Here is a 66,522-nt window from a genome sequence, read left to right as displayed (position 1 = left end):
CCCCCCCCACAACTGAGACCTCATCATCATTCTGCTTCAGAAAGTCAGCTCCGGGCCAGAGGCAGGTCCCCTCCAACCCGACACTCTTCTCCCTCAGGTTGGTGCCATGACTCTGCGCCATATTCACATCCGTCCTGCCCAGGGTAGCCCATTTCATTGATGGGAAAACGGAGCCCACAGAAGAAGGGACTTGTCCAAAGTCACGTGGGCTGACTCCCCAATTTGTGTTCACTCCACCAAATCTCTGGTCCTGTCAAACCAAGTCCCTAGGCTGGGGCTCCATAGGCTTTTGGGACCTCCAGGAGAAAGGGACAAGGACTCTCAACCCCCTAGATCCCCAAACACCATGGATGAGGGAGCACGCCCAATAATAGCGACGACGGTTCACAATTACTCATGTATCCAATCTTCTCAGTACCCAGAAGGAGGCACTGTCACTGTTCTCGTTCTGCAGATGAGAACACCAAGACACAGAGAGGTAAGGCCACCAGCCCCAGTCACCAGGCAATGGAGCCAAGTCTCAAGCAGGCAGGACTTGCACTCCCAAAAGCTCTCTCTGCCTTGGTTCACATTCAGGGGCCCCCCTCACCTCACCACCCCTCCCAGACCCTGCTTGGGGCACTTCTAGCATTTCTCATCTGGTCCTCAGGCCAGCTCTGTGGATGGGTACTGACCTTATCCCCATTTCAAAACGAAGAAACTGAGGCACCCAGAGATTAAATAATTTGCGGAGGCTCTCTTTGTTTTGTTCTGCCCATGGCCTCCTCCTAAGGCCCAGGGACACCAGAAGGGCCCCCCAAACACCCTTCCCCACTCTCCTGGGAAAGCCCCACTCCAGGGCTAAAGGGAATGAGGCCCGTGAACTACTCCCAGGAATACTGTCTGCAGGGAGACGTCCTTGTCAGAGTGGCCACTGACTAAGTGCCAGGAGCCCCAGAGAGAAATGTGTCCTGTGTGTGCCTAGCTGAGAATGTACCTCCAGACCCCTCTCTCCCTCTCTCCCTCCGTCCCTCCCTGTCTCTGTCTCTCTCCCTCCCCCTTCTCACCCTCCCTCCTTCTCTCCCTCCCCCTCTCTCACTGTCTCCCTCTCTGTCTCCCTCCCATCCCCCCATCCCCCCCCCACCCCGCCATGCTCCCTCTCTCCTTACGCACATTCCTCACTCCAGTCCAGAGCTCCCTGCCTGCCTGACCCCCTTGAAGGCCGCTAGTGTGTAGATGCTCTCCTTCCCAAGCAGAATCCATCCATCCGTGAGTTCTGTTACTCTAGCTCCGCCTTTGCTCTCTTCTGTTCCTGTCCCTCTCTTCCCGGGGTGTGAACTGATTCTCCCACAATCTGAATGTGCTTCTTGAGGTCTTGCTCTCTGTGTCTCTGACTCTAGGTGTCTCTGGGTTCTAATGACCAAATATCCCTGGGTCCTTCTCTGAGGAGGGGAGGGGGTCCACATCTCCCGGGCATCTGTGCCATACTGCCCAGCACCCCACCCGGCTCTGACTTCCCAGGAGCTGTGCCACCTTCCCCACGCCATGCACACACTAGAGCTGCCCCTCCAATCAAACGTGCAGGAAACAGGCCCAGCAGAGCTATGCAAGTCCTCATGCGCCCACACGCAGATCTTTCCAGGGTCCCTGCGGCAGCCGAGTTACAACCCGGCTGGGACAAGAGGGCGCAGCCAGACCACGGGGAATGCGTGGGAAGAGGGTGTCACCTCCATTTTCTCAGCAAACCCTGGCCTATGGGCCCGAACCCTCAGGCAGGTAAAGCCCCTTCCTCTGTCCATCCCTTCCTTCCCAAGCTGTGCCACAGCTCGGCAGATTTTGTTTTCTCCCTAAAAATAACACTTATTTTCATCATTTTCAAGGCCCCCTGAATGGGAATAGACAGAGCACCACCAGCTATAAATGGAGACCAACAGGCACATTTCGACTGCACACACAGGCAGCTTTCTGGGAACGAATTGCTGCTTTTGATTAAGGAACAAATCTGAGCCCCCCCTTTCATCTCTCCACCTTGCCTGGCCCCCAATTCCCTGACCTCACTCTGTTCCAACGCCCTCTTCCCCATGGTCTGTGTGTGTGTGTGCGCGTGCGTGTGTGTGTGTGTTTTACTCTCCCTCAACTCTGAGAAACACAAAATACCTAGCCCTTGAAATTTAATTTATATTTTCCTTTTGGTTTGTTTCTTTTTGGAACTTCACACAGAATTCATTTGCATCTTCCCTGGGCACTGCCCCTCCCACCTCAGGATTTATTTCTACTGGGAGCCCCACCCTCTGAGTAAGCCTGGGGCCAGAGCCCCTTCGGCCCAGCTGCACCTTCTGGGCATCAGTTCTCTCTCCTTCCTGGGCATTTGTTGGAAAGGTAAATCTGGGAGACACCCCTCTCCCCCACGCACAACACATCCTCACAGATGCACACATGCCCGTGCGAAAAGGGACATCTCTGCCCCATCTTTCTGAGCACAGCTGTCCAAGCAGTGAGGGTAAAAATATACTGGGATGCCTCTGTGGGAAGAAGGAGAGCTGCAGACAGCCCAGGCATCCGGAACGGGAGCCCCAGGACGCTCAGTGTCCCGGGAGCAGTCTCAGGCACTGCTAATGCCAGAAAACTCCCAAAAATCTCACAGGGAAGAGAGCTGTAAATTCCTAGGCTGTAGTGTTGTCAAATATTTCATTGAAGAACGTCATGGAAAATGTGTGCTTTTGGGTAAAGTGCCCGAATAGAGGGGTGAGCTCAGGGCTGCAAGAGCCCAAGCACGCGACTTGTTTTTTTCCTTGACCAACATGTGAAAGTGTCTCTAATGTGCCGCTGACCGGGGAAGACTATCTGCCAGGGTTGGGGTGTGGCTGACTCTCCCCTCAGCTGCTCCCCTGACGTGGCCGGTGGGGGGGTCCCCAGAGGTGGGGTTTCCAAGCCCCATCTGTGCAGAAGGGCCCTGGCACTCTCTCCACACCTTGGGGTCACCCGTGAAGAGCGTCGGAGGCAGGGGCCAGAGTCTGGCTTGCTGCTGACAAGAGGGCAGAACAGGGCCACTGGGGTTTGGAGTTTGGTTGGGCGGCAGTGAGTACAGGTAGGGGCAGCCCCCCAAAATGAGGAGTGCACTGCAGATCAGCTTTCCCGATGGCCGCAGCGCACCCAGGCACTGGGGCTCTCCACAAGTCAGAGCCCCCTTCCAGGGCTCATTCCACAGGGTCCTGAGCTCACGGCCTCTCTGTGACGGACACAGAAGCACCGTGTCCCCACATCTCCAGTCCACTCTGAGAATCACCCACCCTTGCCAGCATGACAAGTGCCTAAAAGTCACTCCGTTGCCAGAAAAGTAAAGTAGGAGAGTCACTTCCCTTCTCTGGGGCCTGAGACGAAGAGAGAAACACCTTCCAGAGTTACGGTTTTGTGAGCTAGTGACCAGCCAGGGCACACAGGCCCACAGCGTTCGTGGTGTGCTCCCTGCAGGACCATCCCGTGTGTCTGATCACACTCGAATCCCCTGCCATCTGTCCGCTCAGTTATTCGCGCTCTGCATGAACACTGGTGGCTGGGTGTCCTTGTGTTATCCTGCACCCAGGATGCGTGGGGCCCCAGTGCCTCTCCCAGGGTGATCTGCGCCCGCAGGCATCAAAGGGTACGCTTTTTACAGTGTTCGCGGACATAACCCACGAGAGCACACGCACCTACAGCAGTCTATGTAATTCTACATCAATGGTCCAAAGAGCCTATAATGTTCCGGGTCGGGAACGCATTACGTCGTATCCGCCCTGAGACTGTTCTGTGTGTGTGATGTGCTATGCTACCCACGTTTTATAATCGTCTGTGTATGGAACACCTCAGAGTGGACTCGCATATTCTACCCACATAACGAGTTCTACTGACTGAATCTGACAACATTAGTTCCAAGGGAAGCTACTGCACCGCACTCCCCTCCTGGGAGCCTCAGCACGGAAACGAGTTAGATGTGCACACCTCACGCTGTTCTGTGCACACGGACCTCGTGTTGCACACCTGCCCGACGCCGTAGTGCCCACAACGTGCCGGCATGGACCTCATCTTACCCTACTCCGGGCCTCTCTATTTCTTGCAGCTTTCTCTCTCTCTCTCATTTTTTTATTTATTTTATTTTATTTTTTTAAAGATTTTATTTATTCATTTGAGACACAGAGATATAGAGAGAGAGAGAGAGAGCATGAGCAGTGGGAGAAGCAGAGGAAGAGGGAGAAGCAGGCTCCCCGCTGAGCCAGGAGCCCGACGTGGGGCTCGATCCCAAGACCCTGGGATCATGACCTGAGCCGAAGGCAGATGCTTAACCATCTGAGCCACCAGGCGCGCCCCCCTCTCATTTTTTTAAAGTAAACTGCCCAATGTGGGGCTCGAACTCACAACCGCGAGATCAAAAGGCAGCCAGGCGCCCCCACGTCCTGCAGTGTCTGCCTCCCCGGGCCGATTTTCTACACGTGGGCATGCATCATATGTGTGTACATCTGGCGCCCGCAGAGAAACGTTCCACGTACTTTGTGCACAAATCATCCTATAACCCAGGGAAGGGGGGCTGCCCTGTCTCCTGACCCTGACTTCTCCCCACAGTCCCCTGTCCCCAGGGCCACATTCTCACCCACAGATACCCCACCACCACCCCACCACCCCGGGCCTCCCTACTGACTCTGCCAGGCCAGGCGGCTTCCCTAACTGCCCAGCGCCCACCTCAGGTCTGGGGCCCCGCCTGCCCTACCTTGTGCCGCCTTGGGACATCGCCGGCAAGGGGTTGGAAGGAGCAGGGACAAGGGACGCTCAGGCCCCGCGCTAATGCAGAGCAGGGATAGTGGGGGACAGGGCGGCTGCCCTCTCGGTGGGTGGTCGGCTGCTGCCTTCACCCCCGCCCCCTCCCGCTGGGCCGGCCGGCCGGGCACAATCCGAGCTGGATCTGGTTCCCTGCTCGGGTTACGGCGCACTCTCCGCCGAGGCGGCTTCACTTAAGCAATTAGCCAGTAAAAATACCTTGGGCTCGGGGAGTAGGAGACATGGCAGGCGTGTCTGTTTTTACACCCCCCCCACCCCAATTTAGGATTCCTGGGGCTAAAGCTGGGGCGCAGATTTGATTTGGGATGGGAGGGTTGTCTTCATGGATCTCTTTAAGCGAAGAAGAAAAAGCTGCCCACATCTCTGTCTGTATTTTCTCCGCCTGCTCCATGAGCTGGGCCCCGGGGGTTTTGTTTGTTTCTGTCTCTAGGATCGCCTAAGTCTTTCTCTGCACATGCTTGCTCAATGCTCACAACAGCCCTGAGAATAAGTGCCGTTATTTGTCCCCCTTTTAGATGAAAAACCTAAGGTACACAGCATGATGATTACAGCTTGAATATTAATTAATGCTTGAATATTGCTAAGAAAGTAGATCTTAAATGCTGTCACACACAAAAGAAATGGTAACTACGCGTCGTCGGGATAGAGGTGGCATGGAGGAATGAGGAATGCGTGATGGCGATCATTTTGCAACACATAAATGTATTCAATCAACACACTGTACATTTCAAATTTACACAATGTTATGTGTCCATTACATCACAATAAAGCTGTTAAAAAATCAACCAACAACCATCTCTCCTCACCAAAATAAACTAAGGCACTAATAGCTTATGTAACATCCCTACATGGTGAATGCCGGATTCAAATCTGGACCATGACAATTCCCAGCGTGCAGGCAGAGGGTCTCTGCCTTTTCCACTGCAGACCCTCGCTCCCCTGTGGCTTAACTCCTGGTTCTGTGGTGAGATCTGGATTTGCATCCTGGCTCTGCAGGATGATCCAGGGCATGGGATAACCAGGGCTGGGGACCATCTGTAAAGGGAGGGATAATATTGACTTCCTCGAGGCTTCTGTGAAGATTAAACAAGTATCTTTGGGGCATTTAACCTGGGTCCTGGGTTCATAGATGGGAGGTATGGGTTCATGGACAGGCTCCAGGTGTTTGGTGAGACCCTGAAAACCACTCTATGAATGTCGCACGTATGCGCCTTCTGGGGGTGGAAGGGCGGAGAGGATCTAGTTTTCAGTGGTCTGTCAAAGGGATTCACACCCCATGGAAAGGTTAAGAACATCCAAGGGGTGTTGATAAGGCTGCGGTCAGCACCTGGCGCAGCCAGCGGTTGAGCTTGAGAAGTCCTATTACTGGCACTGTGTCTGTGACAGCTATTACTATTTTATCACCTGCTCTCCAAAGGGTCTCTCTGTGCCTGTGCACCCGGGAAGCCAGGGGCTTGCAGGGGGGGCCACAGAAGCTTCTCTAAACTCACTCTCTCCACCCTCCACCTGCATTGAAGCTTCTGGGGGAGGGTCTGTCTTTGGGGGTAGAGAGAAAAGATGGAGAGGTGTTCGCTGGGCGGCGCTGGCTGACCCAGGCCAGGTCCTTGGTGGGCCTCAGTTTCCCCACTTCAAAATGTAAGATCAAGTGAGACTTCTCTGGGCAACTTAAGAGCTGAGAGCCTCCTTTCTGGGCATACAGAAAAGCCCTCCTTGCTATGGATGTGGTTTTTCCTAGAATTGAGGGGGGGGTCCCCTCCAAATTACAGAGCTGGGAGCTCATTTCCCTTCCCCGTCTTCTCACACTCCCACCTTTACTTCCCTCCTGGGTGGAGATAGGGGTTGGAAAGAGCTTCCATTTGCTGCATTGCTGAGGATCCAGGCCACTCGGCCCCCTGTCCCTGGGCAAGGTAACTGCTGCCCCTTCCCTGCAAAGTCTGGTTTGCTGTCAGAGCCCGAGGGGTAAGTGGAGGCCAGGTGGGGCCCCAACTCCACACTTCCTGCCCAGGAAGGCAGAAGCTCCCCTACCCCAAAACACAGAGGAACCCCCAGGGGAGCCAGTGAAAGACCACCATCTGCTGGAGGGAGGAAATGATCTGGGGGTTTAGCCAAAGATGGCATCTACAGCCCCCTCCCAAATGGAGAGGACCCAAGAGGGAAGGGGCTACTGGAAAAAAGCCTCCCACAATTGCACGTCCTATAGAACTCCCTCACTTTGAAGGTACCCTGTCAGAGAAATCCTCCCGGTTTCTGGGAGCTGCAGGGTAGGGCTGCACCCCTAGCAGGCTGGGGAGTGGGGCAGCCTCCCCCGCTGGCCTCTCTACTAAACACCAGATGTGCTCCCAGCAGTTGGCAGTAGCGACCCCTTCTCGGGAACTTCCCTCCCGGCACCGCCAGGGCCTCCTAGCCTGCAGCTGCCGTTTGGCCAAAAAAAAAAAAAAAGTGATGGAGAGAATGTAAGAATGCGTGCGAGCATGGACATGTGTACGAGCGAATGGAGGGGCTGTGCGTGGGCGAACGCACAGTGCAGGCGTGTGTGCACTTCACCGAAAGCGTGTCCTCTGCGGTGGGCAGGCCTGTGCCTTGGAGCGAGGCTCCTAAGCTGTGTGAGGGGTATTCACCGAGAAGACGTACTGGAGGCTGCGCGCCGTGCTCAGGGTCTCAGCGGTGGGCGGATGCTGGCTGGGCTGTGTGAAATGGGGATGGGTCTGCGGGTGCGCGCCCACCTGCGCCAAGACACAGCCACGCACAACTTGGTCACGTTCCACGCAGCCTTCCCCTAGACGGGGGAGCCCAGTGGAAGCGCAGCGCGGAGAAGGAGACTCTCGGCTCCCACGAGCGCCACTCGGCCTGGGAAGGCAGCGACCGCTGGGCACGTTACGCCTTCGATCCCCCCAGCTCCTAGCACAGACGTGCCAGGCGCCCCGAAGGCGACGAGGCGTCTACCGCCGTGCCTGAAGGCGTCTGAGCGAGGAGGGGGGACAGCAGGGGACAAGGAAGCCAGAGGAACCCGAGAGGACGGTGGGCTTTGAAAGGCGCCGTGGGGCGGGCGCACTCCCAACCTCCCGGCACTCCTGGCATCTGTGTGTCGCCCAGGCTCCCGCCAGGGCAAGGCTTCTAGGCTCCTCGCGACGGCCCTTGAAAAATTCCCTCTCCTCCCTACACTCGACCCAGGGCCCCGGCCAGAGAGGCTGGGCTCGGTGTCCTGCAGTCAGCGCGCGAACAGCACTCACCTGGGTCCCTGCTTGCCGTGTCGCGCCCAGCTCCTGCGCGGTCCCGCGCTCGGCGCCGCTGTCCTCCCACCCAGCCCTAGCCCGCACCCCGGTACTGCGAGGGAAGGCGTGCGTGCGAGCCCCCTGCTGCGGACAGCCTGGCGCGAGAGGGCCGCCGGGGCCTGTGCTCCCCGCCCGCGCAGACTGCTTTCCGGAACCTGGCCTGGCGCGTAGTGTCAGGCCCCGCGGCAGCGGCAGACCGAGCCCACAGGGGCATTAGGCCAACTCCCCCCGCGCACGCGGAATTCTCTATTATTATTATTAAAGAATCCCCCAGAACGTGTTTACGTTGAGCCGTATAAACTTCCTGCCAGGGCCTTTACCATCTATGAGAAATCGGAACCTGTTCTTGGAAAGTGGGGACACCGGAGCTCCGGGGCCAAATGGGCGGATTTTCATTGTGTGCGTGTGTGTTGGGGGGGGGGGCCCTGGGCAGCATGTGGGTTCAGATCCAAACGTGGCTAGTGTACACGTGAATGAGAGTAGGTGAGGATGGAAGCTCCTGTGGGCCTATTGTGTGCAAGTGAGTGAGCGCATTACTTGGGGCATACGTGCCTGAGCGAGGTGTGTGCGTGAGTGGGAAGGCTCGCAGGAGTGTGAGTTTGCACTTCGGACTCTTCGTAATTTACCGGGTTTGCACGTGCACCAATGCATGCATGTGTGTGCGTGAATGAGCGAATGAGCGAGGCCGCTTGTTCCGGGAGGGTTGTATAATTTTGGGCCCCACAGGGCCGCTGGTTCTCACTTGCTCCCGCCCGGCCCGCGGAGCCCGAGACAAAGCGGCAGCGACCCGCCCTGAGCTTTCGTTTTCCGCCCGCGCTCGGCTCCCGCGGCTACCCGCCTGCTCGCGCACTTCTGGGCGAGTCCAAAAAGTCCCGGGCGCAGCGCAGTCCTTCCCGGGGCGGGGAGAGTGGGTAGGCGGTCCCTCACGGGAACGTACGCCCGCTGGCCGCGGGGGCCCGTGGCCGAGCCGGCTATGCCCGCGGTGGCCACAGCCCGGTGTCCGCTGCCGACGCTGCAGTTGCGATCTGCCACCGGGCTGTGCGCGTCGGGAAAGGCCCCGGGTGCCCGCGCCTCCGGGCGGGGAAGGCGGGGGGCCTGCGCAGAGCGGGGCTGAACCGCGGGCGGAGGGCGCATTAACACTTGCTCGCCAGGTTGGTGGAGGCGGGGCGGTTTTGCAGGCGGCCGCCGGGCGGCGAGGGTGGGGGCCCTTTAAAGCGCCCACCAACGCGGGGCCGGAGGGGGGGCAGGGAGGGGAGGGAACTCCTGGAGGGTCTTAGGCCGGCCCGCGAGACGCCGCGGAGAGAAGATGCAGTGAGGACGGCCTGGCTGGAGTCGTGGAGCCGAGCGACACGGGTGGCGGGGGCGAAGTGCTGCTCCCCGCGGGGGCGCACGGCCGCAGGCCCCGGAGGTGGTGCCTTCCCCAAAAAACCGGCGGGGGGGGGGCTTCCTCGCGGCCTCTGCCGGGGCTGCAAAGAGGTTGCCCTCAGCCTCCGCTCGGCTCCTTCCCTAGTGGGAGGGCGAGAGGGAAAGAGGGAGGAGAGAGAGGTGGGGGAGGAGGGAGCTGGGGAGAGGGGGGCTCCGCGCCAACCGCCGGCGGATCCAGCAGCTCCTCCGGGAGGACGGGCGGGCGGGCGGGGGAGGGCGCGCCGAGGCCCGCTCCGGAGAAGTGGCCGCGGATGACGGCAGAGGTGCAGCCAGCCCCGCGCGCGCAGCCCCCTCCCCCTCGCCCTCCTGCCCCCCCTCCTCTTCCTCCTCCTCCTCCTCCTCCCGGCTCGTCGGCGGCGCAGAGCAGCGGCGGCAGCGGCGGCGGCAGCAGCCACCCGATGTCTTCGGCGCCCGAGAAGCAGCAGCCACCGCACGGCGGCGGCGGCGGCGGCGGGGGCGGCGGCGCGGCCATGGACCCCGCGTCGTCCGGCCCGTCCAAGGCCAAGAAGACCAACGCCGGCATCCGGCGCCCCGAGAAGCCGCCCTACTCGTACATCGCGCTCATCGTCATGGCCATCCAGAGCTCGCCCACCAAGCGCCTGACGCTCAGCGAGATCTACCAGTTCCTGCAGAGCCGCTTCCCCTTCTTCCGCGGCTCCTACCAGGGCTGGAAGAACTCCGTGCGCCACAACCTCTCACTCAACGAGTGCTTCATCAAGCTGCCCAAGGGCCTCGGGCGGCCTGGCAAGGGCCACTACTGGACCATCGACCCGGCAAGCGAGTTCATGTTCGAGGAGGGCTCCTTTCGGCGGCGGCCGCGCGGCTTCCGAAGGAAATGCCAGGCGCTCAAGCCCATGTACAGCATGATGAACGGGCTCGGCTTCAACCACCTCCCGGACACCTACGGCTTCCAGAGCTCCGCCGGCGGCCTCTCGTGCCCGCCCAACAGCCTGGCGCTGGAGGGTGGCCTGGGCATGATGAATGGCCACTTGCCGGGCAACGTGGACGGCATGGCTTTGCCCAGCCACTCGGTGCCACACCTGCCCACCAACGGCGGCCACTCGTACATGGGCAGCTGTGGCGGTGCAGCGGCCGGTGAGTACCCGCACCACGACAGCTCGGTGCCTGCCTCCCCGCTGCTGCCTGCGGCCGCCAGTGCAGTCATGGAGCCGCACGCAGTCTACTCGGGCTCCACGGCCGCCTGGCCGCCCTCGGCCTCCGCAGCCCTCAACAGCGGCGCCTCCTACATCAAGCAGCAGCCCCTGTCCCCCTGCAACCCCGCGGCCAACCCCCTGTCTGGCAGTCTCTCCACACACTCCCTGGACCAGCCGTATCTACACCAGAACAGTCACAACGCCCCAGCTGAGTTGCAAGGTGAGTGGGGAGACCAGGGCTGTCCTAGTCCTGGGGGACTCCGGTATCTGTCAGTGTGCTGAACCCAGCCCCCAAACCGCTGACCGCCCTGGGCGAGAGCTCGATGCCACTTCCGTGGGGTGCCAACCCCACTGCTTGGGGAGGCATCAGCTCTCCAGAGTATCTCTCAGCCTTGTATGCCGCCCTTTGAAGGGTGAGAAGGGTGCCGCCCTTTGAAAGGTGAAGGGGTGGAATTTAGGCCAAGATAATTGTTTCTCCTTTTCGGTTCCAACTCCCAGCTCCCTAGCCTGGCCAAGTAGGCCCCTTCCTCACCAAAAAGAACCCAATATTCTACATTTCTTTGAGTCCTCAGCTCCCTCACACCTCACAGCAAGTTCCCAGGATGGAGCCCAAGCCCAGTCTTGGCCAGCTGGCTGGGCCTCCCCTGTAATCGGCACCGGAAAGCTGCCGCGGCAAGAAAGGGAGAGTTAGGCCCAAAGCTGCCTGGGCTGGGTGCTCAGAGGCCCAGCACCCACACCTCCCAGGGAACCAGGCCTGGCTGTGGGAAGGTCGAGTTGGGGGACATTTTGTGATGACAGAGGCAGAGAGGGGCTGTGGCCAGGCCCAAAGCAAGAGTTAGAGGTGCAGGCCCCACAGACTCTTTGTTTCTGAGGATCCAGGCTTTCAGTTCCCCAGGTACACTCCTCCCTACCCCTCTGAGAAGGAGATGCAGAAGAGTCTCCCCTCCGGCACTCTCCTCTCCGCACCCACCAGCCTCTCTGGGCCTGGTTCTGGAAAGGGCACAGAGGAGCTAAGCAGGGCCTGTCAGGGCTCAGCTGTCAGCCACCCGAGGGAGGCAGGAGCTGGCCTGGAGTTTGGAGGCCCGGCTCTCCACGGGGATCTCCCTGCTTGGGCTGCTTCAAACTCCCTGGCTCTGCTGCCTCTCCACCCCTTGGGGGAGGGGGCTGTTCTCCAAGGGGCCCTTCCCCTGGAGAAGCCTCCAGCCACACCAGGGCCTCTGCAGGCTTTGGGGTTGGGAAGTGGGTGCCCCAGCACCAGGCACAGGCCTTGGGCTGGCCGTGGAGGTGGAGGCCAGACTCCCCTTGAGGTCTGCTGGTCCATGGCAGCCCCCTCCCCCCTCCCCCTTAAGCCTCAGGAAGCCCCAGCCCAGAGCTCTGGTGTCCGAGGCGAGAGAGGCCCACACAGCGGGCACCCAGGGAGCAGGGGTCATTGCTGGGGTCCTGGGATCTTCTGCTGGAGCACAGAGCCCAGGGCCTGAAACCCAGGGCTGCCTGGACCCGCCCGAGGCCGGAACTCTGGGAGTCTGGCACCTCGGTGGGGCGTAGGGAGGCAGCAGAGCCGTGCGCTGGAGCCGGGTGGCAGGGCTTCTCCGCCTGGAGCCCGGGGCCCCGACCCTAACTCTGCTCCCTGCCCTCCTGTTGCCTCCTTTGCAGGCATCCCGAGGTATCACTCCCAGTCCCCCGGCATGTGTGACCGCAAGGAGTTCGTCTTCTCCTTCAACACCATGGCATCCTCATCCATGCACTCGGCCGGCAGTGGCTCCTACTACCACCAGCAGGTCACCTACCAAGATATCAAGCCCTGCGTGATGTGAGGCCGCCGCTGGTGGGACCCTCCAGGCACGGGCGGCCTGGCGCAGGGACCCGGAACCCATCGCAAGAAACTGCTTTATTCTTGAGGTATAACCGTAGGCAGAAGACGAGGGTTTGACCCCTACCCACCCGGATTATTTGGAAAGGAATCCCCAAGGCAAAGACCCAGCATGGTGGTCAGAACCTCCTCCCCAACTCCTTCAAAAAAATTAACAAATGGTGGCTGTGGGGCCTGGTCTGACTGCAGCTGTTGGTAAATAAAGTATCTATTTTTGATCCAGTTGAAGCCCGCTGAGAAGGTGCTGTATTGGCGGAAACCTCAACATCTAAACAAGAATTCTGCTGAGGCCTCTCCCCACCTTCCCTCCAATGGCAAAAGTGGGGGAAGGTTTTCAGAAGAAAGGCAAACATGTGAGACCATCATTATCAAATACTTTTATTTTTTGGTTGAGTATTTATCTTTTTATTTTTAATTTTTTTTTTTTTTTTTTTTTGGGAAGAATGTCTTGGAATGCGCAAGTCTCCTCTTAGAGCCGTGTTTTGCAGGGAAGGGGGGGCCAGAAATCACGTCTCCCTCCCTATCTCAGAAGCCCTCCAGGAACCACAGGTGGATCTTTGTGCGGACTTGCGTTTCTGAAGCCACTGTTCGTCTTACAAAAGGAAACCAGAAGGAGCCCAGAAGCAGGGGCTCCCCGGGCCTCTGCCCTCCCCTCAGCCCTCCTCTGCCTTCTCTACAGTCCTTTTGGTTTTGTTTCCAGTTTTGACTTTTTTGGCGGGTGTTTTTCTCACAAGACCCGACTGTCTCCCGATCTCTACTGTAAAAAACGTGCTGGTGTGAGAGCAAGGGGGTCACAGCGCAGCACGGGGACAGGGAAGGCCGGTGAGCGCACGAATTCAGGATTGCGGCGACGCAGAAAGGTTAAGGCACTTTTTTAAACTATAGCAAGGCTCATCCCGTTATTTATTCTACTTTCTTTCTCTAATAATCGAAACACCGCATAGGCTCCTCCGTTTATCAGTATTAATGGTGTAACTTTGTTGGCAATATTTGCCGCGTAGAATTTTTTTTTTTTTTAGAGATCCATTGTAAATTTGAAACAAAGTCCGATCTGTGTAAAAACAAATTTCCATATGTTTATATAAATATATATATAAAATGAAGGACTACCCCCTTTTTTTAGTATTTGGCTGCTGGGGTGCAGCATTTGTGACACATATTTTAAATTTCCTTCTGCACTGTATAAAATGACAATTTGAGGATGTTTTGCCTTTTGTGTATTTTTTCCTAAAAAAAAGAACAAAAATAAAAATGTATAACATTTGTACATTGCCTTTAACATTGTATCAACTAGAAATAAAATCACATGAGTATTCTATTGGGATTGGGATTGCAGAATATCTTCCAAACCCCAAAATATACACGGAAGCCAGCTTGGGATCTCTAGACTTGTTTGTTGTAAAATATGGGTGATTCTGAATACTTTTTTCTTTTTCTTTTCTCTCCCCTCCTTCTTCTTCTTCTTTTTTTTTTTTTTTTTTGCTAATCCTCCTCTTTCCATCCTTCACTTCCCACTGAAGTGAAATCTGGACATGAGTAACTATTTTTCTTGGCTTCTGTTTTTTAAGAAGAGCCCTCTGCCCCGCTAAGTGTCATTTCTTGTTTTAAAGGTATAATCAGATGTTGAAAGAAAAACTGTGCTCCTCCTTTCCCCAGGGAAAACCATATAGATATAAGTATATATGTGACTTTTTTTTTTTAACTTTTAACTTTTTTTTTTTGCCACCAATGAGAGTTTTACTTGGAGTTTCAGGCTTTACTGTTACCATACCCTAGCTGTTATAAATTATGAAACAACTTTAATTTTTTTGTACAGTTTTTGTCTTTTGTTTTTGTTTTTTGAGGGTTTTTTGTTTGTTTTTGGTGCTCTACACTTGGTTTTCCCCAACTGAGAAGTGAGTAAAATTTAAGCAAGAAAAGGACCATTGGTGGGAGAGCAAGGTGACAAAAACATTTCCATTCAGTAACATCTTCCCCAAAGTCATTGTGGGGGTAAAACACTGTTTAAAACCTGTGTCTCCAGCCGACCACCCTCTTTCTATTCCAATTCCCGCCTACCTAAGAAAACAAACAGTAAGATCACATTGTCCGTGCGGCCATTCAGGACCCACCGCAGTTTCTCTGCGTCGTGGGGTCGCGAGCCTCTGAACCTGGTTGTTCTCAAATTTGACATTTTGGACTTGAGGGTAATTTCTCCAGTGCTCTGTTACATCAAAATTATCAAACTCGCCCGAGCAATTAATGTCTCAAACTAACCGCTGTCTATAAAACCGAGATAAAGGGTACAGGAAAAGACCGGTGACTCCATCCCTGGGGTCTCTGGTGGGCCGAAGCGGCGGGGCCGTGGTCTCCCGGTGCAGCCCGCTGTCGCCCGCACGCGCCTGGCCCTGCACTCTGGGAGCACGTTTGCGGCGAGCAGAGAAGGCACTGTCCTCCTGGGGTGGAGGCCACCACGGCATCCCATTGGTGCCCAGGAAAACAAGGCCAGAGAAAATCCCCTGGGGTCTCCAGTGCAGAAACTTAGCGCTGCGCTCGCATCCAGGCAAGGACCACAGGCAAGAGTGGGCCGCGTCCTCCCTCCTGCGCCACGGAGACTGAGCCCCAATTAGGACCTAGGCTCCGGGAAGCGGGATTGATTAGGAGAAACCCAATGCCAGCCCAACCGGCAAGCTCCCCAGTCTCCAGCAACATCTCCAGCCTCTGCGCCCATTCTTTTGTCCCCCCCCGCCCGGCCCCGTACACCAGAGGTCTACTGCGTGCTGACTGTGCTTGGCTTTGGTGCCGCTGGACCAGAGTCTGGGGCGGAGGTGAGCCCCGGCTTCCTGCTCATCTCCCCGGCGGCACCCTGCGTCTCAGCGGGCTCTCCCACTGCTCCCACATCCAGGCCAGGCTGCGTGGGAGGCACGCAGAGGGGCCTGTGCAGGAAAACTGGCCGGGGAGCTCCAGGCTGGGCCTGGCCTCTGTCTCCCGGTCTGACCCAGGGCCTGGGGATGAGAGAGAAGCCTTCCCCGCGAGGAAAGCTTGGCTCGGAAAGGGCCTGAATCCGGACCCATGTTTGAGATCGGAGGACGCTGCTGCAGCTGCTGCTGGCGCCTCTCGGAAACCCGCTCGCTTGGGCTGTATCTTCCCCGGGGCCCGTTTCATCCCTGATGTGCACAGGGGCCAGGGACAAGCTCCAACCGCCAGCGCGCTCCAACCGCCGGCACACCCCCACAAAAGCGTGCTGTGCATATACAAGTTGCAGTCTTTGAAATGTAAAGGCATTTCTGAGTTTGATGCAAAACCATGTGCGCTGTGTGCATAAATGGGTATCATTCTAGCATAGGGGCATCCTAGGTAGAATTAATTCAAAAACCTCTGAGCATACCTCCGTGGGGGGCTGTCTTGGAACAATGCAGTCAAGCTGCCCTAAGTGTATGAATCCCTCCAGTAATAAAACGCCTGGAAGCGGGAAGTGGCAAGGGTTATGCCATAGAATTCCTGTTTGTGGATTACACATTCCAGGGACTCCAGGGTTCTACTCGGGGGAGGGGGCTGACTTCCTGGGCGCACCCTAGCCTCTGACCCATCGCAGACCCAGCCGCAGAAGTGCCTTGGCATTCTCCTGGCTGCCCAGTCCCAGGCGGGAAGGAACTGAAGGCCCAGCCAGCCCTCACACCATGGAGCTCCCTCCCTCCCTCGCACCCACCTCTGGTCCACATCTGGCTGGAAGGCACTCAGGGTATGTGTTTCTGATGGGAAGGTGCCCGGCCCATCAAAGCCCATCTGTCCCAGTTTTCTTCTCCCTTTGGGGCTGGAGAGCTGGGGACAAGGAGGGGAGTAGGAGTGCATAAAGGCCTGGCTCCCTGCCTTCCAAGCCCCCACTAGCCGGCAGCTATTCCAGAGGAAGTGGAGAGATGAAGTTACAGTCCCTGCTCTGTCACCACTGAACCTGGGCAAGCCCTATCACCTCTGAGCCTCAGTTTCCTTATCTCTAAGAATACCGTCCTCACCACCTATGAAGGGCAGTGGCTAATGTCCTTAGGAGCTCTGTGGTACCCAGACAGGAGTGGCCACAAGACCCACGCATGTCTCACCCTGCTTCCCTAGAGATCGGCCAGTCTGTCCGAGGGTGTGTGTGTGGGGGGGAGGGTGGGTGCCATACAAGATGCAAGATTCTGTACTTTATAAGGTCCTAGACTCAGGGGTTTCCAATGAGCACTCAGTTTGGGAGCCACTGAGCTCCCCATCTTCCGGCATGCTGCACCTGAACAGACTCTGCTCCCTTCCCAGGGAGGACCTCCTAACCTCCAGGCCAGAAGACCCCTGAGCCCAAGGACTTCATTTCTGATGGTGATTCTCAGTGTCGAACTGCCCTCATCTGAAACACGTGGGGTGTCTGTTGAAACTGCAGATTGGGGGAGGGTGGCTCTGAGAGCTACTTGATTCAACTCTCTGGAGGCGGGACCCAGGACTCCAGTCTTCACAAATTTCCAGGGGTCCTGATGACTGCTTGAGTTTGAAGTCTCTCCCCACAGTGTTCTCTGGGCTCCTGGGAAAAGCCCTGGTGAAGGAGGCTCAGCCCTCTGCTGCCCCCTCCCGCCCGGCTGCCGCAACGGCTCCGAGTCCAGGCAAGCAGACACGCCGCAGACGTTCATGTTCACAAGGCATGCTGCGTGCTGGCCATGGCAAGCCCTCTTCCCACACACCCCTCGGCCCTTCTTGGGATTCCCTTAGGGAGGTCCTAGGACTACTCCTGCCTTCCAGAGGCAGAAACCGAGCATGGACAGGTCAGGGGGCTTGCTCCAGACCCTGCTAGTAAGAGCTGGAATTTGGACTCAGACCCAAAGCCCATGTCCCTAAAGCACTGTGCTCCACGGCTCCTGGTCACCCACTTTCCTCCAGCCACCAGGCCTAGTGAAAAGGGGCAACTGAAGTGTGGCCCACGAGACCACTTCTGCTGGGGTCTGCCTCTGAGCACCTTTGCCTAGGAACTGGCGGTGTGGTCATGCAGATGGGGTGGGGAGACTGGCCCGGCAGCCTGAGCTCACACCCCTGACATCCACCTCCTCTGGCACAACGGACTTATATTTCATGGGCTTCCACCCTGGCCTCCCATGAAAGCCCCCTTCACTTCCTTTGGCCCCCTTAGTCCAGAGGAGGGAAGCTCAAATGAAAGTTGAAACTCAAGGCAACAGAGGCCAACTACGGCAGCACATGGGGCTGTGCTTCCCTGTTCTGCTTCTGGAATCTTCTGGGCATCAACACGTCAGAACTCTGGGCTGTTTCAAGAAGAGAGACCTTTGCTGGGCATCTCCAGCAGACAAGCCATATCCACTCATGAGGGTACACAGATGGATTTTAGGACTGAGACAAGTCACAGGCCTTTCTCAGTGTTGACGCATGTGCTCCGGGGATGGGTAGGGGACGTCTCCGAGTGTGAGAGAGAAGAACGGCCATGGACACTGAGCACCTCCATGTGTCTGCCACTGCAAGGGGCTGGATTCAGTGGCACATACACCCCAGTGATCATAGGCTGACAGACCAGGGTACTGTTTCCAGCACCAGGACCCCTGGGGTTGTGTTGACACGCTGAAGAGACATCTCCAAGGCCAGGGCAACTCCGGGCCCCGAGCAGAGGCAGAAAGCCCCCAGCGTGAGCATGATCAGCGAGAGGCTCCCTCCAACTCTTACAGGGTAGGCTTTCTGGGGGGCGGGAGATGCAGAAAAGGTACAGGCCATACCCTGTGGCTTCGAAAGAGTGGTCTGGGGAGAAGCAATGGTGACAAGCCTCTCCAAGCATCTTATTAAAACTCCCACACCATGGAGGGAGCAAGGGCCACGCGTCCCACTGTGTCTAGGGCTTATGGTCCAAGGGAAGCGTGCCAGGTCCTCAGATGTCCCCTGAAAAAGGGTAAACTGTTTGTGTTTGGAAATGCCCCCAGAGCCAGCCACAGATCGGCACACGTGTTTCTGGGTTCTGCAACACCGTGGCGTGGCCACAGCTCGTGTGACACAGGGAGCACTGTGCTGTCTGTGCAAATGGTCCGAGGCCTGGGCATGGTCAGCAGGCATGGGCAGTGGGTGCTAGTTAACTCTCCAGGGGTCTTCACCAAGATGCCTTCCCTGGGGAGAGGGGACTCCCTCTGGCCCACATCTGGCTGGAAGGCACTCAGGATAGGTGAGTGGAGAGAGGAGAGGCAGCCCACGCATCTGACCCACCCCAGAAAGCGCACCGCTGTGGCTTCTCCATGAGGAGGCAGCGCCACCTGCTGTCCACCACGCAGTTTCTGTTGGGACAACAGCCGACTTCCCAGTAAACCCAAGGAAAACAGGTTTCACCAGAATGTGGACAGATGTGCACGGATGAACCTAATTTTGCTGATTCAGGCCCTCTGATCTTTGTTAAGGGGCACCTGACTTTGGGGGGCAGGGTAACGACTAAATCAATTTCGTCTTTCCCTAATTACACAAGCGATACTGCTTATTTAAAATGAACCTTGGAAAAGTGAAAAGAGGGAAGCAAACATCACTTCAAACCCTGTCTCGAGACAGCTGTGTTGGTCCCAAAAGATGTCCCTGTACATACAGACCCCAGGGCTCCTGAGAAGCAGATAACAAAGGTTCTAGTTGACAGAGCAGGAGTCAGAGGGCCTAAGTTAATTTCCTGACTTTGTGAGCACAAGCAGGTGCTTCTCCTCCCTGTGCCTCAGCTTCCCCATCTGTGAAGTAGGAGTACATCTCTCAAAGCACTCTTGTGCAGCTTAAGTGTACTTGAAGCCTACAGAGGGCTTACCGGTGAAGAAACCAAGGCACAGAGAGGGAAAGCATTTTACTTGAGAACACACAGCGAAGACATGCCAGAGCTGGATTCACTGCAAATCCTGGTGAGCACAGCTTCACCACCATATTCCTCAACCATTAAATCATCTCTTTGGTGTCCCCCACAAGCCACTGTGGCTTCCAGTTACCCGAGGCCTTGCCAGTTGCCAACAGATGGTCCACCAGCATTTCTCCAGTGGACAGGCTTCTCCCCTGTCCCATCTTCCTCACCTGGGAAATAGGAGTGTAATAGTACATTCTTCTGAGGGGTGAATGAGTTAATCCGCCCTCGGAGGTAGGGAGGGATGTTTAGTTTGCTCATAACTCAGCACTTCAGGGCCCGAGTTTATTGCTTCCAAACCATCCAAAGTGCAAAACGTCCACTTTACATGGTCACATGTCAGCTCCCATTTTCATCTTCGTGATTTATGGATGTTGAAAATAAAGGGTTCCATTCACAGGAAGGAATCCTGCTCTGTCAGAGGAACAGGAGTGTGAGCCTGTTTGAAAGATCGCCCAGGCAGTCTCTGGTGGGAAACCGGGACGATGACAAGGCCTGGCAAAGCGGTCGGGGCCCACTGGGGATGGGGGCGAGTGTCCAGAGGGCTGTGCCGCACACCGGGAGTAAGCCACCACGCCTCGCTGCCTCTGGTTCCTCACCTACAAATGCCGTGGGACACGGGCTACATCCAGCAACAGAGGCCACGCTGGCTCAGCACCCATCACACCACGGGCAGCTGCTTAGTGACGCACGCATCAGAAGCGAGGGCAGCAGGAAGACACGGCACAGAGTGGACAGCACCCAGGGGCCCGTGGCCAAGGACCCCCGCGGCCAAGGACCCCTGCAGGCTTCTGAGCGAGCAGGCCTGAGCCCAAGTGCCACTGTGCTCTGGTGTGCCGTGGGCCTTGGGAAAACCACACCTCCCCCACTCCTCTTCTAGAAAACGCCTCTGGTGTTGTCTGCCTCTCTCCACTTCAGGGGACAAGGTGAAGACAATCCACAGGCACAGAAGGCACACAGACGGCTCTGGCCTAGTCTGTGATCCGCGACAATCTGACTCAGCCTCAGTACTGGCCAGCTGGGGGCTAAGGGCAGTGGATTCCTCTCTCTGTACCTTGCTATCACTTCTGTGAATACGGATGTCCCCCCAAAGGGACTGAGGATTAGGTGAAATTACACATTTGCTTATCTATGTATATAATTTGTGATTCTAGATTTTATCTTCATTAATATAAATACATATAGTTTATATATCACAATATAAACACAATTATGCATCTGATTAATGAAAAACCACCCTCCAAATTTACAGCAGCAAAAATCATCCATTTCACTCCTGACTACAGTCTGGGCAGGGCTCTGTGGAAAGAGCCCCTCTCTGCCCCAGGGGGCCTCCTCTGAGACGGCCCGAGTGGGGCTGGAGGACCCACTTCCAAGGCGGTACACCCACAAGGCTGGTAAGGCGGTGACGTCAGTCCCTCTCCACCTGGGCCTGGCCCTGGGCAGCATGGGCTTCCTCACACTGTGGTGGCTGGGCTCCTCAAACCAGTGTCCTAAGAAGAGGCCGCAGTGGCCAGTGTCTTAGCTTCTTCCTACAAGCCACCAGTGCCACTTAACCTTAACCAGGCTGTCCCAGAGCCCAGAGTCAAGGGGGTGGGCACAGACCCCTGCTCTCCACAGAAGGTGTGTCCAAAAAACTTTGAGGCCCCATTTTACAACTTCCACAGCATTTAAAACAGCTCAATAGGGGGCACTGGACTCTCGAACTCAGGGTTGTGAATTCACACCCCAATTTGGGTGCAGAGATTACTTTTTAAAAATAAAAATAAAACAATCAATCTGAGCTGTTATCAGGAGGCAAGTGTCAGCGGACAACACAAGCCAGTGTAGCTGAGGACGCTACTCCCCCCCACCCCCCAGCAGCTGGGGAGGGGTGGTCAGGTGGGCTGCACCCAGTAAAGAACAACGCTGGGAAGGGATTATGAGTTCACCTACACAACAGCCTCTTCCTCCTGCTTTTATGCATTAGGTTCTGCGTAAGATTTATTTTGAAGGCTTCCCTGGGACACCCCCCGCCCCACTTCAAAATTTGTTTTTGAAAATGACTAGAGTCCATGGTCCTTAAGTGTCAGGAGTATCTGTCCTATTTGGAACACCGGCTGGATTCAACCTGGATAAAGGGGAAGTTTAGCAACCCCCATTTATTTCTGCAGGCGGCGGGACAGGGGATGTAGACCCAGAACAGCCATTTTGGAAACACAGACCTCTGCAAGCCAGGTGCTTCCTGGGGGCTCTGGGGTAGGGGAGAGAATATGGGGCAATGCTCCCCAGGAAGATGAGAGGGGGCGAAGGGAAGGAATCCTCATTATTTGCCCCTTCAGCAAAAAGGCAGAAAGTTCCATCATCTCACGCACAGTAAGACCATCTGACCTTGGTTCCTCAAGTGCAGCGGGAAGGCCTCCTGATGGCCGAGGTCCACTGTGGGGCAGGAGCAGAAGGGGTGGCACGCAGGCCTCAGGTTTACAACCCTGAGACCTGGTTGCTGCTTTGCTCTGCTCTTCTCCCCTGCCGTCTCACCCTCTCCAGCATCCTGTCGCCCATGCCAGTCTCACCCTCTCCAGCATCCTGTCGCCAACGCCAGTCTTTTGTGGCTTCAGCTGCACTGGCTCCTCGGGCACGTGTGTTCCCAGCATTCTTACCTGCAGCCCTGTGCTGGCACGAATTCCCTTCCCCTTATGTGGTGTCTGGGGTGACGCACAGGGCCACTGGAAGAGAACTACTGAGGCTCAAGCGGGAGGGCCGACCCATGGTCCCGGGGGCAGCTGGGCTGGTGGGCCAAATTTTCATAGAAGCTAATGTTTAAGAGGCTACTTGTTGCATTTGGCAGCATTAAAAAAAAAATACTAACTACATAACTGCATAAAACGCACTGGTTACTCTTGCTAATTGGAGTATTCTTCAGAGAGCTCACTGTGGAGGTTCCTCGGGATTCCATCCCAACCCAAATCTGATATTCCAAGGGGGAGCAAAGGAATAAATTCCTCCTTAAATTCAGAGTTGGTTTTTTTGTTTTGTTTTTTATGATGCTCTTCCCTATCCCGACACTATAGATGGGATAATACATTCTCTGGTATTATCCCCAAATTCTTTCATATTTCATGTTTACATATCCGACTAGCCTGAAATTTACTTTTATATGCAATAGGATTTAGAAATCTGAGCTGCTGTAGGCACCTTTTGAAAGAGCAGCCGGTAGGTCTCATTCCATCTTCCACGAATCCTTCCTTCCTCTGCAATTCCTCTTTTGTTCCAGATTCCCACATGCTTCAGAACTTTCCGTTCTGCCTCACTGCTGCAAGGACTCATGGATACCAGGCCACTTTAGGTTCTGGCGTCCAAGGACACAGGCCCTTCCCTCGCTCCTGACCATTCATCACTGCCCACCCACACGAGCTCCATGAAAGTACCTCTGTCAGGGGTACAATGTCTAACTACAGGGAGAACTACCAGAATATTGAACTCCTCCAGCTAGAACACAGCATGCCCTTTTATTCAGATCTTTCCATCTTTTTCAGCAAAGTTTTATAATTTTATCCATTCGCGTCCCGGACAGCTCATTAGGTGTATTCCCAAATACTTAATAGTTCTTGTTGCTACTGCATTAAAAAGTTTTCATTAAGTCACTGACACTGTTGGGGAATGCCACGGATTTATATGCTTCCGTTGGTTTGGACTTTGAAGACTTTTTCAACACAAATATTTCTTTAGCTAAACAAAGTTTTAATTTGATTATCTCCTCTACGGTTTCATACTTCTCTGTTCCCTTTGCAATGATGTCAGGAAGAATCATGTGCCTTCATCTTCCAGCTCACTGTATGTGCATCTGTTTTGTCTTCAGCTGGACTAAGTTTATGATGTGTTTCATTTCTAAAAACTGAGTGTTTTCCTTACCAGTTTATTCTCTTTTTAACAGATAAGATGGCCTTTGAGTCACCTTCTGATTCCCGTACTGGTATTTCTACAAGAGTTGGATACTGTTTCGAGATGCTGCCTGTCCTCAGATGACTGGGGACTCTGCACGTGCTCCTGTCTGCAGAGGCGCCCCTCCTTGAGAGGGCACACGCGGCTTACCGCAGACTGGGCTCCGAGCTGCCTCGAGCGGCTGGCCAGGGCCTTGCTTCTCGTTCTCTAGTCTTCCTGCTGGAGGACTTCCTTCTCTCTTCTCTATGTCACATCTCCTAGTACGAATTTCAGTATTATACCATGTATTTGTACATTTAAAAAATACCTTTACCTATCCCATTTGAGATCCGGGCAGAAAAGGACAAAAATTTACTCAACCTTTTCATAGAAACATGGAAACTTGTTTCTGAACATTTTCAGGAGTACAGAGCAGATGCGGCCTGGAACTTGCTTGTTTCACGAAATCTTTTTCATACATGCTTTTCCTTCACCTCTCACGTATCAGGTCCCTCTATACTGAGACAGTCTTTCACAGGCCCTGTGTTGTTCTGCTTTCTGTTTACTCACCAGTATGTGGATTGTTTGTTTTCCAGAAACTGGCTGAATGGTTTCTCCTCAGGTTCTGCTTTTTCACTGTGTGGTCATAGACTTTCCGATCTCAAACAGGACAGACTGCTCCCAGCTCAACGATCTAGTCATCTGGGGACTGGGGAGGGGCCCGACCATGGGTTTTCAGGCCGGGGAACATAGGTTGTGCGTGCCTTCCTCTGTCCCAGGATAAGTCCATATGCCAGGGCCAGACCACACCACACCCGGGCTCCCCTGAGGCAGAAATGGCTCTTCTCCCGGGCTTTTCTAGATGGTGTGCCCAACAGAAACCCCTCACAAACATGCTCTTCAGCAGGCTCAGTGCTGCTGCCTCCCCTGCCCACTTCCACTGATATCAGCATCCATGACACTCCATCACCTGGGAAGTGGCTCCAGGGCCATCGCCACCATCACTGATACCCAAGTCTTGGGAACAAAAAGCCAGGTCACTGAGCACCTGCCTTATACTGTGAGCACTCGTCCTGTGAGGCCCGGAGAGACTGTCACTCCCAGGCTGTCTGCTACAGGAGAAGAAGGAGAAAAGGTGTGCAGGCTGGTACGTTTGGGATACTTACATTTCAGGCACTTGGATCTTGGGTTTTGCTTATACTAAACTATTTCCCACAAATATAAAAATGATGAATTCATTCAGATCATCTGTTTATCAACATATCTGGAGGATTCCGGCTGTAATGGACAGCAAAGCCAAGCAAGCTGGCCCAACTGGGAGGGATGACTCAACAGCCCCAGGCAGGGTGGTGTCGGGCACAGGACACGCTCCCAGTGCTGTGATCAGGCGCGCTCCTCCCTCTCTTGGCTCTGATGCATCCATCCACGTCTCCCGTTTTTCCTGGGCTGCTGTGTATCTGCCAGGTGCCCTCGCAGCTGGGGCGCAGGGCAGGGTGAACAAGACAGCCACAAACTCATTTCCTGATCTCCTGGAGTACTACTCTAATGATAAAAGATCAATGATAAAAAAGTCAACAACGACTAAACAAGAATATGTCAAATACAGGAAAAAATTATGAAAAAAAAGAACAACAAAAACAACAAGGCACCGCTCCCCCGAAAAAAAAAACAAAACAAAACCAAAATGTAAGGAGTTAGATGACCAGATTCGGCCTCTGATGTCTCTCAGCTGAGCGCCGGGTGACAAAATGGAACCAGCCACGTGGATGGGGTAGATGGTTCAGGCGGAGAAGAGTGGGCCCAAGAAGCCCAAAGGAGAGGAGCTGGACTCTTTTTCAGATATTTCTGCCCTTCGTTTTATTCATGACGCCTGGGGAAAGGAGCCTGCACTTAATGAGCAATCTGAGGGCAGACTGACTTTCTGACATCTCCACAGTATTTTCATTATAAAACCAAGGATAAAATGCTTTTGCAAAGGGAGATAGTGCCTCAAGGTTTTATTCAAAGTACATGCAAGGCATACCCTCCTGAAGTACGACCGTGTGCTTAAAACATGCTCAGTAAGACCCTGTGGTGAAAAAATTAAAATTTTGAACACACATACATTAAAAAGAAAATAGAATCTCCACTTAAGTGCTTACTTTGACTTTTTGCCCAGGATCCATTGCAAAAGCACTTCTGTTTAGAAAGCATAGTTCAGCCAAAATCCAGTTTTGTTTTTTAGGTACAGAGAAATGGAGGAAAAACCCAAGAAACATCAGGCATTGGGCAAATCCGTGTGAGCACCTGTCACTGTCTGTGACGTAGGCTGGGACTGCCTTCTCCACGACCAGTACCTCCTACAAGACAGCGAGGAGTGCAGGGTGTTCACCCAGAGACGGGGGGAGGCTGGAAGGGCAAGGAAGGCACAGAAGTGAGATGCGTGCCACCCACACATCAGACTGGCCCTCCATCGCGGACACTAGCACTGCGCTGTGACAAGCAGTCTGCAGCCAGGGGACTTGGCTTCTGCGTTGTGAATATAGCTCTCCCTCTACAGTCGGACCAGACCAAGGATCCAAGGACAGCAGGCTGTGCTTGGCATCTGATTCCTGCTAGGGCCTCTCCCCACTAACCCCCCCACCTCCCAATTCCAGAGCACAGGCGCTCCCAACTGCTGTCACTGTTTACTGCCACTTGCTCATCACCCACTCGGTTCCCCACAGCCTTTGAACTACCACAGAGAAGCCAGCATGGCTACGATGCCCAGCAGGCAGGCTGAAGGACCCAGACAGAGCAGGGCCTGGACGTGCCGACAGTGCACTCATGGCCAGCTTCCTACTCATCAGGAGGTCCCGGGCAGTGACAGAAGGCTGGGACATCCTGGAAAGCACTGGGTGCCCAAAGCAGCTCATGCAGCAACCCTCTGCCGAGTCCCGAGTACAGGCCCCTTAAGTTCCACGGGGACCAGAGCGGCACACATCCTCACAGGTCTGAGACAGCCGAGTGACAGGGTACTGCTCGTCTGCACAGCTGCCTGTCTCGTCGCCGGCCTTCTGCTGCCTGGCCAGTGCCACCTTCAAGGTAGTAGCACCCAGGCGCAAGCCCTGCAAGCAGGAGACAGCCTGCTGGGCTGAGGTGGGGGCCTCGTAGTGGAGGAAGGCCCTGCGCTGTGGCCCCTGCCACGTGAGCCTCTGAGGGACTGCACCCAGTTCTCGGAGGGCTCTCTTCAGCTCACTCACTTGGGCGTCCCGGGGAAGGTTCCCAATGTAAACAGTGTTAGAAGGCCCATCGTCCCCCTGCCCCGAACAGCATTCGGGCTGGTGTGGGTCCCCGGGTCTTCTGACAGTGCTCAGGGGAGGTGGCTGCTGGCTGCCAGTTCCCAGAAGGTGCCGGGGCTCATCCTGAAGGGAGACATCTTTCCCAGCCTGCCTCTCTCGGTAACGAAGGCTTCTGAGTATTGGGATTTTCCCCATCACCTCTCGGCTGATCTGAAAAAGCAAAGCAGTTCCAGCTACTCTCCAGGTGTCCAAACTTGGTCAGAAGGGAAGAGAAATCAGAGTCGCACAGGGGCCTCTGCCTCTACTCGGTTAAGGAGTCTCTCTGCCGAGCCGCACCAGTGGTCCCACCTGGCCCTGTGAGAAGCAGGACCCCTCTGTCTTAATCAGTTACTGTGACCCAGCCCCCATGCTGCCCCAGCTCAAGTGAGTATGGGGTCCCCACAGCCACCCTGGGTTGTTGCCTCTGGACTGTGCCTGACGTGCCACGGCAGCTGGCAGGAAGGGAATGGTTTCTCTATGCTCCTGGAGGCCCAGGAAGCAGAAAACCAAAGGCCTCCTATGCAGAAGGGACAGCAGTAAGTAAGGTTACTGGAAGGAGGGTTACACGGTCACAAGTGGCAATGCCCCTGGTGACCTCCAGAATAACTGGGGTTTCTGCCTTTATGCCTGCCCCCGTCTCCCGACTTATGCCTTTGGGTGGGATGGGATCTTTAACAGGGCCACCTGGCCGCCTCCTTCTCCCCATCTTCACTGGAGGTGCATTTCTCAGGGACCAAACCTTTCAAGGTATCACTGAAAATGCAGAAACAAGGCAAATCTGAAATAGAGCACTACGTTTGAAAACAATTTCTAGCAACACGTCATCAAGCTGCAAGGTAACACTATATAAAACATTAAGTCTCAATGGACAGGATTCCTATACAAAGGACATGTTTGGCTTTTTGGGAACCTGCACAACAAAGGAGGCAGTAGAAGAACCCCAGTACGTGAGGTGGTTTCCGGTCCTTGAGAACTGGCATTGACAGGCGGGGCCTGCGTGCACAGGGCTGCCTCGATCCATCCAGCTTGCAGTGTGGAGGCTGATGGTCCCAGCCCGGTGTGGCCGCCACACACAGTGCGGCCCTGTGGGTTAGGCTGAACCTGGACAATGCAGCCCAGGGCAGAACCGGTCTTCTGTCACTTGAGGAATCACACGGCAGAAAAGATACAGAAACACACTGTTTTAGTCCTTCTTAGCGATCCTCATTCTTTAGAGATGCTATCTGTCCTTCTTTAGGGCACAAAGCCTGAAAATGGCCAATTACCAAAAGGCAGGCAATGGTCCAAACATGGGACTTCCCACAAACATGGGTAAATCAGAATAAAGATCAGCATACGAGTTAGACAGGTAAAACTTTCCTCTAAAAATAAATAGCTCAACTAGTAACAATGTTGGATCAGTGATTCAGAGGAAGATTCAAAGAAACTCAAACACCTAAGAACAGTCGATTCGAGTACCTTCTCACAAACTTTAAGGCTCCTGATCCTCATTAATTTAAAGATTTTTTTTTTTTTTTTATTTGACAGAGAGAGACACAGCGAGAGAGGGAACACAAGCAGGGGGTGTGGGGGAGGGAGAAGCAGGCTTCCCGCCGAGCAGGGAGCCCGATGCGGGGCTCGATCCCAGGACCCTGGGACCATGACCTGAGCCGAAGGCAGATGCTTAACGACTGAGCCACCCAGGTGCCCCCCTCATTAACTTAGTACCTGGTTCTCTCTCCTAGCACTAAGTGGACCAATACTCTCCACCTTGGCACAGCCTTTCCACTGGGTCAGAGCCCTCTCCAAATGGACAGTGCCCTTGCTCCCAGGCACGGCCACATCAGAAGCCTCTGCAGGTGGCACTCGTCTACTGGGGTCTTCAGAGTAGCACACAGATGCTTGGCTGCCATAGACTTCTTAAAGAAAGACCTGCTCCTTCTAATGTTTCCCATTATTGAGACGCAGAGAAACAAACAAAAACCATGCCTGTGCCCTGGAGATACGCAGGCGATGTAGCTACTCTTTCCTAATCAAAAGGAAGTTTTCTTCCACTTGACCCTCTGCAATTCTTCTGAACTGATTCATCCAAAGATGACTAAGCTCATGGGCCAATACCCTAAGAGGCTCTGGTACCAAAGAATCCTGAAGATGATCTAAGTCCAGCCAACCAACTCCTTCCCACACCCCCAGTCCACCTTCTTAAAGAGTTCAGATTCTTGTGTCCTTCCAGAGTATTTCAAAACAGATTTAAACTGGTCATAATTAGATTATTTTTTTTTTAAGTAGGCTCCATGCCCAGCATGGAGCCCAACTCGGGGCTCAAACTCACAACCCTGAGATCACAACCTAAACTAAGACCAGTTTAGAGTGGGATGCTTAACTGACTAAGCCACCCAGGTGCCCCTAAAATGGTCATAATTAGACTCCTAAGGATATCTTAAGTTACTACATCTAGTATTTAGAAAGGACGATCAGATTTAAAATTGTAATTACAATCAGAGGAACCATGTGACTACATTCTTTTATGGAAGAACTGAATGTCATTCCCCTGTGACAGCAGTAGACAAGAGCAGTGAGGACAAACACCCTGGTAAACACCACACTTCCTCCAGCACCCGCTCGGAGCTGTCTTGGCTGGGTGACCGCCCCAAGTACTAAAACTCCCATGTGCTTCTGCCTGGTGGAACTACAGGGTGCCCTCAGGCCAAAGCAAGTGTTCTCAGGAAACCCAGTCCACAGGGCAAGGCTCCACACTTTAAAATCCATTTAAAACATGTCATGTGAAGCAAAAATACATCCTTCTCTGCACATCACAGGGAGCTACTTTATCCTGAGCTGGCACATGGACAAACTATAATCAGCTGAATAACAAGAATGTTTTAACCATGCACAGATTATGAACCAGCCTACAGCACCATCACACTGACTGACACACACACACACGGATCTTTAGAAATGGAAATGGCCAAATGCGTCACTTTTACGTAAAACTGCTCATCTCAAGAGCAGGATGTTTTTTGGGTAAGGAATGACAAAGCTTAATGTCAACTCATGCTTCTGCACCCTCAAGTTCTAAATGGAAAAATCTCCCTGTCTACAAGGTGGCTTTTGCCACTTTCTCAGCTGCTTGCCATTTCTGTGCTCTTTGCGGAGTGGCTTGGGCTGATGGCGGTCCCACAGCCACACAGAGGCCTCTGTGCACCAACTGGATGGGCTGGCTTCACACTCAGGACAGTTCGCGGCAGGGCTATGCTGTTTTTCCTGGCTAGCAATTAGGAACATTTGTTATGTTCTGTAAGTGTGCCATGTGAAATGAAAGATTTTGCCCGTTAATCAAACATAAAAAAATATTTCTGCTTTTCTCTAACCATTCCATTAAATAGTATAGAGCAAATTTGATTTTCTTTTTATGCGCTACAACCACTCTTCTCTGATGTTTACAGATGTCATTTATAAATATACATTCTCTGTAAAGATTAAATGAAAAATCCTATCCCCTTGAAATACATGCTAAACCCAATACAGATCAGAAATCTCACTCTCAAGACACCTGTAGCCAACCCAGGAAGAGACCCCAGTTCTGATCTTGCCTCCACTACCCACTGGCTTCGTTGCTTTTCCTGGCTCTCACTTCACTTGACCAGAAGAAACAGAGACTGGGAGGGATGGTCTTTAGAATCCCTCTCATTCTACAATGCCAGGACATGTTTGGGCAGCTGCTGGCAAACAAACAGGAACACCGTCAGTGTTTCTAATGTGAAACACAACTTCTACAGAAATTATTAGTTGTCTTGCATGAGACTAATGTGTATCATTCATTGATCGGAAATACTTTTAGATACGGCACTTCCCAACGACCAAGGCGAAATCATTCGATAGAGTAAGCATGCAAGGATACACCGAGAGTCAGTGAATGCACGGTCTTCCAGATGTCATTCATGTCTTGCAGGATTCGTTTGCTTTCCAATTACAGTGTCTCTTAATGATAACAGGGCTCATTTAAGACATCTTTTTGCACACAGCTGATCAAAAGTGTCACTTACTAATAAAATAGCCCCCATAGCGTTAGTCCTTTATAATTATGCTTTTACTGTGGGTGCTGAAGGACCAGCAGGGCAACGACCACACACCATCACTGCTTCAGACCATGCCAACAATCAAGCAGACGGTGCTATTTGGGAGTGGCCATGGAAGTCACTAAGAAAAACTATTTATTTTCTGGTATACACGATCGCCTCAAAACCTTTGCCACAACAAGATGCCAGCTTCCATCTGCAAACCACAGCTCCTGCCTATCCTATGCTCTTCAGGGGGAGGGGCAGCGTAACAGACAGGCCCACAAGAGCAGTGAGGTCCCCTCCGGCTGGGCCAGTTCAGAGCTGAGTGTGGGCCGAGTTCATGCCTGGCAGCTCCAGGCTCAGTTCCCACACCCAAGTGTCTGCCACATGGGGACGAGCAGCCCACGCAGCCCACCTCACACACAGGCATGTGCTTTGCACAAGCAGCTTGGACGGTCCAGTGTCACCGCCATGCACAAGCACATGACTTCTAGGAACTGGCACACTTTTAACCATCATGCATCTTGGATTCTCATTTTTACCACTTAGGAGTGTGCAGAGAATGGAGGCTCCTTGTGGAACTGGAGGCAAACACACCTGGGCAGAAGGCTGCCCTTGGAAAATGGTTTCAAATGTCCTGTTTTCTCTACTGAATGGTGTTGACTATAAAAGTGTATAGTTTCTGTGGGAAATTTAGAAAACAATGAAAAGAGGGCGCCTGGGTGGCTCAGTTGGTTAAGCGACTGCCTTCGGCTCAGGTCATGATCCTGGAGTCCTGGGATCGAGTCCCACATTGGGCTCCCTGCTCAGCAGGGAGTCTGCTTCTCCCTCTGACCCTCCCCCCTCTCATGTTCTCTCTATCTCATTCTCTCTCGCAAATAAATAAATAAAATTAAAAAAAAAAAAAAGGAAAACAATGAAAAGAAATCTGAATTCCCAGCTTGCAGAGATAACTACTGTTAATATTCGGATACACTTCCACCTTTTTTTTCTTTTTTGGGGGGGAGGGGGTAGAGGGACAGGGAGACAGAGAATCCCAAGAAGGCTCCACCATAGAGCCCAAAGGGAGGGGTCGATCCCACGACCCTGCGGTCATGACCTGAGCCCAAAGAAAGAGGTGATGCTTAACCGACTGAGCCACCCAGGCACCCCTCCATCTCTTTTCTATGCACGTTTTAGCATAATGAATACAAAATGATATACCAAACGTATATAAATTTATACTGTTTTTTCCACTTAATATCTATTACACCATAAACATTTTCTCATGCCATTAAATACTCTTTAAAAAGACCGTATGCACTTAAATTACAGGGTTGCAACACTTTAAGGCACTACATTATACTGGATACACATGAATCTCTATCTAAATTTGTAAGTATTTCTCTAGAACAGATTCCTAGAAGTTCAAGTACTGGGTCAAATATAGTGAATCTTTATAGAAGTTATCAGCCTTTCTAACTTGCTGGCCCAGTTGTGGGTAGGTGTCAGATCACATTTGGCTGTCATTTCCAGACAACGCTAATATATGGGATCGGAAAGCGAGTGTCAATGTCCCAGAACGGCTGTTCCTCACAGAAGTCCTTTTCCCAAATCCTTTTTCTCACGGCATCTGTCATTCTCAGCAAGTAAATCAAAAGGGCATGGTGACCATCTGGGAACAACCCTCCCAAACAGCTGTGGATGCTACAAAGTCGTTTCTTTGAGTCTATATACAAAAGAATAACCCTGGCAGGATCCCATTTCCTTAGCAAGGAGAAAATAATTCAGAAAGGCAGACATCCAGGTTTTGGTCAATGGTGTCACACTGCTCTCCTTTGTAATCAGTGATGGTACCTTTTCCACAGTTACCGTGGGAAGCAAGGGGGCTGGGAAGCAGACCTTTGATCTGTGGCTCTGGCAGCAAGGAGCAGTCTCGTGGGTGCCCTGGGTCTCTCTGGGGCTGCAGCCACACCCCGCTGCCTGACCATGTCTCCAGGACATTCTTAAAATAAGTATTTCACCTTCCCTCTGCCTCATTCTAGCTCAGCAGGAAGTAATAGAAGAGGTATGGGTCTTGGCCGTCCGGAGGCTCAGCCCAGTGGGGCTGTGTGTGTCTAGGAAAGCCCAGGGCCTTCGCCTTCCCCGAGCAGAGGGCTCCATTCTGCTGCTGCTTTCCAGGTGCTCATGTGGGTCTAGCAGGCAGCCAGGCTCCTGAGAGGATGCTTCGCTGCTCTCTCGTGACTCACCCGACACCTTGCAGCCCTGGGAACTGACTGCGCTGTGGGGGAGCTGCCGGAAGCTAGCTGCTGGGGACTTTAGCCACCATCAATGCACTCCTGCCAGAGCTAAGGGATGCAGGCAAATGGCTCCTGAGCCACTGCAGATCACCTTACACACGGCTGTCCACAGGCAGGGACATCTGGATTACTGTCCCAGAGACTAAACGACCACCTGAGCTGGAAGCGCGGCCCAGAGGTTTAGGACATGCCTCAGTGGCCAGGTCTCTTACACAATGCACCAGCCAGGCGGAGATCCTGGGGAAAGCACGTCCTTTCACCAGGGTAGACCTGCTGGATTGGGGGGCTCTGGGAGTTCTAGGTTCTCAGGGGAGGCAGCTTGTGGATGAAGTGGGGCAGTCATGGCACCTTATAGCTCAGACATGGCCAAGTCCCCCAGAGTTCTACAGGTCATCAGGTGCACACCAGGTGAGACGCCGCCCTGAGGGAAAGGAGGACCCCATATGAACACAGCAGACGCACCTTCTGGAAGGAATGTCTCTTTCTCCTTCACTGAGAGGCAGTAAAGGGCACACGGTGATAACACAATGCCATGGAGACACACAGGCAAGGCCCCGTCTTGGCTCAGTAAACCACTCAGAGGACAACTTTAAGGATTCTGCCACAGCGACGGTGTCCAGGTACATTTCTCACAATTACTGACTTGCGTTTCACACCTGTGACAGCCACAACGGTGACAACGGCCAAGTTCCCCAGGCACGTCGCGTGTACTGCCCGTGAGGTCAGCACTGACAGCACCCCACTTTAGAGATAAACAAATGGGGGGCTTGCAGAGGGTGCACGAAGGTCACAGATAGAGCGACTGAGACGTGCTGCTGCGGCTTCTAAGCTCATTCTAAATCACTGCCCCGGGGCGCCTGGGTGGCTCAGTCGTTGAGCGTCTACCTTCGGCTCAGGTCACGGTCCCAGGGTCCTGGGATCGAGCCCCGCATCGGGCTCCCTGCTCGGCGGGAAGCCTGCTTCTCCCTCTCCCCCTCACCCTGCTTGTGTTCCCTCTCTCGCTGTGTCTCTGTCAAATGAGTAATTAAAATCTTTAAAAATAAATAAACCACTGCCCCATCTGGTCTCCTGTCTTTAAAACCACAAGGCACAGGCAGAGAAAAGCAGGAGGTGGGCTGAGGAAGCCCACTGTCCGAAGTAGCTACAGGTGGACAGCTGAGTCCGTAGCAGCCTGGTCCCCTGGCGGGGACACCACGCACATCTCTGAGAAGGTGGGACAAAGGCCAGGGGGTCAAATGCTGCACAATCTTTGTGCAGTAAGAACGAATTAATACATTTTGTATGTATTTCATAACCTTCATCTGAGAGGTCTACAGTGTTTAGAAGGAACTGTGAATCCATATATTCCAACAAAATACACAAGAGGCAAAATCTGGGATCCTAATATCTACACGATAATAAGTCTATGGGTAGAAAATCACAGAAGGATATGCCAATGTGTATCAAGGAGTCCATGTGAAATAATACCATACCCTAGCATTGAACTTCCCCCACCCCTCCCCAAATCTTCAGTGGAATTCAGGGATGGTTTTCCCAATGTCGATGAAAATTCACTCTGGTTGCATAAGTAGCGAGGCCAGAACAAAAGCCCCAGGGGCTGGAGAAAGTCGCTGCTTTCAAATGATTCATGCAAAGGGAGGCCCAGGTGTGGAAGAACAAAAAACACAGGACCCCAAGATAAGAAATGGCACTTTCAGAGTTTGTGATTCTGGCCCAGGCCTCACTAGCGATGAGATGTTCCAGGAAGAGGGCGAGACGGTTGGGATGTCAACGAACAGTGCTGGCCCTGACGGGCTGCACACAGTGTGGCCAGCCGTGTCGCTGGCACCTCTGGTTGGTGTGGTTTCCTTTCACATAGAGGGAGTCTCTTCACCTAACATGACCAATAACATCATCTGTTGCTATTCTTGTATTTTTGTTAAAATCAGTGGGAGGTAACTGGCTATTCCCCAAAGCAAAACACCTCTCTCCCTCTTCCTGGAGAGACCACCCGGAATCTTCCTAAGGTGGGCTGCAGTCGGCCCTCGTCTATGAAGTGCTGGCCTCTGGGGGACCTGCAGCCTCACCGTGACTAGCCCCTTGTGCAGCCTCCCCAGGCCCATCCCCTCAGCTGTGAGCAAATGCCACCTCGCTCCTGTGACCCACGTAGCAGCATTCACTTAAGGAGAAGCTGTGGACCCGACTTCCAAGGTAAACCCAAGTGCTTACGAAAGACACCAAGGGATATCTGAATATTCAAAAAGGATGCCAATGCCTTCCCCATGGCACTGGGCCTGCACCCGGAGAGACCCATCCGCTCGCTTCTGGGTCATGCGTGCTCCTCCTCTCCGTTTTTATTGGGGCTAACCTAGGAGGAGCACAGGCCCCAGGGGGTCCAAACCGCCTTGCTGTGGTGTTTGTGGGAAAGGCCCACTGTGCCGCAGTGTTCCATCTTGGTGTCAACCTTGGAGTTGGATGTTATTGGTTTTCCATGCCCAAGGGAAGGCTGCTATCCAACTCTGATGATTCAGGTTTAAGGAACGGAAGACATGGAACAACAGCTTCAATCCAAACGAAGCACAACTCTCCCTGTTTCCTCAGTAACTCTGGCTGCTTGCCAGCGGGCGGGATCATAACCTATAGGCTGGCCTCTGGGATCGAACTCCTTCTGCAGACTAATGTAACGTGTACTGCTGACTGTTTTGCAGATAGGGGTCACAAAGGCATCAGCTAATGAAGGCTGTGGGTACTGCTTGGAGACCCAGGTCACAGCAAGACAAGTCGGACTTAGAACAGAAAAGCTGATGAGACAGTACGTTGTCGTGGCCAGGATGGTGGGACACAGCTCTCAGAGATGAAACCCGCTGGCAAACAGGGTGTCAAGGCATTGGCCCTCTGAGTGGACTGTTCCTTCTGCCATCTAGAACTGGTGTCTTGCAGCAGAAGATCTTGAACCTGGCTGCTTATCAGAATCCCACAGGTTTGCAAAGGAGATTCTTGGGCCTGTGCCTGGAGACTGTGATGCAGGAGGTGAATTTTTAAAAGCTTATGGATGATTCTAATGCACAGACATGCTGGGCCTAGGGATAGCTGCCATGCCAAAGAATACCACACAAGAGGAGATGCCTCTGAGCTATAGGCCATTGCTGGCCACAGGACCCACCTTGGACCACAAGATTCCCGTTGGTTTTGGGCGCTCGCACCCCGTAGCAATGACTCTCGTCGGAGTGAGAATGTAGTCCACTGTTAGGTCGTGGTCCTCAAGCAGCGCTTCAGGTATGTCGATGACCTGGTCAAACAGAAGTGGGTGAGGGGGCTGACAGGGAATGCGGCTCTTGTGCTCAAAGCACCGTGCAGTAGAAGCAAAGGGCTCACCAGACCCATGGGGATAAGGCCTCACTGCCACACAGATCCAGCTCTGGCTGATCACCACTCACAGCAGACGTGGAATGAAGGCAGAGACCAGTTTGTCTCCTTCCCTCCCCACCCACTCGCTCAGGGGGGTGTGGCAATAGCCTCTGCTTGGCCCGTTCATGGGCAGCACCTGGCAGTCATGGACGATGGTGACCACGGGCGTCCCCTGGCTGACTGCTCCCATCGACACCATCATGGCATATTCCAGATCAGCGTAACCTTCTCCCTTCCCAATTCTCCAGCCTAAGAGACATGCAGAGCGTCAGTATCTCAGGAGGAAATGTTTCATTGGGTCACAGCAGAAGCAGAAACTTGGACTCAATATCCCTGGCACTTCCTTAGAAACTTCCACAGTGAGCCCACAGGCAGCCCTCAACAGTGGGGTTCGGGGCATGCCGACGCTGCATACATACAGGGGTCAGCACATGCTGATGTGAAGCTTGAGTCTCTTAGATGTGTTACAAAAAGAAATGGAACCTGTGTTTATGTGAGCAGAACCCACATTTAAAAGCAATGAAAAGAGTAGTTTTTTTTTTTTGTTTTTTGTTTTTAAAGATTTTATTTATTTATTTGAGAGAGAGAGAATGAGAGAGAGAGAGCACATGAGAGGGGGGAGGGTCAGAGGGAGAAGCAGGCTCCCCGCCGAGCAGGGAGCCCGATGCGGGACTCGATCCAGGGACTCCAGGATCATGACCTGAGCCGAAGGCAGCCGTTCAACCAACTGAGCCACCCAGGCGCCCGAAAAGAGTAGTTTTTAAAAAGACTAAGAAAAAATTCCTACTAAAAACAAAACCTTTTTAATCAATTTCTCTTGGAGGGGAAATAAAAATTAAAATCAGGAATACGTGATTTAAGATGACATCACCTTGTCTTCTGAAAAGTCCAGCAGTCCCTGGAAGAGGGCTGGGTCTGGCAGAGCTAGTCCCATACTGTGGACTCCTAGGTGGGGACCACGGAAGTCTTAGCTGAAGCTGCATGAGAAGCTCCAGAGCAGGTAAGAATGCAGCAAGACAGGAAACATGACAATGCCTCTGGCTCCCACAAGAACCAATGTATCCTGCCATCAGGAAGCCCATGGCGCCGCAGAAATTCTAACTTCTGCTTAACATCAGCATCAGCATCCTCACCAAAGGCATCACTGCCCATGCATCTTTCTGAGATTCTCATCTGTCATGCTCCTTTTACAATTACCAACCTCCAATCATGCAAGCAAATAAACGTGAGAAAGACAGTGCAGAGGAGAAACGGCAAAGGATAGAACAGTCCGCAGACAGAGGCAGGCAGGTGAGCGGCAAACGTGAGCAATGACCACCTTCCCTCACCATTAAAGGCCAATCAGATGGCACATGAACTACCACTGTTCACTACTGGATTGGTAAACACGGAAGTTTGATGATTCTAGTTATTCACGAGGGAGTAGGGAGAGACATGAGGTGTATGGTGCTGGGGATGTGAGGTAGGCAACCTTTCTAGGGAGTTGTTTGGCAACAGCCACCAGGATTTCAAGTCCACCCTTCGGTTCAACAATTCCTCCGCTGGAGTTATCCCACGGATGGCCCTCGAAGGCACAAAGAAACTCTACCACAAGACTACACCTCACTTTAGTGTGATCTGTAAGGGAAAAGCCAAAACCAAACCCTGGTGACATCTTAAGTGCCCATCAGTCTGCAGGGATGGGCAAAGACCCTGGCCAGACATCATCTAGCAGGGCACAAAGTGCTGTATGCGCTGCTGCCCCTCCTGGGAAAACAGAACCAGGACAAACATAACCCGCACAGAGAATGCAAGACATGTGTGGACTCACAGGCATCTGTGGGTGTCAACACAAGGAAGCGCCGACGGTGGGCATCTGGGAAGAGCACAGGTGGTGTTTTCTGTGCTATTCCAATTTTCTACACGTGCGCGTGGTGACTTTTGCTGTGTTAATTGGGGGTTATCTGAATGATGACATTTATAGAATACTGTTTTCTTCTTCATATACCCTCAGCTAAGAAAGAAAACTCCTGATCTTTTAAAAGAAGACCTCTTTGTTAACTTCCCACTGTCAAAAGAGTATAACCCCAATCCTGTCCTTTGGGCTCCTGGTCTCTGAAAAGCCAACCCCAACCTACTGAAGGACCATCCTATGTGAACACATTGCCGCTTCTGTCCCAAAGTCCTCTCCTGCTCCACCTCTCTCCAAAACACCCAACCCTGAGGTCACTTCTGAGACGCTGCCCTGCTCAGGGCCCGAGGGCGGCTCTTATGACCCCCACCAATGTCAGTTCTGACTTCTGTGTGTAGCACCGAGCACATCATATCAGAGCACAGCTGCTGTGTCTGCTCTTCCGGCTCACTGTGGGCCCAAGGCAGAGACCACCCAGGGCTGGCCTGACACCTGGCCCACAGTAGGCACCCAGGGAACATGTGCTCATGGGAACCCATCCCTGATAACACAGATAAAGCGTTGTAACGGAGAATACAGAGAAAGCAAAGAACGAAGCACTACAATGTCTCACGTACTAGCGCAAAGAGCTGGCAAACACCATATACTCCAGGTGAAGATATGAAAGGCCAACATTTAAAAACATGACACTCAGGGTTTGGAATGAATGACTTAAGAGCATCTCTCATCAACTACTTGTTGGAAACCAGAAACCTCTCTTGAAGGAAGATCTTGGCTTTGGCTGGTTAATTTCCAAAGGGACAGTTTTAAGGATAGGCATCTTAGAACAGTCCTCTTCCTCTTGGAGGGGAAGGAGAGAGAATGCTTTCCCAGCAGGGGGCCCAAACCACATTGTGTAGGCGCAAGTCTGTGACGGGCTGACCTCTCGTGGAACCCACTGAGCCGTGGCAGTATAAGCAGCAGTATAACCAGATCATCTCCGAAGAGAGTCGAGCCAGGCCTGGAGTAGAGCAGCAGAGGCAGAAGAGGTCCCAGGGGAACCACAGGGGCCCAAGTCCTGCAGGCGGCTGGGCAGAGGGCAGAGGGCAGGCAGCAGCGTGGGACACCCTCCCCCCTCACCTGCCTGACCGGCACAGCACCAGGCCTCCCCGGGCAGGCTCAGGACACCCTGTGTTGCCCAGAGGCTGCTGCTCCCTACCAGAAACAAGGTTTAGAGCCTAACGTTTTTCTGTTCCCTGGAGATTCTCCAAAACCAACTATTTACTGACATACTACAAATAAATCCAGCTCCAGTTCCAGGTAGTTTAAGAATAGAGGAAATAGCTTTCACCACCTGAAGAGAGACGATCTCACTTTATTTTTCCTAAGAAAAATGAAAATACTGTGAAGGTATTGAGTGTGAGGGACTGCGTTCATTCTTCAAAATGAATGAGAGATAGAGTGGTTTCAGAGGACAGATGTGTGTCCGGAAAACTGAGATTACTTACCTTCAGTGTTTAAAAGATGAACAGACAGCAGAACGTCAAGCTGCAGGTCACATCCAGGAATTTCGGATTTTAATCTTACCTTTTTCAGAAACAGCAACGGACCCCACCACAACTAAGTCCACAAGAACCCTGGAATCCAAGCCCACAGGAGTGCTGTAGTTCCTCACGCCCTGTGAACACAGACGTGGGCCTGAATGCTTCCTGGGCAGCGAGCGGCGGCCGCACCTCACAGTTCACAGGCGAGCAGCACTCAGGGTCTGAATCAACCTCCTGCATGAGGCAAACCCATGCCCTACAATGAACACGCGGCGTTGTGGAAATGGCATTTTAGGAAAACCATGGCTCAGAAACCATCTTAGGATAATTTCCCACAATTTCTTCCCCAGGAAAGATGCCACTTGGAACTGACAGCACAAATGAGTAAGATGTTAAGTTCACAATACTGAGCAAATCATTTCTTCCCACGAGGCAGAAGAGCACAGTGGTTAAACCACAGGCTCAGGAGTCACACAGAACCGGGTCCAGATCCCTCTTAGCCCCGTGACCTCAAGAGGAGGAAGCTGACCTTCAGTTTCTTCACCTCTAAGACAGAGGTGCCACTGCCTTGCCGGACGGGTGCTGGAAGGGAAGGAGACCATGGGGGTAGTGCATTTAGCACATTACGACGTGGTCAGTCAAAGTGTGGGACAAATAACGTATAAAACACTGGGGCTGTTACCTGCACGTGTGCTTCACTTCTGAAAAATTACTTGTTCAACCAAAATGCACTGAAAATACACACGTTTACACTAACTGAGGCTTGTATTTACAGAGTACGGAGGCTGATATGGTCACGAGTCTCAGATAACAAGGGCTACAGGTCAATCTAAGGGCCAAATCAGGACACTGTACAGACCAGTGCCTGGCACTGGAGGGTCACGGCATGTGGTATTATGCCTCGTCTACAAGCACATGACAAGTCACTTATGGGATCAGTACAGGGGGTTGCTTTGGGGCTCTCAGCGGTCAGACCACAGTCACAGGCCCACTGTGCCCCATGGTGGGAAGGCCTGCTTTGCTTAATCTCACAATGGCCATGCAGCTGGCATCTCACACCCACGGCCCACATCCTCAGCCCTGTTTTAATGGGCTTGGTGCCTGGCAGCCTTGGTGAGCAGACCCCTGTGTTGAAACTCGATCCATCAGACTTCCTCCTCCCTCCCTCGGTCAGCTTCACCTGCTCTGTTGGCCAGAGTGTGAGCAACCAGGAGTCTCCCCGATTCTCCAAAGTCCTGTTTGATTCAACAAAACCTCAGCTGATAAACATTTCTGTGTGCCCAGAGAGGTGGTTACTGGACGACTCCTGAGTTAGAGAATACAAAGACACCGAGATCACACAGGTGGCTGGGACGTACCGGTGGCAGAGGTGTTAAGGGACAAATTCAGAGACTTCTCTGCCAAAAGGCAAGGCCACATCTGAGTCTCCTAGAGTCGACCCACACGGGGGCAGTATCTCTGCCGCTAAGCTCTGGCAGAGTAGATAACGACTGCACCACGACTGGCAGCTGCACAGAGGCCCTAAAAGCCTCTCTCCCCTGTGCCATCGAGAAAACAGAAACGTCCTTTTCAGGTTCCAGTGTCTCATGTGCTGACAGAGCCCGAACTCTGCGGCTCAATCCCTAGTGAAGTTCAGCCGCGAGAGCTGGTCCGGCTCTACCCCGGGCCCAGCCACACTTTCAGGGGCACGTGTAAGGGACCAGCCGGTGCTGGCGCGTCACGGGGAACTTTTGCCAACACACCACGTGGCAGTCACCTTTCAGAGGGGCGGGGATGCCGTGAAGGGGGACACAGACCCCTACAACCACCACAGGCCCCTGTGATGGACCCTCAGATACATTTGACCTGGACCTCAACCCCAGAAAGGGAACCGCTGGTACCGTCCCAAACCCACGACTCCGGAACCGCTGATCACACTCCCTGCCGGCTCTGGGAAATGTGAGCTCCTGTCTGCGGCCCGCGTCTGCCAACTGCAGACGGTCACACAGTTTGCGTTTTTGAACACCGACCAGAACCATGACTGTCTCTTATTTTTCTCATTTTCCCTTTGCAGTTTTTTCTACATATATTTTATTGTTTTACTTTATTACACGTACTTTTGAAAGCTGTATCAAATTCTATTTTTGGAAGAAGGTTATCAATAAGTAACAATAAAAATTTAATTTTTAAATATCAGACTTAAGTGGAAAATCTTTTTTAAAAAGATTAATACCCTATCTTGATGCCCTATTTTTTATTCCCAATAGATGAGGCATCAAATGACCTACGATCTATTCTAGGACTCTGAAAAAAATCACCAAATTCTATTTCTTTATCTGCAAAATACAGGACAAATGCCACCACAGGGCACCATGATGTATTTATAAACTTCAGTTTTACTACATTGTAAACGCTCAAGAAAACCACATCACCGAATTACTAAAACCATCATTCAGAACTGGTGAGGCAATTTCCAATCCAAGTATTTTGGAAATTCCTGAGTTCCCAGTTGCTCTGGTGGCACTTAAAAAATGCTATGGGCCACCAGACTACGGCACACGTTAACATCAGAAGGTGCCAGACCATCCGATAACTCATTTTTTCTTCATTTTGAAAAGGGAAATTACAATCTGCCAAGTTGGTGCAAAAGAGAAACTGGGTGACTCAAATGGAACACATGCATTCATGGTTTTTCTACTTGGCTCCTTTGCTGATAGGACTGCTGAATACTTTGCCATCTCCACTCATTTGGCTTTGTGAAAAATGAATTTCAATTTTGTGGTGTATTTTACACATTCTAACTCACCAGAAGTCTCGGCTGAGAATAGCGCTCTCCTGTTGGGTGATGCGGCCTCCTGCACTTACCTGAGAGGTAGCACATTTCCTCAAGATGTCTTTAGTTGCCCCGGGAGGTGGTGTGATCTTATTAAATAACCCCGTTCTCAGTCGTGGTGTTGGGACCAACAATGTTTTTTTGCTCTTTTAAAAAAAGACAATCAATAAATTACAAAATTAAACATAGAAAACTTGTGTATATTAGCATTTCAGGGGCAGAAGCAAGTGACTATTATTGGCATCTTTTGGTGTGTGCCAAGGAAATGACTTCTTTGCAAACCCAATTAAATAACGTATGGTGGTCAATCTTACTCAGGGCCACTATTCCACCCCACTTAGGATGAAGAGGCAGTGAGTTGTCAAACTCCTGAATTCTACTTTACTTGCCACTCAAAATCACTACAGATACAAAGTGACAATGTAAATCCAAATGAACGTCCGTTCTCATTAGAATTCCAACCAGAACTTTCCTGTGTCCTCCCCTCCCAGCATCACATACTACAGTTACAATGCTTCCTTTTTTTAAAAAGATTTTATTTATTTACTTGAGGGACAGTAGGAACGGGGGGAGGGGCTGAGGGAGAGGGAGGAGGAGACTCCCTGCTGGGCAAGAAGCCCGATGTGGGACTTGATCCCAGGACCCCGGGATCATGACTTAAGCCGAAGGCAGAAGCTAAACCGACTGAGCCACCCAGGTGCCCACAACGCTTTTGTTTGAAACCTGCATTGCATGATCTCAAGCCTTCATAACCAGTTTGCTGTTCAGTAAGTTCCAGTCTCAGAGATTAATACTCATTATAATCGATATTTTGCATTGACCTGAGTCCACAGGCCCCTTTTCCTCTATTTAGTTCCCAAACACCTTGTTGTGAGTCCCAGAGCATGGATTCGCAAAGTGCACGCCCCTGGCCAGCAGGTGCAGCCCCTGGACACCTGTGAGGAATGACCAGAAGCTTGGGGGCAGGCACAGCAATCTGCTTTCACGAGCCTGCCAGGTGATTCTGATGCCCAGGAAAGTTCCAGAACCACCACTACAGGCATCTCTGCAGACTATGCTGGGGCAGGCCATGAGGCAATTGTAAAATTTTAAAATTTTCGGTGTAAAAAAGAGTATATTTTAGTTTTTGTGCAGGAGATGATAGCCTGAGACCAATATAAGACCTGTAAAATCACAGGTTGGCTTACTTAAAGCCATGAGAGAAATATTTCAACACAAGTCATGACCATGTGCTCTTTTCCTTTGGAGTGTGAAAGGTTTGGGTTCATTCACAGTCTGAAGATTCTGGTGTACTGCCCATTATGATGGTTGCTCCCTTTTCTGGAAGCTGCTTGTACTTTAGATCACCTGAGCAGTGGGTATGCAGACCCACTCAGAGCATCTGATTCAGAACCTGACATCAGCAAGAGATAATTTTCAAAGTTCCCTGGGTGGTGCTAACATGCAGCCAGGGTTGGCAAATGCTGGCCTGGCCAGTGGTTCTTAAAGGAACCATCAGGGGTGTTTATTGAAAAGACTCTAGGGGCGCCTGGGTGGCTCAGTTGATTAAGCATCTGCCTTAGGATCAGGTCATGATGCCAGGATCAAGCCCTGCATCAGGATTCCTGCTCAGCAGGGAATCTGCTTCCCCCTCTTCCTCCTGCCCCCCCACCCACAACTTGTGTGTGCTCTCAAAAAAAAAAGCAAGAAACAAACAAAACAAAAAACCCCAATAAAATCTTTAAAAAAAAAAAAAAACCAGACTCTAGAAACCTACTGAACGTCTGGGGTTGAGCCTGGGAAACTGTGTATCCCCAAGCACAGGCCACTGTGTCCCCAGGCATGGACTGTGGCCATGTGCATTGGGATCCCTGTCTACACTTAGGTGCGCTGTGGAGCATGCAGGTTTACCTGCTTCCCAAGTGATTCTTAAACCACTAAAGTTTCCATTTCCAGAAACACAGAGGATTCTGTAGCCCTACAGCGCAAGGACCACACATGTCTTTATGTCTTTTTCACCACTATTATCCCTGTGCCCAGCAGAGAGCCTGGAATACAACAGATTCTCAAAGCTTGGCTTTCTTTCCCCTGAATAAACAGACAGTGAGGACCCTATTCCATCCTGCTACCTGGCTGCACTCCTCCTACAGGATGTCTTGACTAATCTCCAACACACTCAAGGCTTTGATTTGTGCTCTGATGGGCTGACAGGTAAGAACCTCATACACGCAGAGAACTGGCTCTGGAGTCACAGTGTGGGTCGGAATCCCAGCTCCACCATTACCAAATGGGGGACTTGGGCAAGTCATTTAACCTCTCCGTGTCTAGCTTACTCCATGTCATATGGCAACAGAGATCACTCCTACAGGGTTGTTGGCTGAATTAAATGAGGTAATATAGTGCAGTGTTTTGACAGAGCTTTGTCCTCACACAAGGCAACCACTCACTTCGGGCTCTTCTCTGCTGCTATTATTTCCTCTAGTTCATTAAAGTGAATTACTGATGGGGAAAATATGGCTGGCAAGAAAGAATGCTTCCAGAAGGGCCTGATTGGGAGGCTTCTATTGGGGCTGAACAGCAATCAGCAAACAATCAGCAAACAAAATCCCCTATACACAATCCTTGAAAGAACCAGAGGAGGATCCCTACACCCTCCTCGTTCCCTGTAAAATCATTTTCTGGCATTCCCTTCTCCACACAGGCTGCAAGGTGCACTGCGTGACCAAGGCCTCCCAGGAGCTGAGGGAGAGCTGAGCGGCCACACAAGGCGTGGTCGGTCGCCTAAGGAGGAACTCTGAAGATCTGGATTCATATCATCAACAGTAAGTTGTCTCAATAAAGCAGCAGCAGCTTTGTTAATAAATCAGTGCTGATATATGGATGTTCCTGCTTGTACAGTTTTGTTTGTATTTAACTTACAGGTTTATTGTGGTTTTACAGCTGCATAAGAGCTATGAACATTTAAATTTATACCAAGTTTTCTGTTTATACTTATTAAATTTAGTTAGTGAATTTAAAGCAACCCTCGGGGAGTTTTTTTTTTTTTTTCCTTGAACAGGGGCCTAAGTATGTAAGTTAAGAAACACTGTTCTGATTTATAAATTTTGGGGACTCCATCAGATTTCTTACTCATGGGTTATCAAGTATCAAAGAATTATAATATAAAAGTAGCAGAAGGGCGCCTGGGTGGCTCAGTTGGTTGGGCAACTGCCTTCGGCTCAGGTCATGATCCTGGAGTCCCGGGATCGAGTTCCCCATCGGGCTCCCTGCTCGGCGGGGAGCCTGCTTCTCCCTCTGACCCTCCCCCCTCTCATGTGCTCTCTGTCTCAAATAAATAAATTAAAAAAAAAAAAAAGTAGCAGAAGGAAATAACCATAACCTTTCCCTTCTGATGAAGCACATCAGATTAAAGAGTGCCTCAAGGTCATCGTTGTGAATGTCCTTTATCTTTGAATTTAGGAACGTTCATGACTTCTGACAAATTAAAGACTTCTGGACTCTTCCTGGAAAAAAAAAAAACTCCGAGGGTATATTCTGTGTGGGAGGGAGTCAGAAGCACCATCCTTCTAAATATATGAGTTGCACACATTTGCCAGGCACCTGGAGAATGCATTTTATCAGTGGCCAGGGCTCTGGCTTAGGAAAATGGGATTACCTGCAGCGCCAGCAGGCGAACACCTTCCAGCGGTTTATCGGGGTCCACTTTAACTTCCTGTGTTCTGGCAAAAACTTCTAGGTCTCTGATGTTTTGGCAAGCCAGATAAGAGCCCTAGTTAGGCAAACAGACAGAGTTGCACTTACGTCGAGGACGAAGAAGCGAGCATTTGTCTGGGGAGCATCAGGATTGACTTTAATGGTTCTGGCCATTTTGAACGCCTGCAAACGTGGGAAATGCTCAGCAGCACGGGAAGCACCCTGTTTTCAAATGCAATTGCACATTACTGACCGGACAGCATGATCCTGGGCCTACTGCACGCAGGAGCAGATTGGTCTAGCATCTCATTCAGACAGGTGGGGTGCACTAAGTCTGAGACAAGATCTAGGAGTCACCCAAAGAAGTCTGGGAAAGTAGTCAGGGTAGAAAGGGGTTGAGAAAGCGAGCCCCAATTTAATTTTAACCAAAATAAAACATACATTCCAAAAAGGTGTAGAAAGTGTATAGTTTGATGAATTTTCACAAAACGAACATAGCTGTGTAATAACTGCCCAAAACAGGAGTATATTACCACTAACCTGGAATTCCCACCCCTCTCCAAGTTGGTTCCTTTCTAAACATTTTTTACTGATCCTGTGCATCTTTCTCTTTTTCCTGTACTTCATGTATATTTCTCTCCCTGGGATAACAAGCACTAAAGCAAAACAAAGTAGCAACAAAAACATACAAAAACAAGTTTTTCAAAGGCCCAGGATGGCCTCAGAACCAGCTCAGCTGAGGACCAGAGAAGGGTGGGAGCTTGTTTCCAAGAAGCCATGAATGGGAAGATAAAGTCCAGCCAAAATGGGGGATGATGGCAAGTAAATGAGCCACACCCCTTTGGGCCGGATAGAGCAACCAGTGTATCTTCAAAAAGCACTTCGTTTTCCTTGTGGAAAACACGCATGCCGAAATTATGAGCTGTGTATGTTCACTCGTTCAAGCAAACTTGTTTCCTATGAACAGTGTCATAAACAGACATCTTTGATTATCTTCTATTCTGAACAGTGGGGAAACTGAGGCCTGGAATCATCAATCAGGGACCGGCGAGGCCTTCCGCTGTCCAAAGATGCTGGCCCAGGCCTCCTCTCAGAGGGCATCACTCCTTGCTGTTCTTAAGGGAGCCAATTTTGAGAAAAGGGACTACAACAATAACATGCTTCCAGCCAGGACAAATATCTTACTCCATGTCAAGTGGCAAAACATGACCAACCCACCAACCCTGCACAGAAAGGCAAGAGGCTGTAGTGAAGGTTAAGGAACACAGACGAGGGACATCTCAAAACACAAAGGACATGCGGGCCAGTGGTGTGGATTTTGCACTACTACTCACTGTTCACCCAACTCGGATCCACCATGAAGCAGGACAGTTAAGTGCGTTACTAACTCTCTCAATCAGGAATAGCCTGTTTTCCTTTTGAATGCTCCAGGAATGCTTCAGTACCTTGAAGTTGGGAATCCTGTGATGAACAGGCCGGGGAAAATCAGCTAAATTTTGTGATTCCATGTAGTCCCAAATCTGTTCACGAATGTCCTGTTTGGAAACACCTATGGCAACAAAGAGTGGGACTAGTTAACGGGGCAGAAAGGAGTCCTGCCACATGTGCAGGCCGGGCGCTGCTGGGTGCCTGCTCCAGCTGCACCCTCAGCACTCTGTCACGCCAGACCAATCCAGGGCTTCTCAGCTCTATGGCGAAAAATCAGGGTTAGTGATAAACTCACAACAAATTGCTAAAGTCCAAAAACAGAGTAAATTCAAGACAACCCAGGTGTTTAACCTAGCTCTACTGAGCTATAGGAGCAGCAGAACAAAATGCAAAGCGAGCCAGGTACCCAAGCTTTCCTCAGGTCCTTGCTGGGAAACGCACATTCTGATCAGTCAACGCACTGCAATCCTTGGTCTAATTAGTTTTGACATAGTTATGATTAGTGCATGCAGACTGTAAACCCAGAAAGCTTGCCTTAAACCTAAGCGCTTTGTAAACCACCTATTATTTTGGATTACCAATTACAATCCCCTTTATTAGTATAGCAATTTCTTATTCTATACCAAACTTCAGAAGCGCATTTTTTGTCAACAAATATTCTTTAATTTGATTGGAGCAGTTTTAATAAAATCTGCATTAATCATGTGTTCCTCTTGGAGTGAAGAACTATAAAAAGCAGTTTCCAGTTAGGTGGAAAAACATAAAACCAGCACCTTCACAAAGACACATTTTTAAAATATTCACTGAATTTTCATTTCTGTTGGTCCTAAAGGATATCCTTGTACTTGTACAGAAGTCTGTTTCAAATCACTTTATCCACTTGATCTGTTTTCGTAACAATTTGTCATGCGGCCAGCACTGAGAATCATGAGGCAAGGAACTCATCATGAGGTCATCTCAGTGACTGGTCAATTCTCAACACCAACCTGCCCTAACCGCTGGTGAAGAGGAGTGCTGACTACCCTGCACCATCTGAAAGTCCCCGTAGGGACACATGCACAGGGCTTAGGGAATGTGCATCTCCGAAGCTGGCAGTGAAAGACAACCTCTTTAGAGAACCCAATGTGCACCACAGCTAGATGTGAGGTTCTACATGTACTCTGTGTGCCTGCGGCACCTCTCATCACCTGAGTAGGAAGGAGGGGCAGATACAACCCCACAGGTCCTCAGTCTCCCTTCAATGAGTGCAGGATATTGAAAAGTGACCCACGGGAGCAGCCCAGGGCCAGAAACTGCTGGGAATCACCTGGATGGGTGGTGCGATTGGGCTGGCAGCTGGCTTCTCACCATACATTTCTGAGTTGTGTGGCTTTGAATCATGTGAATCAATTATATTCTAAAATTTTATTTTTCATAAATGGACTTTGAAAACATGCAGAGGGGACTATATTGACAAGCCTCTCTCCTCGGTGCCTGCTGGGGACCAGCTCTCTTCCCCCAGGGCAATCAGCGCACCCTTTTTTCCTCATGAATTTTCCCCCAGGTACCTCTGGCCCACACAGAAGACACTCCCTGTCATGTCCTTTCCCTAATGTGGCACACTCCACAGCACACAATGTCCTGCACACTGGTGTTCTTGCCAAATATCTTGCAGATCAGCCCACGTGGTATACAAGAGCACCTCTGTTCTTTTGTGAAGTTGCACGGTATTCCATTGTAGGGACAGGCCAAAATTTACTCAGGCAGTCCCCTTCTGAAGGGCAACAGGTGGCTTCCAATCTTGTTACCGAGGTACACTTTGCCACCAGCCCATTTTACCTCAATTTGTTAACTCTCCACGTGTAGCCTAAGGCATAAGGGCCCAGAGCCAAAGGCTTCCACTGCCTACGCCCTCTGGCTAGGCCTAGATCTCCTCAGCACAGCATGCAGCCCAGTCCCAGAGCCTCTTGGAGCCCACTACAAACACTTCTCAGGCCTCCTGTCCCTAGCTGTGCTTTAAAGCCATTCCAGATATCAAAACTGCAGATTTGGGTGTGCTTAGGGAACACACATCTGTAAGACGCAGCCTGAGTAGGCCGACACAGGCAGTTTCCAGCACTTGGCTTGTTCTTTCCTCCTGGGAGCTCTGCACTGAAGGTGTCTGCTGCCAAATCTGCTCAGCTCTCTGTCCCTTCGATAAACCCTCATCACTCTTCAAGGCTCGGCTTCAGCACCACCTCCAGGAAGCACCCCCGCCTTCTGCTCCACTGCCTGGGGATCCCTCTGTCACAGGGTCACAAGGACCTCTAGCCGACAATGCCCTGCTGCCCACTTCAGCCTCACCTCCATCACTGCTCGCGGTGGATTCAAAATGTGGCTCAAGCGTTACTGGTCCCTGCTTCCACACACCTGCCCATCTCTTTGTGCCTTTCACACCTTGGTACCTCCTCTCCCTTCAGGTCTGCCTGACGCACCACATCCCCCTGTAGGTATTCAGAGAGCCCAGTTACATTACAGGCAGCTGCCCTCCTTTAGGAACCCAGAGCACCCTGTTTTTTTCAAACACAATCATGTTGATACAACTATAAGGTTAATATACTTGTCACTTTCACTAATAACCCACGGGTGCTACAACATTCCCAACACCTTGCAGGATACCGTGTGGGACACAAGAAACCTAAGAAATTGTGACCCTTGCTCTGGAGAATCAATTAATCACAAACATCTGAGTGACTCCCATTTAGAAAGCGATAATGGTGATTGGGAGGAGCAGCGAGAGTGAAAGGGCAGCTCCTCGCCCTTGGGAAAGTGACAAAAACACGGGAAATGACTAGGAATAAAAGGCAACATACATTTGCGTGAAATGCCTGAACCCCGGTGTGTAATTGCCTAGTTACTTCCCCCAACAGGTTGTGGCTCTGTCGGGTCAACCAGGGTCTCACTCACACTTCCACCTCTAGCTCTGCGCTCAGTGCCGGCGGTCGGCAGGCATCTGAGCGAGCAGAATCTCTGAGCCGAGCCGTTTACAGGCTGCACCCTTGGTAAGGGCAGAAGCGCACTTATTCCCGGTTGTGGAACCTGGCTTTGACAGGCTCCGGCTCACCGTGGGCTTCGGTCCTGGGTGCTGTCTTTGCCAAGCAACCCCGCAACAATCACCAAAGCTCTTCTCCACAGAGGGTGACCCCCTGGAGCCCGGGCGCAATGAAGCAAGTGTTCCCAGCGCCTGGGCAGGGCAGGGCCGGGCACAGCGAGGCCTTGGAAAGCATTTCAGAGGACAGCGATTAAGCGGCCCGGCGGCGAAGTTAAGCTGCTTTCCAGTCCTGCCCCGCCACCAGCTGTGAGCCTGGGTCTCCTCGCCGCACCGCGGGTATGCTAGTGCGGACCTCACAGGTGGTGGCTACGATCGATCGGCACGGGGCCACGGACACCACCAGGGGCACGGCTCTAGTCCTCTCTCTTCTCCCCACTATCTTCCCTCCACCGACAGGGTCGCACATCAGGGTCCGAGACCGGCGCCGGCTGGACCCCCGAGCCCCGCTCAGTCCCCTCCGCGTCCCCTCCCGCCTGTCCGGTGGTCCCGCCCGTCAGATAGGTCCCTGGCGGCCCCTCACCGGCCGACCCCCGCCTGCCCCTCAGGTGGGTCCTCGGCCGCCCCTCACGCGCCCGCCCCCCGCCTACCCCGGGTGGGTCCCTAGCGGCCCCCTCACCCGCCTAGCCCTCAGGTGGGCCCCCGTTGCCTGCCGGCCCCTCACTCGCCCGCCCCCCTCTTGCCCCTCGAGTGGGTCTCTGGCGGCCCCTCACCCGCCCGCCCCCTGCCTGCCCCTCAGGTAGGTCCCCACCCGCCTCTCCCGCGGGTCCTTACCCGTCTTCAGCTCCATGACGACGCAGTCAGCGAGCGACGCCTCCAGAAGCCGAATCCGGCGCGGAGTGACGTCACCCGCTCGCGCGCTCTCGCCGCGCCTGCGCGCTGACAGCGAGGGGGGCGGTTGCGTCGCCGTGGAGGCCTGGAGGGAACAGCCCGGGGCGGGCATGCGCGTGCGTCTCCGCGGGCAGAGTGGAGGGACGTGCGGGGGAGGCCGGCGTGTTTCCTGGGCTGTCATTGGTTTGTAGAGCAACTCGGTGTTGAGCGCCTGTTCCCAGGGGCGTTTGTGCGGCGCTGGGGCTACCGAGGTGAAGAAGCCCCTGGCCTTTCCGAGCCCACCGCCAATTCCAACATACCCCACCTCCTTTTCTGTTTCCCCAGAGGCCCCCTCCTCCTGGAAGCCAGCCTTGATTGCTCCTACAGGATGTGATTCCTCTTCTCTGAGGAAGACATCCAAGTGCTCACACCTGGGTGTGCGTCTGCCTCAGCTGTGGACACTTTAAAATGTCAGGTTGTAGGGGCTCCTGGGTGGCTTAGTCCGTTCAGCCTCGGACTCTTGGTTTCAGCTCAGGTCATGAGCTGATGGTCGTCGGATGGAGCCCCACGTCGGGCTCTGCTCTCAGCATGGAGCCTGCTTCAGAGTCTCCCTCTCCCTCCTGCCCTCTCTCAAATAAATAAATAAAATCTTTAAAAAAAAAAAAAAAGTAAAATGTCGGGTTGCTAGAGTGGGGGGTTCACTGCAGGTGGGATGGTGACCAGCCTGGGTGCTGGATGAGTTGAGAAACACCCCTTGATTTTACTGTGGCCTCTGGATCTCCTAGGGACTGGAAGAACGTGGCAGCCTGCGTTTGTTGGCTTCTATCATTCCTTTAACGCGTAGGGTGTGTCAATCTAAGCGCCAGGAGGTGGCTCGGGAGATGGGGCTGAACAGACCAGCCCAGCTGGAGTCCTCTCTGGGCTCCACTCCAGCGGGAGAGAGAAGGAGGAGCATTCACACTTTAGGAAGATGACCCCTCCTCCCAAATGAGGCCGTGGCAAACCCAAGTCACCAGTAACCACCTCCTAATGAGTAACTGCACACCCTTAGCAGTGTGCCTCGTGCATGGTAAGCATGCAAGAAGTGGCAGCTACTTTTCAAAATTAAATATCCAATGCTTGATAAGGTCCCCACAACAAACTTGTGAAACAGACAAAGCATTTTACTACCAGCTTCAAGACAAAGATAGGGGAAACGAGGTTCTGGGTGTTGCAGCGACTTACTGAAGCTCCCTTCAGAACTAATCCTATACCCTTTGTCTTTATCAGATAGAACATTATCAGTGCAGTAAGAAATACTGTACAACCATGCCAGGCACCAGGCTAAGGGCCTTAGAAATCATACCTAAATATAGTCCTCACAACCACCGTGAGCAGCAGATGTGACTGGCATTCTACAGGGGAGGAAACAGAGGCTCGGGATGTTAGTGAGCCTTGCCCAGAGCGGCCCGACTGGAAAAGGGCAGCGCCTGTGCTTGATTATAAATCTCGCGGCTCCGGTCCCAGCTCTACATCCCTGGGTGGTATTCGTGGTGTTAATACGTAAAGACATTAACAGGCCTTCATTCCACAAGAGGGGGGCCATGTCCCTTACAGGCTGGCAAAAAGGAGTGCAAAGCTTTGCTTTGGGCAATAGAAGGTTATCAAATAAAATCTCTCAGGGAGGTTGGAGTCCTTGCCCACTTTTGGGAAAACACAGTGGATGTGTGGAGAATATTTTATGCAAACGGACCTGGCTGCAGCAGTGGAAATGTGTGCAGCACTCACTGTTACCCAGCTGTGCTCAGAGCAGCGCCCAGGGCGCTAACCAACCCAAGTCCCTCAGGCAGACAGGCTGGTGCATCCCCCAGGGAGTAACAAGCCACCCACCGGGGACAAACTCCCTCACTGGCAAACGTCAGAAAGCAGAGAGCACTCTCCAGGACATTCCCTTGGGCCGCTTCATTCCCTGTTGCCAAATTAGAAGTGCTCCCAAAGCCCAGGCACTTGAAAGTATAAGTAATTATGAAAGAGAGACCCCTTAAGAAGAAATGAGTTGGCTCTCCTGCAAAAAGATGTTCTAGAACTTTGACCCAAATGCTTCAAACTCAATCCTGTATGTAAATTTGCCCTTGGGTCACTTGAGAGTTTTTAAAAAGAGTTTCAGTAGAGCCATTTTAGGTTCACAGAACAATTGAGCCAAAGGTACAGAGAGTTCCCATACACTGCCACTAGCCCCCCCCCCCACCTGGCGCAGCTTCCCCCAGGATCAACGTCCCACACCACAGCATGACCTTTGTCACATCACCTCTGACACATTACCACCATGGACTGAATGTTGGTGTCCCCCACCCCCTTCATATGTTGAAGCCTAATGCCCAGTGTGGTGGCTTTAGTAGGTGGAGTCTTTGGGAGGTGACAGGTCATGAGGGCAGAGCCTCTTTAGTGCGATTCTTTCCCTTATAAAGGGGACTCCAGAGAGCTCCGTCACCCCGCCCCTTCCACCATGGGAGGACATAAAAAGGAGACAGGCATCCGTGAACCAGGACGCGGGCTCTCACCAGACACAAAATCTGCTGCCACCCTTGACCTTGGACGTGCCAGCCTCCAGAACTGTGAGAAAGAAATGTTTGTTTAAGTTGCCCGGTATACGGTATTTTTTCATAGCAGCCTGACCTGACTAAGGACACTAAAGAGGATACCCCAAGTCCAGAGTTTACAGTAGGGGTCGCTCTTGGTGGTGGACATTCTATGGGTTTGGACAGAATGGTCTCACTGCCCTAAACATCCTCTGCTTCGCCTATTCACCCCCCCCCCCTCGAGTCCCTGGCAACCACTGATATTTTACTATCTCCATATTTCTGTCTTTTCCAGGATGTCATAGAGTTGGAGTTGCACAGGATGGAGCCTTTCAGATCGCCTTATTTCACTTAGTGATATGCCTCCTCCATATCCTTTCAGGGCTTGGTAGCTCTTTTCTTTTCAGTGCTGAATAACAGTCCATTGTCTGGATGGACCACAGTTTATCCATCACCTATGGAAGGACACCTTGGTGGCCCCCAGGGTCTGGCGATGATGAACAAGCTGCTGGGACACCATGTTTAGGTTCACTTGAGGGTTTCACAGCTTGTCACAACATTGCCTTGTGAGTTCTCACAACTCCTTCGAGCCTGGCCAGAAGGAACACATAGTGAAAAAGGCAAGAGCATGAAGAGCTGGGTCATGGATCTCCAAGCTGTGTGACATTGGGTAATTAACCCCACCTCTCTGGGCTTCTGTTCCCTTTTCTGTACAAGGTGGGGAAGTGATTCCTCCATTAGCATCGGTGAGAGGACAGAGAGGACTAGTTCACGGGGAGTCTGAGCACACCCAGCCCGCAGCAAGCACGCTGTCATCGTCCCATAACCATCCTGTTAGACAGACAAGAGAAGGTGTTGAGAGATGAGGTCCAGTGATTCACCCGAGGTGCTGCGGTGCTGACAGCCAGGCCTCGCCCCGCGTGTGCTTCTGAAACGCCAACGCTTCCAGCCCTTAAGCTGTACAGGTACAGACTTAACATATTAAATGCCACCTTCTGCTTTCTGCTCCCCGACTCCCCCTGCATCATATGCACACACACACACACACACACACAACTCCTAAAGTGCTAAAAAGAAAAAAACACACGCCAATAATTTTAATAACAACCAAGACTGGTTCCTGAGGAGCTAGAAAATTCCCTCCTCCCTTCAGGCTTTCCTCTGTCATCTGGCTTTGCTCTTGAGTTATGTGCCTTCACCCATCCTGGGATCAGGTGAGGCCATCCGTCAGCACCTGGCACTTCACTGGAGATTCTACTCTAGCAATATGAGGATGGCCCAAGTGTCACAGTGTCGGCTCGCTCTTCCTGCTGCCACCACCCAGGCCAAGGGTGTGTCACCATGCTTTGGACCGCAACCGTCTCCTGTCTCCCAATTCTTTCTTTCTTTTTTTTTAAAGATTTTATTTATTTACTTGACAGAGAGTGAGTGAGCACAAGCAGGGGGAGCGGTAGAGGGAGAGGGAGAAGCAGGCTCTCTGCTGAGTAGGGAGCCAGATGTGGGGCTCGATCCCAGGACCCTGAGATCATGACCTGAGCCAAAGGCAGATGCTTAACTGACTGAGCCACCCAGGCGTCCCATCCTGTCTCCCAATTCTGTCCGCTCCCAGGCACTGCCTCCTACCACCCTCCTCCTCTTCCCTCTTCCTCCTCCTCCCCCCCAACTCTCCTCCTCCTCCCTCTTCTTCCTCCTCCTCCCTCCTCCTCTTCTCTACCTTCTCCTCCTCCCTTCTTCCTCCTTCCTCCCCCTCCTCCTCTGCTTGCCCCCCGTCTTGCCCTCTGCCCACCTGCATTCCCCCTGCATATCTTCCAGCTGTGACCTCCCGGCTCCCCAGGGCCTCCCACCTTGCAGAGCACACACTTCTCAGCCGGCTGTCCAGGCCTTTTGGGGCCACCAGCTCGCACACTCAGTCCCCTCTCTCAGCCAAACCTTGTCTCTATCAATTCGACTTTGCCCTTCTCCTCTCTCCTGCTTTGGTTGGTGTTTTTCCCATCCCAGAAAGGCCCTCCTGCACCCCAAATTGGCCTGGTGGCAAGCAGAAGGGAAGGGTGGGGGGCCAAGCAACTCCTCTAACAAAGTGGGGATGGACTTGAAGAGGCGTTACTTCGAGTCACAAAGAGGACCTGCGTTGGTTCTAAACAGACCTCCCCTGGGAGCTGGAGAGGCGGAGGGAGGGTGGAGTAGTGCCCGCGCAGAGCTCTGGCATCCTCGGGTGAACCCAAATGCTAATTTAAAATATACACAGTGTGCTGCAATTACGCAACAGGGACAGCCGGGAGCCATTTGGGTCATGTTTTAAAACATCCCCTTGCACACGGGAACCAGCCGGTTTCTTCTAAGGAAAGGTATGACCATCTTTAAACACAGAGCAGGCAGGCAGAGGATCACAGTCATCCTCACCAAGGAGAAATAGCAGCAAAGCCTGTTTTTTTGAGATATGTTGGGTAGCGGCCGAAGAAGCATTGGGAGGGGTTCGTGGTCTCTGTGAGTGGGGAGGAGGGTGTCGAGAAGATGCTCTTTTGGTTTTCAAGTCTTCTGCGCTATTAGGATTTTTAACCATGTAGTGTATGGCGCTCATTCTTTTAGAAAAAAATCAGTATAATTTCTTTCATATTTTGAGCCGCCAGCAATCCGTTGACACCTCTCCTATCTGTCACAGAGCCAAGCAAAGACCTTCTCCTGTTATGCTCCCTGGAACTGTGAACTTTAAAGATACCTGGTCATTTGGAGCCGCATCTAATACTTAATAGATGTGGAATTGTTTAATAAGCTAATAAAGAAAAAGGTCTGTATGTGTGTTGCCAGAATAACAGTTTCAGCCTGTGAGCCCTTCCAGGACAGCCTCGGAGCATCTGACAATGCTTCCCCCTTCCCTGGGCAGCCTCTGCCTAAAATAAGTACCAGTAAACGTCTGAACTGAATCCTGCGTTTCAACCACTGAGTGGGGCATGAGGCCTGTGGTTATGGCAGGAGGGACAGGGTGTTTCTGAAGCCCCAGGTGACATCCATTCTTTGAGTTTGGAGCATGGAGTCTGTGCCGAGCAGAGCAGTGGGGTGCTGTGTGCAGTGGCTAAACAAGGCAGACCGGGTCCTGCCTGCTTTCCTGCTGCTTCTATCCTGGGGGGCGAGGCAGACCACAGACTAACAGGATCATCTCAGAGAGAGTGATAATGAATGAGGATGGGGGTAGGGTGAAGGACAGGAGGAAGCAGATGGGAGGCGAGGTCTCGGAGGAGGTGGCAAGGCAGCAAGGAATTGCGGACCAGGGACCTAGGAAAAGGAACAGCACATGCAAAGGCCCTGTGGAGGGTCCAGGCTGGTCTAGCGTTAGAAGCCCCCAGTGTGCACACTCATGTGCAAAGGCTGGGGTCCAGCAGGGGAACGGTCTTTGCTTTCAGGGGATTCCGAAAGGGTGAAGAGCATCCAGTGCCCACCATGGTCCGACTCCTTTGGGGGAACTGCTCTGCACTCCTAACTCCCTTAGCCCTTTAGAGGTCCCCCTGGGGCCTCGCTAGATTACTGCCACCGTGAGACCCTGCCGTCACTTAAAGGCACTGCTCAAACCTGCCCCTGGACTGTGATTCCAAGTCTGGCTTATTCCCTGGGGCTCAGAATACCCATCCCACACCTCCTCCCCTCTTTCTCTCCCTGCCCTTGTCCACACAATCAGAGCCCTGTCTGCACCTCCCAGGGAATAGTCTGCTTTTCACTGGCTCCGATAATGAGTCTATTTACCCCACAGGGTTAATTACAGGGTTTCCAGTTGGTGATATAGAAAGCCAAAATTTCAGAGACATTGAGTCATGTGTGTTCAGAAGTCATGCCTGTGTGCATACACTATTCACTGTGTATATATAGTTATAAAATTACATATCTATATGTTTCCATTTAGACTATTTTTATACGTATATAGAAGTTTCTATTTTAACTTTTTAAGTCTCCTCTAATTTCCAAGGTCCTGACCCTAATTCCAAAGTGACAGGTTAAGAGACCCAGTTCGATCACGTGGCAGCTGCAAGACGTGGGTCAGTTATTTAAGGCCTCTAGACAGGGCTTAAACCCCACCTGAATAGCAGTGATATTAACAGTACCCACCCCAAAAGAGGATGAAAGGAGCGGTCATGGGCAGATCATCTAGCACAGCGCTTGGCACACAGTACGAACACATTACACTTTCTCTTATACATCAGGGAGAAAAGTCGTGCAGAATTCATACATTCATTCAACAAACATTGTTGTGCACCTATCACATGCCAAGGTATCACGCAAGCACTGGGACTGCAGAGAGAAATAAGGCAGTCACTAGGTGCTTAGAAAGGTAGGAAGTGGGTGAGTGAGCGGTTGCCGCTAACAAATGTTGGCTCATCCATCTGCCTGGGCACAGGGCGGACAGAGTGTCCCGTTCCCTGGGTGTGTTGGGGCCATGTGACTGGCTCCGGCCAGTAAGTGTTGAATGAGAGTGAAACATGGCACTAGAAGGCGGGACCACTTACTTCCCGGGGCAGGATCTCCTTCTCTTGCCCCTGCCAACATGGCAGGAGAGGTAGCCCTTGAAAACTTGGGCTCCTGAGTGACTTGGAGCAGAACCCCTGCCGAGCTGGGACTGGCTCAGCCGGAAGCCATGGAGACTTGGGGTGTTTCTCACTTCAGGGTACACCAGCCTCAATGGCCCGATACACTGAGTAGACAAATCACTTCCACAGCCATCTGGCTGAGGGCAACTCATGTAACCAACTCTCTTTAAGAAGAGACATAGGCAGATGAACCATGAGAGACGAGGGACTCTGAGAAACACACTGAGGGTTCTAGAGGGGAGCGGGGAGGGGGGATGGGTTAGCCTGGTGATGGGTATTAAAGAGGGCACGTTCTGCATGGAGCACTGGGTGTTATACTCAAACAATGAATCATGGAACACTACATCAAAAACTAATGATGTAATGTATGGTGATTAACATAACATAATAAAAAAAAGAGAAAAAAAGAAGAAAGGTATGCATATCTTTAACATTCTGTTTGGAAAACATCTACACCACTCTACTGGATTTCTTGTGTCTTTGTATTAATTACGGCAATGCTTGAGTTACAAGACAGAAAAGCTCCTTAGAGAATCAGCTTTTTTTTTTTTTTACTTTAACAACCACAAGTTAATATGATAAAGCGCCTAGCTATTGATGATTATTTTTCAGAAACGTCCAGAACACAAGCAGAAGGGACGCCAGGGCCAAGTTGGCCCTTGCATTAGGTCTTGCAACTCCTTCATTGGAAGGATGTTTGCTTTGTGTCACATCCCTTTTTAAATTTTCAGAGTAACAGAGGTATTTTTCTCCCATCTTTTTTTTAATTTTGAAAAATTTCAAGGGGCGCCTGGGGGGCTCAGCCGGTTAAGTGTCTGCCTTCAGCTCAGGTCATGATCCCAGGGTCCTGGGATCGAGCCCTGCATCGGGCTCCCTGCTCCGCGGGGAACCTGCTTCTCCCTCTGTCTGCCACTCCCCCTGCTTATGCTCTTTCTCTCTTTCTGACAAATAAATAAATAACATCTTTAAAACAAATAAAGTCTTTTTAAAAAATCTCAAGCTTACGGGAAAGTTGCAAGAACAGTGCACAGCGAATGCCCACACACCTCAGGCTCAGAGACTGTTTTCATTTGACATTTCAGACATGTCACTCCTTCTCCCTTTTCCCCCACCCCCACCTGCAGTGGAATCTTTTTAGAAGTTGCAGGGCTAATGATACCAACCCTAAACATGGTGACGTGTACCTTCCCGAAACAAGGACGTGTTCTTGCTTGACCACATAGAGTGATTACACTCAGGAATTTTAACCCCGATACAAGATTATTATCTAATATGCACTCCAGATTCAAATGTTCCCAGGTACTCTCAAAACTGTCCTTTATTTGCCTTTTAAATTTCCCCCACTCAGGATCAAGTATTGCATTTAGTTATCACGTTCCTTTCGTCTCTCGAGCAAGGACAGTCCTCTCCCCTGTTATTAGGTCATTTCTGGTGCTGCCATCTGTGAACAGTGCTGAATCAGCTTTAACTCCTGGGGAAGGCCATGCTCGGTACGGGGGGCTCGGACAAATTTCATCAGGGACACGCTTGTTGTCCTGGATAAAGATCATTGCTAGTAGCCAGGTTGTGATGGATTTTTGCACAGCAGCATTGATTCTGTTCATCCCAAGGGTTCATCAGATCCCCAGTAGATTTTGGAAGCCTGGGACTGCTCTTCTCCCTGGTCCCTTTTCCCTAAAACCCAAGGCATCTTGTGAGCCCAGAGGGAGATGCTGAAAGGACCCTGGGACAAATGTCTTGGAAACAGTGAGAGAAGACACAGTCTCCTTTTGCCTGCGGCCTCTTTGAATTCTCTGTTGTGCCTCAAAAGCAGAAGGAACTGCAGACATGTTTAAAACTCAGTCTCGTTCAAGCTGATGCCATACACACACATCCGGTGCAACGTTTTTCTGATGAATCCCCCGAAACCCACGCCACACCTTGGGCAGAAGGACGGCAGGCACGGGAAGATACAGAGGGATAAGCAATCTGTTCACCCCCCGGGGGTGAAGTTGGGGGCACGGGGATGCCTAGACTTCTAGCCACCTAAGGGGCACAGATTTTATTTGCTCAGAACCTCAGCGAATCTCCCTAGAGAGGATTCCTTGCTCCTGAGAAGTTTCAAAGACATTTCTGTTGTCCAACAGATCATGGTCTTGACACACTGCATAGCTATGGAAAATGTTTTGCTTTTTCTTAATCGACGCGCCGCACTCAGTTTATTTAGCTTCTCTCTGGCTTAGAGATTTTCCAAGGCGGTATTCCTGCCGTGCAATGCCGAAGTGCCTCCATGCGGTGTCAGCACCTTCCTTGCGACAAGAACGGCCGGGTTCCTTTTTTTTTTTTCCTTTTTTGGGAGCAGTTCCCCGGTTGGCCTTCAGATGGCGCCAACACCACAGGCCCGCCCGAGCCGCGTCCAGGTGCAGGAGCCCGCGGCGCCGGGGCCAGGAGGCTGCGCGGTGGGGCTGTGGAGGGACGGCGGCGGGGGGGGGGTGGTGACTTGAATTTCTCCTGCCTTCATCATCGCTCATGATTCCAGTAACACACAGGACCCTCTGGGGCCCGATTCCGCTCTCGGCTCCGTAACCACAAGATCAGGAGGGGAAGAAATCATTAATGAATTAGAAGCCCCCAATCCAAAATACCCTGGCAGGTTAAAGAAAAGATCGGAAATACGGTTTTTGCAAAGTCCAGGTGTGCGGAAGGTGTTGTTATAATAACCTGTGCAAACATCTCTCCCGGAGTCCTACTGAGTGGAGAAGAAACCTAATTCCAGGGGCAAAGGAAAATGTCTCTCTCACCTTTTCTATCTAGATTATAAGGATTTCTTTCCTCCCAACCCCGCTTTTTTTTGGGGGGGGGTAATAATTTTGGCCACTCAACCTAGTGCTTTTCAGATGACATTATTTTAAACCTGGACACCTTTGTAAATACAAACTCAGACGGAAACTGCCATTTTGGAATGTCTTTTCCATGGTCCTCAGTATTTTTGGGTTTTGCCCTGTGCTGTGATGAAACTTTTTTTTTTAAAGCACCTCATAAAAGCAGAGTGAATAATATTTCCCCAGGAAGCCTACAGACCGGGGAGTGTTTCTTGATCAATAGTTTGCATTTCCAGTAAAATCGTAAGAACTCAAGGTGCCTGTCACGCAGTCCAGCAGGAAGGCATTTAAAAAAAAAAAAAGATGGATCTGAACATATTAAAAAATAATAAAGTCGTAGTGGGGTGGAGGAACACTCAGACCGTTCATCTGTGAGCTGAGGACTGGGAAGCTTGACTTTATTTCGTTGCAAAAAAAAAAAAAAATCAAGTTAGAGAAAGACTCAGAGCACCCATAAAAAAATAGTGTCTCAAAAGCAGAATATTCAAGGTACTAGGAACCGGGTTTGCATGTGCACTCTGATTTAGAATTTACCAGGAGATAATACCATTCATAGATAATGCACATGCATATTTTTTTCTTTTGTTTCTTTATTGAAAATGAATGAAATGTCTCCAATGCCTTCTCTTCACCTCCCAAAGCTGAGCACTGGTGGATTGTCTCACACCCTTTTCCTGGGAATCAAGTGAGCAACTGATGGAAGAGGGGCGGGGTGGGGGTAGATAAATACAAAACTTTTATCTTTGGCCTTCCCTACCCAACCGAGGGACAACTTCCAGAAGAATTCTGACCAGTCTTTAGCCCTTCTTATGAGTGTCCTTCCCCCTTCAAGGGGAAGCGGGGAAAGGTGAGCCGAGTTTTCCAGGTGTTGGAGGAATAAATACTCAATCCACAAATTAACTTTCCGGGGTACCCGGAGGAGAGGGGAGAGCTTTGAAGGGCGAAGACCTCGAGTCACTCCAGGTCAATATCCCGACTGCATAACCTCTGGAGGTGTCTTAACCGTTTGCGATCACTTACCCCGTCCTCCCACGGAGCCCTGGTGCCCAAGTCACCTTATCAAACACCAACCAAACAAAAAGGACGACGGACAGAAAGTCAACTTGGAGAGTCCCTAAGGGGCTTTGCCGGGAGCGGGAGGTGGGGACTGCGCCCCGAGGTTGGCGATCCAGCGGACGCGGCTGGGGGCAGCTTCCTCGCCCGGAGCCCGCCCTGTGCCGCGCTACAGATGCGCGTCTTGGGGCGCAGCCCCCGCGGAAAGCAGGCTTGGGTTTCTCCTCACGGGCAGAGGAGCCCCGGCTCTGCCTGGGCCGGGTGGCTGGCTGCATTGTTCCCGTCTTTGGGGAGCGCGGGAGTCAGCTTGTCAAAGGGGATTTATTTCTGGGAAAAGGGACAGGCCCTGCAAAGCTGGAGAAGGTGGGCTGCAAGCATCTACGCGGGAGGGGAATGGGAGAAATTAGCGGAACTATTCCACTCTCTTTCCCCAAACCCTACAAAACTGCTCACGGTGACGCGATTTACCGAGGCTACGGCGCACTTGAGGATTAAATTCTCAAGATACTGCTACTTTCCTCACTCCGCCTTTCACCTATAGATGCCACGGTCTGCCTCCCCCCGTGGAGGTGAGGGACATTCATTCAGTTTTTATAATTTGCCTCTAAAAGCTTTTAGGTTATTCTTGACGGCCCTGAACCTGGAAACTCTCTGTTGAAAATTAATAAATTTTTTTGCTTAAATGATGACAACATCCAGGGGAGGCCCCTTCCATACCAACCCAGAACGCTTGCTTTGAATCCATTACACCTTGGCCCCGATAATTAGGAAATCTAATTATTCGCCTCATCACTCATTAATAAGAAAAATAGTCCCAGGGTCTTTGCTACTCACAAGGTCTTTGGGGAGATATCGACTACATTAATCAATTCGATTTTATATTTCAAACTAACTTTATCTGCAAAGGAGCATGGAGTTTTGGTTTTGGTTTTGGTTTTTGTCCTTTGCTCTGGGCATGTGGGTCCATGAACCAAAATGTGATAATAGAATAAATCTTAATAAGATACCACTCTTTTAAAAAAATCTTTTCAAGTTAAGACAAACTGCAGAAAAGTCTGGTTCTGAGCAGCGGGGTCTTAGAGCCGACGGATTCCGGCGCTCCTCGCGCTGATTGGTGCCAACTCCCCACAGCTGCCGGGTTATTGGTCCGAAGTTCCCGGAGGGGGCGTGGCCGGAGGAAAGTAAAAACTTGCTTTCAGCAAGAAGACTTTTGGAAACTTTTCCCAATCCCTAAAAGGGACTTTGCCTCTTTTTCCGGGCTCGGCAGGGCAGCCACTCTGGACCCCGGCTCGCTGACCCTCAGGGCTGCCTCTTTGCTGGGGGGCTAGGAGAACCGCCTTCCCCCTCCCGGCGCGGACAGAGCGGCCGGCCTCGGTCCACTGCGCGCGTGGCGTCTCCACTGCGTCCCCGGCCGCCAGCTCCGGCTGCCACCAGCCGGTCCCGAGAGCAAGCGAGCGAGCGAGCAGGGGCCGGCGCTGCGCTCGCCGGGGCGCGCCCTCCAGGATGCCGATCCGCCCGGTCCGCTGACAACGAGCGTCCCTTCTCCGCGCTCAGGCGGGCGCCGAGTGCCGGAGCCTCCCCCACCTCGCCCCCAAGGCTTCCCGGCGCCTGGGGCTCCCCCCGCCGGCTCCCTTCCTCTCGCTCTCTCGCTCCCTCGCTCTCTCGCGCTCTCGCAGGGCCTTCCTCACGGTGCGTGCGCGCAGGCGGCGGCGAGCCGTCTCGGACGCAGCATGCAGGCGCGCTACTCGGTGTCCGACCCCAACGCCTTGGGAGTGGTGCCCTACTTGAGCGAGCAAAATTACTACCGGGCGGCGGGCAGCTACGGCGGCATGGCCAGCCCCATGGGCGTCTACTCCGGCCACCCGGAGCAGTACGGCGCGAGCATGGGCCGCTCCTACGCGCCCTACCACCACCACCAGCCCGCGGCGCCCAAGGACCTCGTAAAGCCGCCCTACAGCTACATCGCGCTCATAACCATGGCGATCCAGAACGCGCCCGAGAAGAAGATCACCCTGAACGGCATCTACCAGTTCATCATGGACCGTTTCCCCTTCTACCGGGAGAACAAGCAGGGCTGGCAGAACAGCATCCGCCACAACCTCTCGCTCAATGAATGCTTTGTCAAGGTGCCCCGCGACGACAAGAAACCTGGCAAGGGCAGCTACTGGACGCTGGACCCGGACTCCTACAACATGTTCGAGAACGGCAGCTTCCTGCGGCGCCGCCGGCGCTTCAAGAAAAAGGACGTGCCCAAGGAGAAGGAGGAGCGGGCCCACCTCAAGGAGCCGCCCCCGGCGGCGGCCAAGGGCGCCCCGGCCGGGCCCCCTCTAGCGGACGCCCCCAAGGAGGTCGAGAAGAAGGTGGTGATCAAGAGCGAGGCGGCGTCGCCGGCGCTGCCGGTCATCACCAAGGTGGAGACGCTGAGCCCCGAAAGCGCGCTGCAGGGCAGCCCGCGCAGCACGGCCTCCACGCCCGCCGGTTCCCCCGACGGCTCGCTGCCCGAGCACCACGCTGGCGCGCCCAACGGGCTGCCCGGCTTCAGCGTGGAGAACATCATGACGCTGCGAACGTCGCCGCCGGGAGGCGAGCTGAGCCCCGCGTCGGGGCGCGCGGGCCTGCTTGTGCCGCCCCTGGCGCTGTCCTACGCCACCGCGCCGCCCGCCGCCTACGGCCAGCCGTGCACGCAGGGCCTGGAGGCCGGGGGCGCCGGGGGCTACCAATGCAGCATGCGCGCCATGAGCCTGTACACGGGTGCGGAGCGGCCCGCGCACATGTGCGTCCCGCCCGCGCTGGACGAGGCCCTCTCGGACCACCCGAGCGGCCCGGCGTCGCCGCTGAGCGCGCTCAACCTCGCCGCCGGCCAGGAGGGCGCGCTCGCCGCCGCGGGCCACCACCACCAGCACCACGGCCACCACCACCCGCAGGCGCCGCCGCCCCCGCCGGCACCCCAGCCCCAGCCGGCGCCACAGCCCGGGGCCGCCGCGGCTCAGGCGGCCTCCTGGTATCTCAACCACAGCGGGGACCTGAACCACCTCCCGGGCCACACGTTCGCGGCCCAGCAGCAGACTTTCCCCAACGTCCGGGAGATGTTCAATTCCCACCGGCTGGGGATGGAGAACTCGGCCCTCGGGGAACCGCAGGTGAGCACCAACGCGAGCTGTCAGCTGCCCTACAGATCCACGCCGTCTCTCTACCGCCACGCCGCCCCCTATTCCTATGACTGCACGAAATACTGACCTGCCTGGCCCGCTCCGGCTTCGCCTCCCACACCCGGACCTCTCAGACAGTTCAGGCTGCAGAGACGCAAAAAGAACCAAAACATGCCCACCAGCTTTTTCTCAGACCCAGGAGCAGAGAGAGCGCGCGCCAGCCTCAGCCCTCTGTGAAGCTGCAGGTAACTTTAATTCGCTGCCCCGTTTCCGAGATCCTAAGAAGCCCCGGTAAAGGGACGCGGCCCAGCGAAATGAATATTGATTTTAAACCCCCCTCCCCTACCAGGATGGTTGTGCTCACTGCTCCAGCTGGGGTTTCAAAAATTAAGTTACGGACCAAATCCCATAGAGACCCAGTAATGACTCTCTGTAGAGACCCCCATAAGTCTATGGGGGCCTCTATAGATTCCGTTTGTGCTGTGTGTAATTTTAAATTTCTCTAACCGTGCTGTACAAATGTGTGGATTTGTAATCAGGCTATTTTGTTGTTGTTCAGAGCCATTAATATAATATTTAAAGTTGAGTTCACTGGATAATTTTTTCATCTTGCCCAACCATTTCTAACTGCCAAAATGAAAATTCAAGAAACCTATGTGGGTTTTTTACCCCCTGTACACTTACGAGATATAATTTTTTTCCCCGGGGGTAGGTCTTTTACAAAACAAGGAAATAATTTATTTTTTTGTTGTTGGCGGATAAAGGAGTCAAGTATCTGATACTTTTTATTTACAAAGTGTGATGGTTTTGTATAGTAGATTCCTCCCTGAGCATTCCTAAAAGAAAAA

At 52.4% G+C, this 66,522-nt stretch overlaps 3 protein-coding genes across 6 annotated transcripts in view; 2 read left to right on the top strand and 1 right to left on the bottom strand.

Annotated features, from left to right (window-relative positions):
- The first annotated feature begins 8,891 nt into the window (after positions 1-8,891).
- FOXF1 (forkhead box F1) lies at positions 8,892-13,776 on the top strand. The gene is made up of 2 exons (XM_006744347.3): positions 8,892-10,859; positions 12,293-13,776. Exons 1-2 carry the CDS (start codon positions 9,737-9,739, stop codon positions 12,451-12,453), a joined length of 1,284 nt encoding a protein of 427 aa, XP_006744410.3. The 5' UTR covers positions 8,892-9,736; the 3' UTR covers positions 12,454-13,776.
- Positions 13,777-25,253: 11,477 nt separating this feature from the next.
- MTHFSD (methenyltetrahydrofolate synthetase domain containing) lies at positions 25,254-51,521 on the bottom strand. 4 transcript variants are annotated; one of them, XM_081806276.1, is made up of 8 exons: positions 51,444-51,521; positions 47,620-47,723; positions 46,283-46,396; positions 42,535-42,648; positions 39,734-39,824; positions 36,413-36,525; positions 36,032-36,157; positions 25,254-26,741 (listed from the first exon to the last, which is right to left on the bottom strand). In XM_081806276.1, the coding sequence occupies exons 1-8, from the start codon at positions 51,457-51,459 to the stop codon at positions 26,202-26,204; spliced, it is 1,218 nt and encodes a 405-aa protein (XP_081662402.1). In that variant the 5' UTR covers positions 51,460-51,521; the 3' UTR covers positions 25,254-26,201. The 4 variants fall into 4 exon arrangements, with proteins under 4 accessions (XP_081662402.1, XP_081662401.1, XP_081662403.1 ...); XM_081806275.1 differs by lacking the exon at positions 46,283-46,396 and adding an exon at positions 46,137-46,250; XM_081806277.1 differs by lacking the exons at positions 46,283-46,396; positions 51,444-51,521 and adding exons at positions 46,137-46,250; positions 50,685-50,995.
- Positions 51,522-63,731: 12,210 nt separating this feature from the next.
- FOXC2 (forkhead box C2) overlaps positions 63,732-66,522 on the top strand; it is a 2,913-nt gene continuing 122 nt past the window's right edge. The window contains exon 1 of the mRNA XM_081806274.1: positions 63,732-66,522. This exon is cut by the window's right edge and continues 122 nt beyond it. Within this exon, the coding sequence (XP_081662400.1) occupies positions 64,256-65,761 (1,506 nt within the window). The 5' untranslated portion in view covers positions 63,732-64,255 and the 3' untranslated portion in view covers positions 65,762-66,522.

This window comes from Leptonychotes weddellii, chromosome 16 (assembly GCF_054177405.1).
Source record: "Leptonychotes weddellii isolate Sample4059 chromosome 16, ASM5417740v2, whole genome shotgun sequence".
NCBI lineage: Eukaryota > Metazoa > Chordata > Mammalia > Carnivora > Phocidae > Leptonychotes > Leptonychotes weddellii.
This window is presented reverse-complemented; position numbering and strand designations above follow the sequence as displayed.

Bases quoted from the DNA above. Each gene is read 5' to 3' on its own strand.
- FOXF1 (XM_006744347.3), top strand. From the start codon at position 9,737: ATGACGGCAGAGGTGCAGCCAGCCCCGCGCGCGCAGCCCCCTCCCCCT. The intron at 10,860-12,292 runs GTGAGTGGGGAG...CCTCCTTTGCAG, and splicing joins CGCCCCAGCTGAGTTGCAAG to GCATCCCGAGGTATCACTCC.
- MTHFSD (XM_081806276.1), bottom strand. The intron at 42,649-46,282 runs GTAAGTGCAACT...TTTTTTTAAAAG, and splicing joins CTCGCTTCTTCGTCCTCGAC to AGCAAAAAAACATTGTTGGT. The intron at 36,158-36,412 runs GTGCTGCCCATG...CTGTTTGACCAG, and splicing joins CCATCGTCCATGACTGCCAG to GTCATCGACATACCTGAAGC.